Source organism: Molothrus ater, chromosome 3 (assembly GCF_012460135.2).
Source record: "Molothrus ater isolate BHLD 08-10-18 breed brown headed cowbird chromosome 3, BPBGC_Mater_1.1, whole genome shotgun sequence".
Classification (NCBI taxonomy): domain Eukaryota; kingdom Metazoa; phylum Chordata; class Aves; order Passeriformes; family Icteridae; genus Molothrus; species Molothrus ater.
In genome coordinates this window covers 44,421,194-44,482,141 of record NC_050480.2, presented here as the reverse complement: position 1 = coordinate 44,482,141, position 60,948 = coordinate 44,421,194, and the positions used below count along the sequence as shown (strand labels likewise).

The following is a 60,948-nucleotide window of genomic DNA, read 5'->3' as shown; positions in this document are numbered from 1 at the left end:
ACAGGCTCCCCAGGGAAGTGGTCACAGCACCAAGCCTGAGAGAGTTCCGGAAGTGCTTGGACAACACTCTCGGGCATGTGGCGCTACTCTTGGGAATGGTGCTGTGTAGCGCTGGGAGCTAGACTTGATGATCCTCGTGGATCCCTTCCAACTCAGGGGATTCTGTGATACTGGGCTAAACTAGTTGATACTGGCCTGGACTGGGTTATACTGGGATGGACGGCGATAAACTGGCCTGAACTCAGTTTAGGCTGGGGTGAACAGGGAAATACTGGGACCTACTGGGCCCGAATAGCTCATGCGGGTCCGGCCGGGCCGCACGAGTCCGCCCCACCACCGCCCCTCCTCGCGCGGCCCTCCCGCCGCCGCGCGCACGCGCCCAGCTCGCCCCTCGCGCGCCGCCGCCGCCACCACTTGTTTTGGAGGCGCGCGTGGTCCTCTCCGATTGGGCACCGCCGCCCCGCCCCACCCCGGCCCGGCCCGGCCCGGCCCGGGGACCGCCAGGGGAACTACATCTCCCGGCGTGCCGCGCGCCGGCGGCCCGGGAGCGGCGGGCACTGGAGCGGGGTGGTGGCGGCGGTGGCGGTGCCGCGGCTTCGCGAGAGGATCCCGGCGCGCGCGGCGGTGCCGCGGACAGGTCGCGGTGAGCGCGGCGCCCCCGCCCGACGGGTCCTGCCGCCCGCAGGAGCGGCCGCGCCGGGAGGAGACGCTGCCGCCGCCGACCCGCGGCGCGTCCCTCTCCTTCCTGTGCCGGCGGCGGCGGGGCGAGGGCTGCCCCCTCCTCCGTCAGTCGCGGCGGCGGCGGCAGCAGCAGCAGCAGCAGCAGCATGAGCGGCGGCAGTGGCGGGCGGAACGCGGCGGCGACGGCACGGCCGGCGGCGCGGCTGCTGGCGGTGCTCGGCTGCGTGCTGACAGCGGAGGCCCAGGTAGGAACCAGCGGGACAGTGCGGCGGAGTGGCACGGCAGGGAGCGTGGCCGGGCAGGGATGCCCGCCGCTGTGGGCAGGGCTGCGGAGCCCTCCCGGAGCGGCAGCAGGGCAGAGGCGGGAGGCGAGGTCACTTCGGGGAGCCATAGGGGAGAGGGCAGCTTTGGGCCGTGTCATGGGTCGGCTCCCCGCGGAGAAGTCGGGGAATGTCTTATTCGAGTCTGCAGCCCACGTCCTTCCCCTTCCACACCCTGTGGCTGGCACTTGCCGGGATCCAGCCCGGGGCCGGTGCCGCCGGGAGAAGTTGGTTGGCCTGGGAACCAAAGGTAGCATTAGTCAGTGGGATATGTCGGGGAGCTCCGGATTGGATCATGCCCGTGGCTTCAGGCAGAAACTTCGGTGCCTTGATAAAGTCTGTGAGAAGCCATATGTTCCAATGGTGATGCCAGTGCCCGGGCTTGGCTTGTGCTTAGGTCGTGTCTGTTTGCCCACATTACCGACAAGGATGAGAACACCTAGTCCTCCCTTCTGTAAGCTGCGTTCCCAGGTTTAGGAGGACATGTGTCTGTATTTTGGAGCTTGCTGTTCATCTACTGTGTGACCGTGACTGATATGATCGCTGGTGCCAAGTAGGAGAGGCTTTCAGCTGGGCCAGAGATGTTGGAGAGAGTTTATTGAGGAATACACCGTCCACATGGAGCAAAGCTTGTCCTCTGGATTATTATTTTTCTTATATTTTCTAAATTTCTGTGTTGCATAATATGCTGTAAGTGGCTACCCAAGGTGGTGATGACAGTAGCATAGATAGCTTTTATTGCAGCTTGTTGGAAGTTGAGGTTTTCTCTGATTGACATTATTTCAGTAACTATATTTTAGCATAACTAAATGCTAATTGAAATGGGGTTCTTAGAGAAGCACCTAATAAAGTGGCACGGGGTTTTTTGTGATGCTTGGCAGAGAAATTGGTTGTTGCTGTTTCATGCAATTGTTAGCATATTGAGTTCAGAGTTTGGCTTGTGCAGGGAACGGTAAGCTAACCAATAGTTCCTGGAGTCATGTTACCTGAGGCTGTTCTCTCATTCCGCAGCCATGGCAAAGTGAAATGTCTGAGGAACAAAACAAGGTGTCCCAAGTGGTCTTCTAAGTGTCGAAGCAATTAAAGTACAACAACCTGATAATACTAATAAGGTTGTTTATATGAATAGATTGCTTATTATTATATGCATTTATTCAGCTTTTTTTCCTTAATATTAAAGTGGTGACTGTGTTTTTCTTTCTAGATTTTATAAGGAGAAGTTGATGCAGGTTGGACATTGACCTTCTGAAAGGCTGATTTATCTTGGAGAAGATAAGTTAAAAGTTTCACTTCTCCAGTAGAGCTCTGATACCTGTTCAAGAACTAAACTAGGTTTGACAACAATGGAAGTACTTTGATAAGCATATTGGAAAGGTAGAAAAAATAGCAGCTGCACCATTTCAGATGACTTCTTGAACACAAATGATAGTAGGCTAATGCTTTTAGAGTTTATTTAGAGCTCAAAGTAATTAACAAATGAAAAGAAACCATGATAGTTGTCCACCGTAATAAAATTTAGAGTACTTAGAATTTGACTTTATATTTGTAGACTAAGTTAACTAGTGTAGTTCAATTAAAAAAAGGCAAAATACCAATTGTGTGAATAACAAAGTAGGTCTTGCAATATGTAGTTTTAACTGTGTAGTACACTGTTCTTATTTTGGTATTTCCAATTTGAAAAAGCAAATTAATTGGAAGATCCAGATGCTGACAAAATTGAAACTATTACCTGCATGTTCTTGGAGTGTTGCACCGTGAGTGAGAGCACTGAAGCCTGCACTTAGACTAATTAAAAAAAACCTCTGACTGGGGTACTTGAAGCCAGTGTTGCTGTTGCATCACTGTGCTGTGAACTGACTCCACTGCTGTGCAGTATTAGTGTTTCATGCATGCTGTTAAAGTATTTTATAATTTGTGGTTTGGTACAGATACAGCTTAGTTTAATTTTAGAGCATCCTTTCCAAGGAAACATTGATTTTGCCATTTTATGTACACAGGGAGCTAACTGTTCCAGTTCTGAAAGAGCTGTGAGGAAAAAAAATGGAAAAGTTAGTTTGCTTGCTCTACTACTCTGAATTAATTTTTCTCTTCATAATTTCCTAGATCAGTTCTAGTTTTTGAGGATTCATTTCTGAAACTTCATTGATCTCTGTACTGCATTTTCAAAGTTGTTCTTAGAATTGAGTTAGTTAAATAAAATGGCTGCAGCTTTTTATTCTTCCATGAGGATTAGACACTGAATGTAACTATTGCATTTACCTGGGACATTTTTCCCCTGGAAAAGCATTTCCATTTTGCATAGATGGTAAAATTATTTTTGTAAGCAGTGGATAGTCTTACAGGCTGGTCATCAAAATAGTTTCCTACTCTTTATCTTCTCAGTCCAAAAAAACTTCCGTGTATTATCCTATTTATACAGTTCAGTAATATTTGAGTAAAATGTTCAGAGTTATCTCTTTGCCTTTTTATATTATAATGAAATATTGGGCTGTTTGCTTTGTGGTATAGTGTTATCTGTAAGGGCTGCACCTTTACAGATTTCTGCCTGTGTGTGATCAATAAGAAAATTTCAAGTTTTAAATGAAATTATTATAGACTAAAGTGCATGGGGGTTTTCTCTCTGTAAGCATCATTAATAACAAGCTTTTTCTTCTGACTTTGAAGTTGGTGTTGTGTGGACTGTGAAAAACCTGTAATTACACATTGGCTCTTTGACAGTTGTTTGCCCAGGTTTGATTAACAAGGCAAGCATAACAGCAGGAAAAAAAAAATTGTTTAAAGTATCTTTCCTTAAATTAGCTTTACTTCATTGCCATATCTGCTCTACAGAATTGTGACAGCCTATTTAGTGCCTCAGGAAAAGTAGGATCTACATAAGGTGAATTTTCCACTTAAGTGCTTTATTGCCGTATCCTCACCTCTTTATTTGCACAGAGAGTTGGGGGAAATCCATTTTCCAGGCCTCCTTTATGCTTTATAAAGGAGCATAAGCCTACAATTTGTTTTGTAGTGGCTCTTTTACATCAAGCTTGGTTATATAAGGGTATCTGTTCTGTAAAGTACAGGAGTGATTTATCATGCATAAAACAGATTAGATGATTTAATAATCTCATCTGTGTGAAATTCGTGGAAGAAAAAAAAGGCATAAAATATTTTTTGTCTCCTTTTCCACATAACATTTCAATAGTTAGAAGTTCTTCTAATCCCATGTAAGATATAAGATGTGTGGGCATTTCTATTTTAAATAATTTCTAGGCCATAATGGATGTCAATGAAGAACAGAAGCAGTAAGCACCAGTGTTTGGTTCCATTCCCTTTTAAACATGTCTGAAGCCTTCAGACATGTTTGTAGTAGTTTAAGAAGCTATGTCTAAGAGAGTTAGTTTAGATTTATTGAAATTTATTATACAACTGTGCATAGAATCACACTTTCAGTATTTCCACCTTTCAGTAAGACCACCAGGCTCTCAGCAAGTGTTTCCATAGCCTAGTCGGGGATGTTAGTTGGAGCTGCCCTCTCTGCTACATGCACAGTCCTGCCTTCCCTTTCTGTGCTGGCAGTAGAACTTCTGCACTTGCAGCGTGTGCTGATTTTCCTAGAGGTGGTCCTAACCTAGTGCAGTGGCAGTACAGCCTGCTGTCCGGGCAAAAGAAGAGGGATGAGGCCTGGAAAAGTCATAGTCAGTTTCATGATAGATTCACAACATTGAAATATAGATCCCTGTGCCTGGTTTTCCTTGTATTTATTTGTTGAATTTATTTGTGAAATTGCAAACTTCTTGGGTGCAGAAGAACCTACAGTCCTTTTCCCCATGCCTCTAAGGAAACTAGATGGAGTGTTTTCACAGTTTGAGAAGAAATATGAAAATAAGATGACAGTGTGTGATTGTAGGGTTTTTTTAGGCAATTTGACTTGTGAGCATTTGGTAGGAGAACAGTTGATATGGAACTTTGCTAATATACCATGTATTTGTAATTTGGAAATTCTTGTTGCTCATTCGTCAAAAAGTTCTATATGCTGAAAGTGTCAACAAATTTCAGGGGTGAAATTAATCTTGCTAACATTGATTTAGCAATGCATTTGGAGGTGGGCTTAAGCTCAAAGTGCTACAGTTGTACTTTATGAGGTGTGTTACAGAGTATTTTGTGATGAGAAATATTTGCTATGGAACTGCATTTCACTAGTATTTTTTTCAATTACCATCTTTTTCTCTTTAAAAGTTTTTTCTGCAGCTAGTATTCTATTTCTATATTAAAATAAATGTTTATGTATTTTTCAATAGCTCACAGGAGTCCTAGATGATTGTTTATGTGACATAGAAAGCATCGATGACTTCAATACTTTCAAGATCTTTCCCAAAATACAGAAACTGCAAGAACGTGATTACTTCAGATATTACAAGGTACACTTAGAATGGTATTTTTCAGAATAATTTAAATAAAATGCAGAAAATATAGGAAGGATTGCATATCAAACACTTAGAATGGTATTTTTCAGAATAATTTAAATAAAATGCAGAAAATATAGGAAGGATTGCATATCAAATCAACTTGCCAGTGTTAAGCTGCCTATTAGAAGCCCACAGCTTTTTAATTTGGTTGAAGCAGGTTTTTAGTCCCTGACAGTTATGTAGGTAGTAAGTCTTGTTTGCTATGTTCATCCTGGAGTCAGTGACAGTAAATTATGACTGCTTTCATTCAATTGATAAGTGGTAATTTTAAAGATAGGGTCTTTGCAAAAGGCACTGGAAAAGGATCATATTTTAGCAATTTTATGACAGCATGAAGTGCTTATCTTCTAAGAAATGTGTGTAATTTGAAATGGAAATATTGGCATGATTTACTTTTCTAAAAATTTACTGTCTTATTTCTGATTTTAGTGTTTGTTATTCTTTTGAAAAATAGGTAAAACTGTTCCTTTTTCAAGTAGTGTGTAATGTCACTTCTTATTACTTGAAGCATCTTTTTGTCTGTGTTACTATCTGAGGTGCAAATGAAGATTTGAAGCCTGATACTTCTGTTTTCAGATAGGCTTAACCTGAAAGTGAAGTTGCATTTTGACTGAGCTAATCGGGTGGCTGCCTGCCACTGGAAAAGGGAGTTCACACTCCTCTAGGGCAGCATCCTGCCCCTTTGCTACTTTTACCTCTCAGTTAGAAGAATGCATCTCTTTAACCTGGTAGATATTTACTTAGGGTGTTTCCATTTGTCATTTGGTAGGGGGTTTTGTTGGTAAAGTTTTGTTGATTTTGTTGGGGTTTTTTTGTTGGTTTTGGGGTTTTTTTTCTCCTCAGGATGTAAGAAGCCATGTAGCCGATCTGGAGTCAGGCAAATACTAAACTCAGGCAAGATGGCCTTATGAGTGAGCAGAAGGAGAAGAAAGCACTAGACTTTAACTTTTCTACTTTGAGCAAGCAGTGTAATGTACATTCAACTGCACCTTGAATCTCCTTCTACATGATACAGTTCTAAATTCACTTTTCAGGAGAAACAGGATATGTGCAACTTCAGTACTAATATATCACGTAGTAGTGGTAATGAGATTCTCCAGAGGTAACAGAAAGATAGAAAACAAAGTATATGAAGATGAGGAGCAACAGGTATATGAGACTTCATAACACAGTAACTTCATCTTGCAAATTTAGAGCTAATGTTCATTTCAACAGCAGTTCTGCAGATCATACTCTAAAGGTGTGTTGCAGTCCTGCCTCATCTTTTATACTGATCTTCGTAATAGATGAGCAGTTCCAAGGGCCTGTGTGCAGCCCACCCAGCGCCACACTTCACTTAGTACTTCCAGTGGTGGCAGGGAAGAATTTGTGTTGAACAAACAAACTGAATAAGTCAGTCAGAACATTCTTCACCCTTTGCTGTTTCAATAAGCAACAGCTCATTTGATATCCCTGTGCAGAATGATGGAAGTGCTTTTAAGTACATAAATGGATGTGGAAATTGTGAAGGTAGGTGTTGTGGTTTAGGAATGGTACTCCCCACCAAACCACGCACCACTCACTCTCTTCCCGTTTTCTTCTCCCTCTCCATGATGGAGGTGAGAATTGGAGGCACAAAAGGTAAAGATCATGGGTTGAGATAAGAACAGTTTTCTGGAAACAGCAGTGAGATAAGAAAATGAACAGTAATAGCAACAGTACTAATGACAGAGGGCATAAGAAAAGAAGTGATTCACACAGAGGTGAAAACAATAATAGACAATATCAGACGACTCCTTCTGCCACATTTTCTCCACTGGAAAGAACCCCTTCTCCCTGGAAGAAAGTAGTTTTCCCTGCCCCTGGCAATGATGTGTAGTGGTATAGAATAACTCAAACCTTAATACTGAATGGATGAGGTAGTTTTTATTTAAAGGCCAGAAAAAACTTCATGAAGTCTTGCAGAAATTGTGCTACGTGGTTTCTAAATAGTAGAACACTTCCCAGTGAAAGAAATAAACATTTGTGTCTCTAATTTTATACATCAAAACACACCAACTGTGGAAGCCTCACGATCAAGAATGTTTTTTAATTTGTGAAAGGACTGAATAATACTCTGAGTGATAATAATGAAATCCAATGCCTCATACCCAGAAGATGATCGGATGTTCTATGTAGACAGTACATGATTGGTTTGATAAAAGTGCAAGTGCTATACAACCTCAGTTTGTGTGTACTGGTTTTCAGTGCTCTTCAGTCATTCTTGGACTAGTACATCTTGATTCCCATGTGTTCTTTCTGAATTAATCTGCAGTTTAGGCAGCAGATTATTTTTTTATTATATTTACAGCATTCCTCTGTGCAAAACCAGTGACTGCCTAGTTACTTATATCTTCCTCAGTGTGTAAGCATTTTTTATTGTGAGAGTTTGCTTTGAAGAAGGCTGTAATTTAACTATTTTAGCTGATCTTTTTTGATAGAAATTGGTGGGAGGTGAAAGTTTTATATGGTGGGCCTTATTGTGAAGGTGATGTAGAATGTAAAACTATTTCTTGCTTTATTTGAGAAGATATGAGTGAACAAGTACAAAAAATATTTTTGCATTATTTTTTTCTGGGAATGGTGTTTGTGTGTTGAGTAGAGGAAATGGGGGGAGGCAACCTAAAATCTCTGCTTTTATTGTATCTGAGCTGCAAGGTTTGAGCTGTAATGAGAAGATATTTGTCATCACTTCTAAGAAGTCGTACCATCTGCTAAATGTCTTGTCGGGGTTTTTTTGACTGAGGAATATCTTTAACATTTAAAAATAATAATCTGTTTTTAGTTTGATTTTGAAATCCAAAATCTTATTTAAATTAGTAAATTTCACTTTCACTTATTTAAATTAGTAAATTTCAATTTAATAACAAGAGATTTAATTTCTGCTTTAATATATTATGTGTTTGTGTTAATTCACTGGAGACCATTATCATTAACAGTTTTACTGCACAAAGCTTCATCTTGTGTAGTTAGAGAGACTAATTAAAAGAATTTAAAGGATTTCCTGATACTGAGAGCTTTTTTTCTACAGTTGCCTTATGTCAGTGTGGATTGTAAACTTCTGGTTTTGTATGTTTAGGTCAACCTGAAGAGACCATGCCCATTTTGGGCTGATGATGGCCATTGTTCAATCAAAGATTGTCATGTAGAGCCTTGTCCTGAGGTACGGATTGAATAATATATAATAGAAAAAGGGGTTTTGGCTAAAAATTTGCTAATTTGCAGTGGCTAGTACTATAGTACTAGCTAATGATACAAGCACTACTAGAAATACTTTTTAGTGAGAACTTAAATTTAAGTAAAAGTGACCAGTTTCTTTTCTATTCCAAAAGTATAAATACAACCAAAATATTTTAAGGTCTTAGTCATTTTATGGAGAAAGCGGATAGCTTCAAGAGTAAATATCTTCTAAGCTCTAGCACTGTTTTGCTTATAGCATGTTGATAAGGTAAAGGAGCAAGTTAATTTTTCAAAAAACAAGTTTGCTTTGACCTCTATAGGAATGATACCTAATTTGTAGATTTTAATCAAGTATTTCTATGAGCAGTGTAAAAGCTGTGATTTATTTTTTGTTTCTAGAGCAAAATACCTGTTGGAATTAAGGCTGGGAGCTCTAATAAAGTAAGTACTCCTTAATTTTTAAAGTTCTTTCTGATTTTTTTTTAATCTTAAGTTTAGAACATCTATGTGACTTTTTCGTATAAACCTTCAGTGTTCTTACACTGATGAAGTAGTTAACTGATCATTTCCTGTATGTGACTTAACCTTTCTGGCTTTATGTATAGCAGTGTTTCTGACATAGCTGGTACTGTTGTATCATTTTGAGTCTGTCATTGCTGGAGAGCTGCTGCAGACTGAATCAATGAATGACAAGGGACAGCAGTGCATGGCCACCAAATGCCTGATGCAGAGTTGTTGCTTCATTTCTGAGTACAGGTCACCTTTTAAAAAGCTACAGGCTAAGATGCACAGAGGCAGTAGCAGCGCAATCTTTTTTAACAATCATAAGTAATCACAACATCTAATATTAAAAGAACCCAAGTGATTGCATGGAGTTCTGCTATGCCTTATTTTCAAGAGGTCATTAGTCCAGAGATTATTTGGTCATTAGTCTAAAGACAGTTTAGGCCAAAGTGGCCAGTGCAAACTTAAGCAGTCAGTCTGTGCTGTTGGCTTTTGCTTGCATCTCTCCAAGCCATCCTTTCTAGATCACCAAGTGATCTTAGCAAAGCTAAAAAGTTAAGAGGCTATATATGCATAGGAAAAGAGGTCAGAGCAGAAGGATTACCCACAAATCTGAAACAGGGTGCCCAAGAATGAGGATTTTAGCAGTTGATGGGTTAATGGTGCCCAAATGAGAGATCTTCCCATTGAGTGCCTTGACTGTTTTGTAGGCACTTACCTCTTGATTAACTATCATATCTCCATCGTCCCCAGTGCTTTCTACCTCACAGTGCAGACTGGGTGTAGTTCACCAGATTATAAAGGACTTATGAATGGGACTGTTGGCATTAGGTTGAGATCTCATGCCAAGAAGCATTATCAGAGATAGCTGAGATGAATACTTCATTGTGAATTGATGACTTGCGTGCTGCTGTCTGGAAAAGAGCAGGCAAATCTGTCCAAGCTTTAGCTCAAGAGGAAGAAGTCTTGTTTCTTTTACACATACATTGTTAACTCACTTTGAAGTAAAGACTGCCTCTTCATTTAAAGGTTCCTGGTAATCAGTAAAGAAAAATCTTTCTCACTGACATGACCTAAATGTCAGTTGTTTGCCATTCCAGCACAAGCAGCAGTAGTTTTTCTGAAAAGCTGACACTATCTCTGGGCAGCAGATTTTGTGTTTTAGCTGAATAAGGTGTTGCCAGTTCTCTTTTTCATTGACTCTTATCTTCCAAGCTTGATTGTAGAGAAAATGACTCCTGGAATGCCTCCTAAAGAGAGGGACTGTAAACTTTAAAAACTGCTTCAGAAAGGGTTCTTTCTGAATTTGAGCTTCCTGATTGATTAATCTTGAGAGCCATAAATAAGGTGTTAAATAGTAACCAAAGAGTATGCTGTTCTTTGGATAATTCACATGAGCATATCAAATTGGATTTAGGAAGTGAAAAAATGGATGCCTTTTGCTTTCACCACAATAAAGAAAGTTGGATAGATTCTTTGGGAAGCTGTCATTTGCTGTATGTTTGCTACAGTGTTTTCCTTTGAGTTGCCTTGCAGGTTGTTGAAACCAGCTACAGTACTGAAAGTTAAGCAATTCTGTGCCTTTAATCTGTAGTAGAAGACATTAATATGTGCTGCTTTTCTGGGTGAAATTTGTCATCAGAATGGACATGAATCTTACCTACACCGTTTTCTTACTTCTCATGGTTCAGTTAAGTGATCTTTCGTAGAGCCAATTAAAAATTTACAATCTCATTTAATATCCCTTTTAAGGAAATATCAAATTCATTTTAGTATGAATGTTTTGTTTCAAGGACTGTGCAAGTACTGTGCTATTAGCCTGTGCTAATTTCCCATTTGGGGAAGTCCTACACCTTATGGCTTATATGTAAAGTACTGGATTTAAAAAAAGGATGTTTTTTTTTTCCCTGAGAACACATGTATGTCCAGTTTCTGTCTTTCATCCTGATAGTGTCAGTCTTAGGAAGCTGAAAATAACCAAAGGCATGTTTTAATAATGACACACTTACAATCTCTTGAATAGATACACTCACAGTAGAATCCTGTGGAGAGGTTTTCTGTGGCTTCTGTCCAGTTTTCCATTGCCTTTCTCTCTTAAAGTAAAGGAGCTTGTAAACTTCTAGCTTTATTTAGGTTTTTGTGGGGATTTTTTTGGTTTGTTGAGCAATGAAGAAAACAGTTCTTTTGAATGCCCATCTAGCTGCAAAGACCAAGGTTACACTTGTAAAGCTTCCCCACAGGAGTGCAGTTAGAAATAGAGGATGTCTTTTCAATTCTTGACATCACCATAAGCCTTTTGAAATAGTGCTGTAGAGGCACACAGTAATTTCCTTTTCTATAGTTCTGTTGCATGTGAGTGGTGAATGCATATTTTGTGGCTAGACATTAAAGCTGTATTAATCTTTAAAGCAAAGGACAGGATACAGTAACTCCAGGTTACAACATTCAACTTCGTAATTTACTTCCTGCCCTTCTTTTCTGTTTGTTTTTTGGTTTTTTTTGTTTTGTTTTTTTTTTTTTCCCAGTAACTGGCCTTAGGAGATCCTGGTTGGCAAGAACAGATATTTTGTCCTGATCTTGTCAGGGGTCACAGAGCACTGATCCAACAACTGTTGCTATTAAATACTGGAGAATAGGAAAGCCTGGAAACATGTTTTGAGACCTGAATGTTCATTTTGTTAGAAACTTTAAATTTAGGATTCTAATCTTGGCAGTAACCTTTTTTCACTTCAGGGTAGGGATTGGTTTGCAACTCTAGACATGCAGAATATTTGCTTCAGCATCTCCGTATGTTATTTCATCAGCAGTATCTGTTTCAGTCTAGGTTAAGGCCATTCCTTGTTCCCATTTTTCCTTTTAACATCCATGCAATGCTGAAGAATGCCTGCCAAATACAAGAAAATTGAGTGAGAAATTCTTTCTGGAGTAAGCATATGTGGGCAAGGCCCCTAACAAGATTTAAATTATTTGTTTTTTCTAATCTCCTTTGTGTCTTAGGTCTTCTGCTGTTTTTCCTTGTGTTGGTCCGGGCAAATGCATTTTTAAAAAGCAAATAATTTTGCTTACTCATCTGAACAGTTTTAATGAAATTTCTTTTTTAGTGATACATATTGTGGTGGTACTTTGCCTCTGGCATCTTGACCACAAAGCTGTACACAGAAATAAATTGCTCTTTCTTTTAAAATTTATAATTTATTTGTTTTAATAATTGACCTAAGGTTTAGTCCCCAAAAAATACACGTACCCCTCCCCCCCCACCAATCCAAAAACCCCCAAAAGGAGGAAATTGAGTTTATCTTTTAAGACAGCATTGTTACTACCTTTTATGTTCCTAAACTTTCTGAGCTTTAAGCTGGCAGACTTAAATTCCCTGCTTACATAACCATATTATTATAGAATAGTGGAATATAATCTTTAATTCTTCAAATGTTTTCCTTAGATGTAAGTATTTTAGTGATTACTTTTTAAAAAATTCTTCAGAATCAAAGTTCAGCTTATACATTTCCATTTTGTCTTTAAAATAAGCAAAATTTGAGTTCAGCTGAAAAAGCTTGTCTTCCAGACCCATGCACATCTGAAGTGGACTGATGAATTGGATTAAAGGAAACATGAAGAGAAAATGGCCAAATGTAATAAATATGCCTACAAAAATGAAATTAAACTTGGCATATGATTATACTTGCAAAAAAAAGATGGTAAATAAGTATCTGAAACACTCCATGTAGGGGGTTTCATAACAAAAGAACTCAATTTAATCAAAAGGCAAAACAAAATTTTGACATCTTTAGCTGAATTCCCTGTAGCAGCTAAATTCAGAGTGAAATCAGTCTAATGAACTTAAGTGAAAAAAAAATCAAAGAAATGTTCCAGAACCATAGACTGCTTCTAGAATTAGAGGATTTTCCCTAACACTAGGGAACTCACTGCTAAACTTAGAAAGACCTTTCACAACACCTGTTCTTGAGGATTTCAGTAATTCATTTGCATATTAAATATTACTTTTTTTACAGTATTCAAAAGCAGCAAATAATTCCAAAGAATTGGAAGACTGCGAGCAAGCTAACAAGCTGGGAGCGGTTAACAGTACCTTAAGGTATGCTGTGATTTACATCAACAGTACAAAAATAGTAAGATAGGAACATTTTTTTTCTCTGTCTGATGTGGTGGTTTTTGTTCTTCATTCTTCCCATTAGAAAGTAAATGGGAAATGATGCAAGAACATCTGAAGGTAAAGGTATTAAATGATAAGTAGACTTTTTGTGTTGTTTAAAGTATGCTTTGATACTACTTAAAAGAGGTATCTTACAGCATCAAGAGTCAGAAGAAACTTGCAAATAAAAGCACCTTTTCTCTAATCTTTTTTCTCAGCAACTATGCTGGATTAAGGTGTTTGGTCCTGCTTTGTCCCACTGTTGCACTGATGTGCCTATCTGTGATCATTCAGTGAACCAGATCAGGGAGTTGAGTTACTTTTGTTGTTGGTAAAGTTATTTTTAACTTGGATCAATTCTCTGATCTTGCTTATTGCATGTCACTGTCAAGGTTGGGTGGGAGGAATTCTTCAGGATGGTGCTACCCCTAGGCACAGAAGTCTGTTGAATAGCATCTAGAAAACATAGCAGTCTTCTGGATTCCTCACTTTTGAAAAGCAGAAATAGAAAAATCAACTTTCAGTGTTAATGGAGGGATATGGTGTCTTTGTCCACAAATTTCAGCAGTTCTACCTGGTAAAGATTTTGAAACTCTTTCTTGTGCCATGAAAAAATGACAGTTTCTGCCAGGTGTGTGGTGTTTTAGGGGAAGTAAGAAATTATTAATTCTGCTCCATTTCTGTAAGGCAAAAGAATGTGACACTGTAAATGGAGAGCTAGAGAAAATGCCTTTATGGAAGTAGGATAGATAATTAAAGTTGGAAGAGAGCAGGTAATGGATCCTGCAAGTGGAGGACGAGTTTATGCTTTGCAGGAAAACCTCCATGTTCTCTATCTAGCAGTGCATTATCCTCTTGGTTTTGAGTTGTTTTCCTCTATAAGTTGTATTTCTTGTGGTTATCCAATCTTGTCTCTTGGTAATTAGCAGAGAATTTCCTCACCTAATGCCAAGTATATCTCCTATTGTGATTTGGCAGAAGGTTAGAAGTTAATCTTGTAGAATTGCGTCTTTTGTAGCGTTGAGCTGGTGCTAATTTGATCAAACAGAATAGGTTGTTTTTGTTATTTCAAGGCACTTCCCTGCACCCTGGAGCAGAGTTCCCAATCTTAACTTTGCTTACGTTTTGCTGTCAGTAGTGTGGCATCAGCAGTTCTGTGCTGCACAGTCACAGAAGGAAGATTTTGGCCCTGTTTGTGTTTCATAGTGTGGGAGCTTCAAACTATTTGTCTCTATTACAGTGCACCTTTGAAAATACTAGCGTGAGTGGAATGCCATTATTATTAAAATGGCTTAGGACAAATCATATTCATTGAGTACTTTAGCTTAGAAGAGGCATTTAGACATCTAGTCTCCCAGTAAAAAGTAAGGCAGTAACAATTGTACCTTTCATTGAAAGTACAGGTTATGAAAATAGGGTGATTCCTTCCTTCCCCACCCTCAAAGTGGTGCTGCTAAAGTAGTATTTGAAATGTGTTATAAATGTACTATGAACATATTTTACCAAGCTCTTACTGAAGAAAAGCCACTGCAGTTTGTTCAAATAATGGTGAAATCTTTGTCTCAACATCAAATTGACTTTTGAAAGTATTGCAGTTGATGCTTGCTTGAATCTCATTGCAGTTAACGAGGAGTAGCTCCATATATTCTCAAGTTTCAGATATACTGACTCAGAATCCACCTCCAAGCTATATGTAGGTTATATTTCTTTCAGAAGCTCTTATTGACATTGTTTATTAAAAAATTTAAGATCAATTTTTTTTTTCCCTTCAGTAACCAAAGTAAGGAGGCTTTCATTGACTGGGCAAGATACGACGATTCACAGGATCATTTTTGTGAACTTGATGGTAAAATGTTTAAGCTTTTTCATAGTGTTTGTTTTATTTGCTGTCTCATGAAAAATGCAAATGATCGTGTTTTCCGTACAAATAGCCATTTTTAAGAAGTTTTAATTTTGTTCTAAGTGACAGAAATGTGATAGCTCGTATCATACACACAAAGTGCAAATTTTTGCAATTTTACAAGGAGTGTTTGGTAACCTACACAGTGTACATTTACTGTTACCTCCTTTTAGTATATTGAACAGGAGATATTTATGTAAATAAAAAGATGGTAAATGGGAGAGGTCTAACACTTTCTTAGAAAGCTTCTCACAAAAAAATTGCATCTAGCACAAATATAAGACAAATGGCTTGCAGCTGGTTGTTTCTTACTACTATATTGTTTTGTTGCTATTTTACTATGCTTAGATTGAGTTTGTTCCTCTTCCAGCTTTGCTATTTCCAAATGATTTCTGCATCCTCATTTGAAAGGACTTTCTTATTGTTAAAACATTAGGATACTAGATTGTGTCTTTCCTCTCCTTCACGTGTGTGTGTCTTTTTATTTGCTTGTAACAATCAAAGTTCAAAGGAGTGTTTTTCAGGTAAGTGTGGGAATTGCCATCTTCAGGATTGACTACTGAAATCCTTTTTAATAAATACCTTAGAAAGCTTCCTATGCAAGGAATATTTAGGGCATAATGCTAGATGTTTTCATCTACCTTTAGGCTTGTGTTTGGTGTCATCTGAGAGAGTAGCAGCTGCAGTGGGCTTCTCTTTCAGTACTTATGTGTCTGATCTGAATGTTTTCTATATGAGCTGTTTCTGTAATGGCTGATGAGCATTACTGTAGATCTGAACTGTTGTGTGGAATTATCTGCTCTTGTCTCTACTATCTTCAAGTTGTTTACATGCATGTTTTAGTAATACTGAGCTGTGAAAGGTATAGTTGAGGACCATTTCTTTTAGAAATAATACTAACTTAAGTAGTTCCTGATTCTACCTCCATCTCTCCTTATATCATGCCCTGCTGGAGGAGGCTGTCCCCAGCTGTGTTCTTCCAGTGTGGTTTTTTTTTTTTTTTGCACTGGCTCTGGTGTGCATCTTTCTGCATGGTAAACTGATTAGGCTTACCTAAACAGCGGGAAAGTAAGTTGCCATCTCCCTGCCACCTCCCACGCTCTTGTGATGAACTGGCTTGTGAGGTGAGTTTGTCATCTGGGGCAGGGAGAGTGAGAGAGAACTACTGGGACTCATGGGGAGAAGCAGAAACCCTTGCTCTCTTCTCCTCTCTTCCTGTTGGGCTTAATCATAAACTAGATAAGAGAATTGATCTAGCTGAAAAAACTTACTAACCTGGGTCACCTTTCCATCTTTCTGTTGCATGGCCCAGCAGAGAACATAAACTCAGTATGTGGATGACAAGAAGAAAAATGGACCCTGAAGTGATCAGGGAGTGTAGGAACTGCTTAGGTTAGCCACACTGTCAAATAAATAAGTAAAGCTGTAATTTGACTTTCTCTCATTTGGCACTCATTGTTGTCTGTCTTGTATCAGTGTCCTTTCTTTGTTTTTGCTGCTGCTGAAGCAATGCTTAACTGCTCATGCAGAATCATCTCTTTTTTTAGAGCAGTTTCACTCTCTGTTTCTGTGAGGTTTTTTGATATCTGAGGAAGTACTACGTGGCACTTCTTGGCCTATTCCTATGAACAAGTCTCTGGACTTTTGGCCTGTATTGTATGTGGGGTTTGTTTAAGCATGAGTTGATCCTGACCTAGAATTTCAAAGACTGGTGAATTCCTCCTGCTTTTTACTTGTAAGAAATTGTTGTAGCTTGAAACAATTTCTGTTTCTACAATGTTTTTAAGCAGAGGGAGTCTTGTTTAACAATTTTCTTTGGATAAATTACCTGAAGTTTGTAGTGAACTTCTGAGATGAGGGTATAGCTTGTTGAAAGACTGCTTAAGTAACATGCTTCCTGTTGTAACCAAGAGATATGTTCTGCAATATGCTGAAAGTTTTGTACAGTTAAGCAATGTGATTCAGACTTTTCTGCCAGTATACGAGGGTATTTGGAGGAAAAATGGATTTAGCTAATAAATTTACCGTATGTATCAGCTTCAAGATGTACTACTTTGATCTTGTCTTTATTAACAACCTACTGTATGCAGTATATCCATTTCATAAAAGCAACACCCCCAAGCAAATACTGCCAGACAAACCCTAAATTTGGAGGTCATTTAAAACAAAACACTAGGGTAAGGGACTATAGTGCATGTCAAGTGTTTATGGTAGATTTAAAGAAGCAACATAGATGACCATCAGACATTAGAGAAATTAGAGACACACAGGAGACTTTGGAATAGATTATGTGCTTTTGAGCTTTGTATTTAGTGTGTATATTGCTGCATTTTTACATACATGGCACTTAAAATCCAACTGGAAGACATAATAGTATTATATGAGACCTCTTGTTTATATTTAGTTCTGTGAGACTGGTTAAATCTTTTTCAATTGATCACTTGGCATATGTAACAAAGTGTTTCCTATTTAGATGAGAGATCTCCAGATGCACAATATGTGGATTTGCTGCTCAATCCAGAACGTTACACTGGATACAAGGGGCCTTCTGCTTGGAGAGTATGGAACAGCATTTATGAAGAAAACTGCTTCAAGTAATTGGGAGGGAGAGGAAGCCTATTTTTTTATACTTGTACCTCAGTTTAGCTAAAAACTGATCTTTGTGTTTTCTTACTTATTTTTTAGGCCTCGATCTGTCTATCGTCCTTTAAATCCACTGGCGCCTAGTAGGGGTGGGTCCTGCCTGTTTTATTTTCCAATGCACTTCTTTTAACATAGTGACTGTTGCAGTACAAGGAATACAGATAGCAGTCTTCAGTCTGTAGGTGTGCTTTCTGCTTTTTAAATTTCTTCTGTAGAGATAGCTGTACATTTTTATATTTAGACTAAAGCATGTGATACTTTATTACATACATGCCTAATCTTATCCCTATTAATAGGCTCATTATTATCAGATGAGCTGATATGAAAACTAAATTGTAAGTCTCAAACTGTTTATGAAGTGTCACACTAGTTTTCCAATTTGAATGCACTTTTGTATTCTTGTTTCTTTTTTCAAAAAGCATTTAATTTAGTCACTTCAGTTCATACTTATTCTGGTGTAATGTAGTTGTACATTTTTCATCCATAGTGCACAATGTATTGCAAGTGTACAAATAATTTGAAGGACTGTACACTTACGAAGAATCAGTTATGTGCAAAATTGTTTAAAAAAAGTATTCTAATAGCTTGGGATTTGTTTTCAAATTTAGGTTGAAAGCTATAACCTGGTGTTTCAAATGAATCAGCTTTCCTCTATCAGTGTGTCTCATTTCCCTTAAAAATTAACTATTAGACAATAGATTCAGTTAAAAAAATCACCATCCACTAGAAAATCAAGATACCTCAATATTTATAATTACTAAAAGCCGATACACACAAATCAAAAGAATTGTGAGAATTGTTTAATTCAGAGATCAGAATTTCAGGAAGGAACACTGGACTGATTGTTGAACAATGCAAACTAAAGACTGTGGCTTCTCAACCATTTTTCTGAAGCTAAAGTATAGCTTTCAAGAATATGTGAATCAGCTGCTATTAAGATTTAAATTTCTTAGTGACTTTCATTAATACAGTGTTAAGTCTTGTGTGGTCTTGAGCAGCAAGAATGGAATTAAGGAAGGAAAGTAGCCTATTTTTTATAAATTAAATAAGATTTCTTGCACTTTTTGAGTGTTTGTATTAAAGTCTGTGTTTCATTACTGCTTTGCTGTGGAAATTATCTTTTTAATGCTTATGCATTTCTTTTTTTTTTCCCTTCTAAGGAGGAGATGATGGTAAGTCATCTTATTTTCCTTGACCTGCAGAAATGAAGTAAGCATTAGAGAGTTTTGGATTTTTGGATTTATTCACTTTACTGTTATCGAATTAGACAGCAGGAAAGTTATGTTTCTGTTATTGAATAAGAGAGCAGGAAAGTTATGTTTTTATGCAGGTTATTAATAAGAAAATGTTTTTAATGGACTCATATTTTCTTTTGGAGTAAGAGAAGGAGTGGATAACAACAAAACACAATTCTCTTCTTGGTTCTTATTCTTGTAACAGAATGTGTTGTAATAATGTTATTAGTTCTTCCAGAACCCCATTGATACTGATGTCAGATCTCTTAAAAGAAGAGGGACAATTTCTTGTGTATTTTCTTGAATGCCTTTGATTTTGGGAAGACTGGGAGAGAGTGAGGAGAAAGGATTTGATCTGCCTACAGTGAGGCAGACTTGAAGATTTTTCAGCCAACTGAAAGCTATTGGGCAAAAGATCTAAGTCTGAAGGAAACCTTTAGGCAGATTACAGTGAAGGCTGTCAGAATTGCACTCTGCCATCATGTCTTTCACCAGCAGTGCAAATAATCAAACTTGTGCTTCCATACACTGCTGAATGCCCTGACCAGTAGCTTAGGCATGCTCGTTCCTGTATTTCTCCTATTCTGTCCCCAACAGATTTAAACCAACCTCCAAGTTAGCTGCTTCAGTGCCTATTCTCATTTTAATAGCTGAATTATTTAACTTCATGTTAAATTAGATGGCAGCTGATGTTGTATGCATAGTAATACAAAGATGCTGTAATGTTGAAAATGAATATTCTTCATTTAACTATGTACTTTGTATTTACAGGAGAATCTTTCTACACATGGCTAGAAGGTAAAGGCTCTTGGATGAGTTAATGTAGTATTATATTCACTAGAAGGAACACTGTAGCACTTTTTTAATCTCCTCAAATATTTTTCATAGCATAGGCTTTTTTGTAAATTGTGCAGAGCTTTCAAGTGTTGTTCAAATACCTCTTACCTTGAGGGTCTTTACAAATCTTCTCATTTACTCAGACAGCATACTCCTTAAACGTTTAAGTGTTTTATCTTTCATAAAGAGGGAATTCACTTCATTGCCAGTTACTTTTGAATTTTCTGGTTATTTTAGGCATTTAAGCAGAGGCATTATTAGTACTAATATTGGTAAGCATCATTATTTGGAAACATCTTTAAAGAAAATTAAAGATTTTGGTGGCTCTATTCCCAGTTTATAATCTAAGTCTGTGTGTTCAGAAGGCAAAGCAGTTTTCTTTTCATTCATGTTGAAATGGAAATTATTATTGCAGGAGTAGCAATCAAAATCCCATTTTGGAGGTGTGCTGAAAATTAAGTGAGTCAAATGTACTTAATTTTAAAATTAGTTCATTCTGGCTTTTCTAAGCCTGTCCTTGTCTGGTGGTATTATAGGAAGCATATAAATTTACATGCCTTTCAAAATGTAATGTCTAAGTGAGGACACATGTCAGCCTCACAGATAGCCTTCACCATCAGCTCTTCCTGCTTCCATTTGTGGAGACTGGAGTGGCAGGAAAGTTGCCCAAACATATTTTTGAGAGGAACAAACTCTTTAAATTTCAAGTGTAGTCTCTAACTTTGGTTCTAATTGGAATTATAAGTAATTTCTGCATATAAATTGTATTCTGGCATCTCAATGCTACTGTATTTCTATTTATGCTGTAGAAGTCTGTATTGATCAAGTGATATTTTCCAAGGTTTTGTCCTGTGCATTTAAATCTTCAGTGACTTTGTAGTACAGCTGTAAGGATGTAGTTTTGCTGTTTTCCAGTGCTGTAAGGTTTTCTGGGCCTTTTGGTGTTTTTCTTTAGAGCCACTCCTCTAATTCAATGGTAGCTTTAATCGTAATTAAGATGGGTCACAGTATATTTCTGATTTCCAGACTGTAAAAATTCAACATCAATTCAAATTTATTGCTCAAACAGTGTAGGCATCTTATTTTTGTGTAACAATTTATCTGTGCCAATTGAACAGATCCTTATTTGACTGTGTTTACTAGAGCACAAAAATAGCAAGCAAAAATGTCAAATATCATTAATAGTATTACTTATATAAAAAATAGGAGGTAAGCTTTTCCTATGATGGCTATAAGGGCTTATTAACAATACTCAAGTGCTGTAATTGTAATTCTTGAAAGCCAACAATGCAGATTTGCATCATTAAAATGTCAGGGTATATTCATTATAATGAATTATTTCCAGTATTTAGTTTGGTATCTGTTTGTCATTTTTCCTGGACAGGTCTGTGCCTTGAGAAAAGAGTGTTTTATAAACTCATTTCTGGACTCCATGCTAGCATCAACCTGCATCTGTGTGCAAATTATCTTCTTGAAGGTATGTCTAGGTAAAATTGCTGAATGGAATTCTACAATATCTGTAGTATGTATTTTGTTTTTTCTGAAAATTGTTGGGGTACGCTTAGTTATTTTATGTTCTAAATGTGTCTCTTTTACTACCCCTGCCTCCCCCTTTTTCTTTCTCTGTGTAGAAACGTGGGGGAAGCCCCGCTGGGGACCAAATGTGAAAGAGTTCACTCGCCGCTTTGACCCTGCTGAAACGAAAGGAGAAGGACCAAGGAGGCTGAAGAACTTGTATTTCTTGTATCTGATAGAGCTGCGTGCCTTGTCCAAGGTTGCTCCGTACTTTGAGCGTGCCGTTGTCGACCTTTACACTGGCAACGGCCACGAGGATGCTGAATCTAAAGCTCTCCTACTAGATATCTTCAGGGACACCAAGTAAGGCATGAGGGGTTTTTATCAGCAGTTTGAAATTTTTAGTTATATTTGGAAGTGAGAATAGGTGACTCCTTGATAGGATAGGACAGGAAGGAGAATGGAATGAAGAAATAAAATTTAAGTAATGGGAGGGCTTAAAGTGGAATTTGTACATTTGATAGGACAGATTAATAGTTTGAATATACCAATCTTTAAAAACAAACAAAAAGCATCCAAAAAACCCCAAACAAATCAACACCCTTGGCTACTTCCGGTATGTTGCTTTTTCTGATTCTTCAGTATAAGATGCACATGATTTATTTTGAAAAGGAAAGTAGTACATAGAGTCTTTTAATGGCCCACTGAGTAATTCTGCAGTTATCACAGACTTAACCTCTGGTAGTTTGGCCATCCCCTCTTCCTTCTATTTATTCCATAATATCCTCATGTTCCGTTTCTTTGCTCTCCTTTTTGCTAGTTTTTGTGATTGTAACATGTTGTGTGGTTTCATTGCTGTCCCTAATTGTGGTCTTGCTAGGTAATTGAGATGTAGCCAGGCAATGTTCAGTTGGAAGGCAAACATTAGGCCAGTTTCAGTATTAATTTGAACAAAACTCTGAATAACAGATATGAAGTTACAGTGATTGCACAGTAAAACCAATACCACTGAGTATTTTTTTAAGGCCTAATCTGCAAGGACTAGGAACTCTGAAAAATATCTTACACTGATGGCATCAGCTGCTTACCAAGCTTAATTGAGCGCTGTAGTTTATGCTAGCATTTGTTTTGATTGCATTTTGTCTTTATTAGGTCCTTCCATATGCACTTTGATGAAAAGTCCATGTTTGCTGGAGATAAAAAAGGAGCCAAATCACTAAAGGTAAAGCTAGTTTTCTTAATGACATCCAAAATACCTATTTTGGAGTTAGGCTGTGTTACTTGGGAAAGCCCTTCTGCCTACCACAAACACACTGCTGGGAGTAAGATTTTATCCCTGCCTTTGCTAGAGCTGTATATGAGGCCTTTCAATCAACTTAAAGGTGCTGTCCTGTTCCAAGAAGACTGAAATCTCTGGCTTTGTGCCTTGAGTCTGGCATCAGGACTGTGATGGGGCACATGAGTATTCCCAGTAAATGCAGTGATGCTTATTTTCAAGTAAAGTAACTGTTTCATAATTATCTGGATAAAAAGAACCCACCCAGTCATGTTTGCTTTACAAAATGATGACTTATATAGAAATAGAATATATATACAAATATATATACAAATATAGAATATATATACAAATATATATATAGATATATATAGAATATATATACAAAATATATATACAAATAGAACACAATATACAGTATTGTCTCATAAATATGATATTTAACATTAGAAAGCATAGTTCCTAGACATGGGAACCTAATGGGAATGCTGTACCTACCATCAGCTTCTGGTGTTAACATGCCACAGGTGTAAATTGCAATTCAGTAGTTGGTAATGAAGTTCTGTTTTAATATTTATTAACACTTACAACACTTATTCATTAATGGTTTGGAATGTCATCAGCATTACAAAAAATGCTATTAGAAAAGTGGGAGTGTTTTATCAGCCCAGCCAGTGTTTTTTGGACCTTAAAAAACTGAGATCAGCTTGGTGAGTTCTGCCCTGTTGCTTGCTCCTGCTCTGTCTAAAGTTGCACAGCAACAATCTACCCATAGTTTTGAAAATATTTTTTGTGAATTGTAACTTGTTGTCAAAAATATGGTTTGTTCAAAAAGGATTTGAATAATGGAAAAAAAAATGGGACACAGATACAGTACTTATACCTCAGAAAACTTGGAGAAAGTTGGTAGGAAATCAGTGTATAGAATCCAGGCATTACCCTGCATATTCTGTATTTTTGGGGGATTTTTTAAAGAATTAACTGTTAGAAGTGGCTTGGAAATCAGATTCTGGATTTTCATGGATCTTTGTTATGGCCTGACTACATAAAACAATGGTTTTGTTCAGTTTTGGTTAGAGAATTGATATTCTAATGGTACTAGATTTCTAATGATACTACATTCATTAATGTTCTGTTTTTGCAAAGCTAAGATGTACATTAGCTTAAGCTTTCTTATTTTGTTTTTAACTGATAGGAAGAATTCAGATTGCATTTCAAGAACATCTCCCGCATAATGGACTGTGTTGGATGTGACAAATGCAGGCTGTGGGGCAAGCTGCAGGTACAGTTTATTTTGTGTAGGTCTGTGTGTTCTGGCAGGGGCAGGTCCCAAGATAAGCATCTATTTCATTTTGGCAGGACACCTCTTACCTTAGCATTCAGGCTTTCTGCACATGCTTGGTCCTTGGTATCCTTCCCTATATATTAAAAATAGATACATGTTTAATTTACCATTAAACATGTATCTATTTAACATTTAAATTTTTTTTCAGATTGTTTATTTTGTTTAGTCAACAGCTGTGTAGCTTACTAAAAGGTAGAGTTTGTGTTCTAAAAGTTACTTTTAAAGCAGATGCTTCATGGTGAGATATTACTAACAGTCAATATCTTACCTATATTCAGTGATCAGAGGAGCCTTGTAGAATCACTTATGGGAAACCTTCTTTTAAACACAGCACTTACTTGTTAGGGAATCCAGTGTGATATTTAACTCCACAAATTGAGGTGTAAGAAAAAGAAAGAATACAGATTTTCACAGTTTATGCAAAGGGCAGCAAATGAATGCAAAGTTGCCCAGTAAAGCTGAAAGTTGAAAGCCAGTTTCATTTTCTTGGCTCCTACTATTTTTTTTTACTGACAACAGTATTTTAAACCTCAAGACTAATGTTAAGTCCAGACTGAGAAAACTTACTTTGGAGTGCCTGTTGTACTATACCACTATACCACATTAAACTTATCAGAGTGCAATTTTCAAAGAGTTTGCAGCATCAAAAATTTGTTGGTCTCTGCTGAATTTCTGGAGTTCTGTTTATCCTGTCCTAGTTAATACTTCTGATCTGTTGTTATTGTTCCTCCTCACTAAGAACTAAAGAAGGCCAAATTTCCTGACCTATAAAATTCTCTTGCAGCCAGCTTCAACCACTTCTTGTCAAAGCCAGTGGTTGTTTATGTAGCCCAACTAAAAGTGAAAATAAGAAAATCTACTTCTGTTCTATTCCTGTGTAGAAAATAGGGGTTGAAATTGAAGTTGCATTGTTTGCCACTAGAATTGAAGGTGGAAAAAAGTGCACGTGTTGTGATATCTCATAAAAAACTTAGTTTGACTTCAAAGGGAAAGGGGAGATGTGCTCCTGCAGGAGTTGGGGCATCTATAAGTGAGGGACAGGAAGGAACTGGAAGTTATGTAATGGACATATTTTCATATGCATAACCAAGAAGAAAAGAGATGAGAAAAGAAGAGATGAAGAAGGCAAGGGTGAAGAGCAAGTATACTTGAGCAAACAAATGCAAACCTGGTACACAATTGCTGTCATGCAATTGTATTAGTGCCCTGGTTTTTGTACGGTTATTTGGGTTGAGGGTCAGTACATAAGAATTGGTACTAAAGTTTACCTAGATTAGTGTGTTTTTATTTTTTTAATGGTTTTATGAGTAATTGAAGGAATGATTTTACTGATGTTAAAACATTGGACTTTTCTTATAGACTCAAGGCTTAGGAACTGCTCTGAAGATCTTGTTTTCTGAGAAGGAAATACAGAGCCTTCCTGAGAATAGCCCATCAAAAGGTTTTCAGCTCACACGGCAAGAAATAGTTGCTCTTGTAAATGCCTTTGGAAGGTAAAATGTTATAAATTTATAGAATAAAACTTCAGTGCCAATACTCAGTTTCTGTGGAAAGAAGGTATTGTACACATAGCTGTAGGTTTTGGAAGGCTGAATTACTACCAGTAATATTGATAAACTTAATGCCTTCAAACTGAGTATTAGCCTTAGTCTTCATTCGACGTTTGGATCTAATTCATCCTCTCTGTCTCAAGTCTCATAAATCTGTCTTCTGCAAGATGAAACTTAAGTCTCTTACATTTTAAAAAAATTAATCAAATTTATCTCCTTCAAATGATGAAACATTTTAACAGCTTTAAAAGAAGTTTACATAGAGCATGCTTTGCTCATTATGTTGATTCTTCAGATCTTGAATATAACAATCTGTTCCTGTTTAAACAATCTATTTAAACAATCTGATAAAAGGATGTAATAAACTTTACTACCTGTGGTTAGGGATTTTTAGAAGTTTAATGAAGCTGAGATGATTAAACATTATATATAAACTTTAATCCCTGTCATATGTTAATGTAAAATGGAGAGTCAATAGACTTTTTGAGAACAGAATTGTGTCTGAGGAAAAATCTAAAGGAAAATGATTGTGATAATTTGTACTTCTCTTTTGCTGAATTGGTAACACTTTGATGGTTTTTATTTTACAGGCTTTCCACAAGTATAAAAGAGTTGCAGAATTTTAAAGTTTTATTACAACAAACTAGGTAATGAAGGTCTTTGCACAGCCCGATAGTGAAGATCATTTACATGACTGCATTGAGCAGAAGGAACTGATCCTTACAGGACTCACATGAACTGATAAAAAGTAAAATCAAATCCCAACTTGAATATTTATGTTTAAACTAGGAATGGTTATTAATTAGAAAATATATTTATGAATGGAATATATAGTTTTTAAATGTGTAAATTATGCTGATCTGTTTATTTTGTAAGTTTTCTGCTCACAGTTCTGTTGTACTGAAACTTCATAAATTTTCTTATTTCCTTGTCTTTCTGAGACAGCTGTTTTATATGAAAACAAATGTACCTCCACCCTGACTTGGCCTGTCTGGAAAGGGGGGGATCACTTCTGTGTCTCCCCATTTACTGAACTTCAGTGTATTCTGAGGATTTGGTATGTTAGTTCTGACTGTCAAAAGGAAGGGGGGAGAACCTCCAAACAAACAAAGAAAAAAATAACAACAAAAAAAACTAACCACAAAAAGGAAATAAGGCTCTTGCTGAGTTTTAGCTTCTTGCTGTAATAATGAAACTTACCTAAATATAGCAAATTTACCGAGCAGAAATTGTTTCATGCTGGGCTTCTTTGCATCATGATGATACCGTTTTTTTTTTACCCTTGTCTTGTGCTTTTCAGCACTTTTTTTTTTAATTATTACTTTGTCTCTGATGCAGCAGAGTTGAAAGTGACTTTTCTGTAGCCCCTTGCTGCTGCCTTTTACCTGCATTTACTTGGAGGTAGAGGTCAGGACAGGGGAAATGGTTAGTGGAGTGCTGCTAGCTGAAAAACCTCAGTCAATCAAATTTCTGTTTACTCCATATTATTTTTCTAGATTGTAATCACAAGTTCAGTTTCCAAAAGTTGTCTTTTAGTGTCTTAAATGTTAAAATAGCACACTTGGTCTTTGAGCCATGGAAATAAATTTGCTCTTTATGGGTTATGTTTGAGTGCTATGTTAAAAGGTCAGTGTAAAAATAACTTGCTTTTGTAGTCACTTTTAAAAAAGATGCTTTTTAAAATTCATAATCATACTGACATTTAATGCCACATACTCTATCTATGCAAACCCATACTGTATCTTCTTTAAAAGGATATTCAGCATAAAAAAACGGGTATGTTAATAACATTACTTTCATAAAATAAGAAATTACTCATGTATCATTGTCCACAAATGTCAGTGATAACTTACCAGTGTCAAAACAGAATTCAGAAACAGCATTACCATTAGTAGCAACCAAATATTGGTTTAAATTTAAAATGAAGTAATAATTTCTTTTAAACCAGCATGTTTAAAATTGAAGTTAGGTGTTATGAATGTAGGAAGTGCTGGTGCAGTGTAGATACATTTCTTGTTTTTAAAAACAAGTCTTCACAAAATTAAGTGCTCTTAAACATTTTTCACCCTCTTAGATACTGAGTGACCTATTTATATAATTGATTGTAATTGTATTGGCTTCCATACTGTGTTCCTTTACAGCTGGAATTTTCTGAAGGCTGGAATACACTCTGTCCTTTGTTTCCAGACTAGCCTCAAATTTCTACCTGACTGGAAATGAAATAGGCTATTCTGCTGACACTTGGCTTTTATAAAAAATGCTGTTGCTTAAGAAAGTTAATCCCTTTGTTTCAAACTGGGATATGCTAAATGAAATTTAAAAGAATAGAAAGGGAAATAAAAAAAACCAAAAAAAAATCCAAACCACCCTTACGAAGTTTTGGTGATAGTTGCACAAATTGGCAGTGAACTGGTATCCCAGTGGAAGTTTCTGTTTAATCCTGTAGGTAATTGGACATGGTGTTAGGGGAAGCTGATGCCAGTTTGGGGATGTTATGTTTTTTCCTGGTAGCCTCTCTGGCCTTTGGGCACCTGTGTCTGAGCAAGTCATCACAGGCTTTTGTTTTCTAGTTAGGTAGAGGAGCAGGAGGGTTCTAGGTGGATTCATCTGGCCTCTTCCAAGCTCTGTATTTGCACCCTCAGAGTTTATTTTTCTCTATTGAATTGAAGTGGGAATCTAGGTAAGTAGCTCAGATGTGAACAGCTGTGTTTGGTAGATGAGTTATACAGAGTATCCAAATCTTCTGAGTAATTGTATATATTGAAAGAGTGTAATTTTTAATTGGCTGTTAATTCTTTGCCTTTTGGATAGACCTGCAAGGGCTAGAACTGTAGGCTCACTTGTGTGAAGAGTGCCCTATAACTGGGATTTATCTGTATTGTTATATATTATAGTGCCTAAAGCTTTAGGCAGGATTTTCTAGTTAAAATAAAAAACAAAACTGTATGACTGCATTGCCCCAGGAAGGACCTAAGTCTCAGAAACGTTTCTTCCTTTTCTCCCCTTGCTGTGTGGGGAAAGTGAATTGCTTCCAGCCTCCTCCTGGGGATGCAACTTGCTATTTTTTTTCTTTTTCCACCTGTGCCTGGTTAAAATCAACAGACACTGAAGCAGAATCATGCACTTGCTCATGGGACAGGTGAGAGATTCAGGCATGCAAATCCTGGACACCTGGTCCTTGCAGCCCTCGTTGGCACAAGGCAAATACTGTAGGATAAGGACATAAAGAGATGTGAAGCTTTTCTTCTTTTCCTTTGTGTCATGGGAACACAGGAATGCAACTGAACAGCAAATTGGGTGTGTAAGTTCTGTTGCACCTGAAGGTACACATCTCTTGATGATCAAATATGGAAGGCATTTCACTTCACTGTCATTGTAGAGATAGGACATAAGATTTTTCCTGTAACAAATCTAGTTGAAACCATTTTCCTGTCACCATCTTTTTTACTGTATTTGATGTACATTCTGTGACTTTGCTGCCTATGAAGTTTTGCTGTGTGAGTTGGATGACTTAGTTCTTTATATGTTAAATTAAATTTTAAAAATTTACAGCTCTTTTTTTATACTAAAGAATAAGGTTAGTTACACCGTCCATGATCTGTAAAGTATTTTAAATTCCAGCTCCCTGTTGGAGATCAGCTTGTCAACACTGTCTGCCATTCATTTCAGAGTAGCAGTACATTTTCTTGTACAAATGACACAATGATTGTAATCCCAGAGGTAGTGAGAAGACAAAGACAAAAATGTTTAATTGTTCCCAAGTCATGAAGACTTGCGTGAAATGGTGAAAAAAGACTTGGTGCAAACTACATAGGTAAAAAGTAGGGCACTTGCTGAATAACTTGTTCTTCAGTGCCTGAGAAGGTAGGTCAGAATATAAATTTAAAACAATGAAATATAGAGACTTGTGTAAGCTGGAATAATAAGTGTTTTCCTAGTTTTCAGCTGATGATCTGTGCTGTCATTGTATGTGCATGAAATACACTGTGCCACATTTTCTTGAGTTGTGTTTGATGGTTGGGTTGCCTTTATCTGACCTTGCTTTGTGCTTTTCTGGGAAATGACCTGTAATATGTTGTAAATAATCTTGATGCTCATGTTTATAAAGTAGCAATCAGCAATTCATCGCTTCACAATTTCTCCATATAGCTATCCTATTAAAATGTAATATTTATTAAAATCAGAATCAATGTTGGAACTGCTTATTGAGATCTAAACACTTCTGAATCTTTGCTATGTTTGAATCTACAAAATGCAAATTAAAGTATTTTCTGCTACACCCTCTTTTTCTGGATGTAATTTTTTGGTATTTCATTTGAAAATATATTTTTTGCTTTTCATTTACCTTTCAATGACACTTGGCAGCTATTACATAAATTCCTTTTGTAATAGTCATGTAAGATTAAAATTATGAGCAGATTTTCACTCTCACTTAAATTTTGTTCAAAAGATGAAGGTAACCTGTATATTTCTTGCTGATAACATTGCACTGTGGTGTGTGTGCACATCAGGAATCCATTGTAGAATTACAATATGTTTCTGTATGGATATTGCCAAATATAGCCCCTGTTTCAGTCAAATTGTTTTAAGATACAAAAAGGCTTATTTAGAAATTAAGTCTCTTCTGTCCCTTTCTCAGAATATCTTATAAAAACAATTTTGTGATTTTTTTTTTTGTTTGTTCATGCAGTGGGGGTCTTCATGTTGAAATTATTTCTCTGAAAGGAAAATAATTCTCTTTTTACTTCCATGTATGCATTTTTAACAAATTATCTTACTGAAAATTTGATAGACATATTTCATCCCCAGCTTAGGTGAGTAAGCACCTGTTACACAGGTGATGATAAATTAAATTTTAGATCGTACCTCTCACATTGTTGTTCAAATTTCCTGTGTTTTAGAGTATTTAGTTCATCACTATGGTTGGTTACAGTCATTTGCTGTTCCACTTTTTTTGTGTGCATACTGGGCATAGGGCTGAAGTTTGTTCTAAGTGGAGAATTCTCTTACATTTTTACTGTACAGCTGTAACTGCTGTGAACAAAATGAAATTCCTGCAGACTTCTCTTGCACTGGGTCTTCAGGCAGTTTTGTACAAACATGATTGTAGAACTCCAAAGTGTTTAATAAAATTTCAGTTCTCCCAACCCTGGGTTATTTCTTTTAATCTGACTGATACTTTAATTGGCTTTTTTTCTTCCATGAATATATGTGAAGAATGCAATGTAAGTTTTGGGACGGCAAATAGTTTACCTCTGCTGGAGGCAAGGCTTGTGCTTTGGCTTTCCTACAAAGACCCCAAAACCCAAAGATGCTGTGGAAGTCTTGAGGTGGGAGTATGGCACTTTGGCTTTCAAGCAGATCTGATCAGATCTACTCCCCGTCCCGTATTTTTTTACTCTGTGTATTCTCTGTGAAATGTGCATAAGAATTCTCAACTACTTGTACTTCCTGAAGTCGAGCATGAGGAAAACATGAGGCTTGTCCACCATTTGGGAATGCTTTAGTACACCTCAAAATGGAATACTTTTATAGAAGTAAAATTATTGGAAGTAGTATATTTTTCTCCTGGGAAAATGTGGATTGAGTTACAGTATTTGTTCCACTTAGATAAGGAGAAAGAGATGCTGGGGGTACAGAGTTCTTCACTGCTGAGAACTGGGCATAATAAAAAGACCTGAAGTATAGACAGGGTTCCTGTTTGCCTTAGATTAGTAATAATTACTTTTAGGCTTACTCTCTGCAACGTCACATCCTGGAACAGTGTTTATCCACCATTACCCCTCAAAGCTCACTACATTTATCCCTGAAGATAAAAGGCTGAAGCACAGCTTTTCTGCTTGCTTGGTATGCAGAAAGGCACTTTTGAGATTCTACTGCTTTATGTACTTCCGGCTCTTGCTCTATTCCCACACTGCAATTCCCAGGTTCTTAATAAATAAACAAGTCTGGTTTTTTATACTGTTCTATGTATCCCTCTCCCTGGTGAGGTATTTGACTGACTCTTCCATGTAATATATATAGATCTGATTGATGGACATGATTGCATAGCTTTACTTCTTCAAGCATACAAATTTTCAGCTTGTTTTGCAGTTCACAGTGCTCCAGTTGCAGCAGATGCCCATCTCCACTCTTATGAGACTGTCCCTAAAGCTGCTGAGAAAATACAATTTTCTTACTTTCTTAGAAAAATATAGGGTACAGGTAACTTCTTGCCTCCAACTATCACACCACACTGAGTAAGCAGTGACATCCAAAGAGTAAATTGTGCTCTGAGAACATAGCAATAACTTGAAAAGACAGTATTTAATTGGGTTGATATTGTTTTCTAACAGGCTTTTATGTGCACATAAAAATTGCAACTGTCATGCATTTGAAAAATCTATTCATGTGTTTACAGTATATTGATCATAATCATGTATTTCTAACTATACACAGTGTAAAAATAAAAATACTTAGAAAATAATTATGCCATTTCACTTCATGAAATTTGCTCTTTTAAATTGAGCATAAAAATGATTAAATTATACCTTCTAACAACTCTATTCAAAGCCAAAATACCATGGCTTAGAACAAGGTATTAATTGGAACAGTCTTCAAAGTTTAAATCATTAGCTTATACTTCTCCTTGAACTATGAAAAGCTCATGGTAAGGTTCTTCATTTACGTGTGCATAGGAAAATTTCTAAAAACCAAAAGGTGAAGAAAAGTTGCTAAGCTTTGTTTTTCGGAACATTGGCTTTAACATTGGAATGTCCTAGAACGCTGTAGTTGATTGAAGTTAAATAGGGCTTGGCCGGTCTGTGTCCAGGGCTGGATCTTGTTGGAGGGATCCTATGTAAGCCATGAAGCTGTTGTTCTGATGGCTCCAGTCATAGTAGTCTGGAGAGAAACTGAGAAAGAAAGTAGAAGAATTAGTGACTGGCAGATTGATTCTTTAAGCACCTACTTAGAAAATATGGGGAAAATGCAATTATGTAGAGATAGTTCTCATGCTGAAGTGCAAAAATAAAATAAACCCCCAACCAGGGGTACAGGCAGCTATCTATTTTTCTGATCTGTCAATTATTTTAGCCCAAGTGTTCATTATCTATTTCCTGATTCTCTCAGTTCACTAAAGACCCCCTTCTTTCTGATTTGCTGTTCCAGAAGGTGTTGGAAAATCCCAGAAATGGTGCTGCTTATCCCTGCCAAGTCCTGGCACTGCAAGGGCCCTGTCAGAGATCTAAATCTCCCGTGTCTGTGTCCCAGAGCCCAGGACACGGTTTGTAGCTCTGCCATGCTGTCTTTTCTCCCATGAGCAGCATGACACAGTGCATGTGGCTGGTTTGGCTTCCACTGGGAGCTGTGCATGTGTTACCAGTGTGGCTGGCTCCCTGATGGCTCAGTGTGGAAGACAGGGTGATACCAGGCTGGCTCAAAACCACCTCTAGCATTCTCCATGGGCCTAGTTACTATGTGAAAAACTAACTAATGCAGGAATAGGATGACTGATAACTGTAAATAGTGAGTGTGCAACTTTACTGAGCCATGGTCTAGGCTCACAGACAGTGACTACACTGTCTCACCTGAATGAGTGACAAGAACTAGATCTGGCTTACATTAATCTATTCATATCATAGTGTAGCTACAGCAACAGCAAAGGGATAACACAACTGAGACTCCTTTCAGGGCAGGATAGAGTCCTGTCAGTGCCTTTTCTTCTCTGAATTGGGTGCTACCATTTTTCATGTGAACTGCTCCTTCCTGGACTGGAATCCTTTCCCAAACATCACACCTGTGCAGAGAAGACAGAATTTTTGTGCCAGTTCTGGGTTGTGTGGGATTTCAGCAGTTTGATGGACTTTTCTAAGTTTTCACCATCTGGGAACACTGATGCTCCCTTCATTTCAGGTCGCCCTCAAGATATTTAACCATGTTACAGGGCAGCCTAAGTTGAAAGGCCTGTGCTGTCCAGCTTTTCCCTGCTCTGCCTGAGCAGGGAGACAGCTGTTTTTCTAGGCAGTCTTGCTCTCAAATTTGAATGAGTAAATGGAATTTCTGAAGCCATTCTTGGAAGAAATAGAGGATGAAACAAAGTTCTGACCTGAGTTTTTCAATGAGCAGTACATTGGTACAATTCTTAAATTATGTAACAATTTTCATTCTTGTGTCTTTATGGTGTCTACAGTGCCCTTGGACCCCCACATTCACTCAGTGCTGCCTGTCCACTTCAGCTTCCCCTTTTGCTTCCCCTCACCCTGCTGGGATTTGCATAGCAATTGCAGCTGGACAATTCACATCCGTCTTCTGAGGTGTGTCAGAGTTCCTGCTCCTCCAGTTTCTGTTTTGGGCAGCAAGAAGTTCACTGTTGTGTCTCACCTGCCCTGTGCCCCCTGTGGTGCAATATTCCAGGCCAGATCATCGTCACTGTCGTATCTACGGGGATTGTCAAAGAAGTAAGACCTGGGACTGAAGCCGTGGCTTGGGACCATTCCTGCATTGGCCTGAGGGAAGGGAAACCTCAGTCAGTATTTGCAATATGTATCAAATAGCTGTTTATCAATTGCCTGGTGCCTGACTTCCAGAAGAAGTTGCTGCCAACTTACCCCACGGTTTCCAAAATAAAACATGCAGTTTTGCATTTGCTGAAGACGACTGAAATAGTTTTGCATTTACTGTTCATGTCTACCAGCACAATGATATTCATCTCAACAGTTTTTATTTATCCTTATTTCATAGCTAACACCTGACCTTCTTCTGAAGCCACCAGTCTGCATTCAACCTTTCTGCTGAATTCCTGTCCATCCAGGACACTTCATGCTTTCAGGCAGCTGACCTGAAGTGAGCAATAGGAAGCAGCTAACACTCTCTTCTGGTGCCTTACCTCCCTTACCAGAGGAACTGATCATGTTGAAGCTTGGCATCCTGCTTAGTGAACCCACATGTGAAAAGTCCCTTAGGCCCTCACCAAGCAATTTCAGTATCTAATCTATAGTGAGGTTTAAATGTGCTGTGACAGTCAAATCCTGAGGTCAGGTCCTTTGACAAAACAGGGAAAGGAGTGTACATGTAACTCTTTCATTTACAAAGCATTTTCACTTTTTTCCCCTGTGAATCAAAACAGAAAACATACATGATGCAAGAAATTTGTTTGATTCCAGAAACAGCACAGAGGGACATCTAAGAACCCACTGAACCTCAACCACTGATCCACTGCTCCCATCCCCAGGGAAGAGGGGTTTGCTGTGCCTGTGAATAAGCCAGGATGACATCTTCTCTCTTAAAAAGGAGAGCAGTTTGGTCTCCCCCTTTATTTTATGTGCTAAATAACTTTGACAAAGATGAAATGAGGATTAAGTGCATCTCTGTCATGCCCCCATTTCCAACATTTGTCTGGTTAAAGGTATGGCAAGGCGTAGGGCCACATGCTGCTGTAAACCTGTGTCAGCACCAGAGCCAACAGACAGCTAATTCCAGGCTATAAGCACTGATTATTTCAGTGAATTATTTCATGTTCACTGAATTATTTCATATTTAAGTAACGCTGAATGCAAGATGTCTCTACTCAAACTTTTTGTTTCTGAAATCCCAAATGAACCTTGAAACCAAAGAACTATTTCTCAGGATCGTTCATTAAAAATTAAAGAATAATTTTGATTTTTTACCTAATCAGACTGGTTGTTATGATTTTTTTAACTAAAGGAGGGTTAGCTTGAATTCTAACCCCGTGCTTTCTGGCCAAGTAGCAACCTACTGAATACATTAGCCTAAAATCCTGCGGCCCTTGGTCTCCCTCTTGTGGCAACCTCACACTGAAGTTCAGTTTTCTTTTGCTACAATCCCTTCATTTTTTGTTCAGTTCTACTTATTTCTGGTCTTCCAATAAATATTTGTCCCATGTGAAAAAAAAAAAATCTATATATGACCTAACCCATGTGACAAATAATGTTTACCCTAAAAAAGTTATCCATAAAAGAAGTGATACTGATTGCAGTATACAATTGCAGATACTGAGGCAGGATCACTGATTGCCTCTTCTGAACTGCATCTTTATGGAGATTTAAGGCTTTCTGCAAATTACAATGCAAAAATATGTTATACATGTTACTGCCATGCTCTTGTGAGAGAATACTGCCTGTTTGACTCCATTTGAGCTCTTGTTTGCTTAGGATTCCAAGCCTTTATGGGATTAGCTTTTCAAAATGAGTGATTAGATCACTTCCATTCTTTTCATTCTCTCTGAATCTCCCGCACACTATCCAAACTTGGCCACCAGGTCTAGTCTTATTAAGCCCACTTTAAATTAAATGAGATCTCTCTGTGGTCACTTTTTAGAAGAACAGGACCTCTGGCCTATACTTAAAAACATTTCTTCTCTTTGCAGTTGTCCTGGTTAACTCCTAAGCAGGAGTGAGTCTGAGATGGTTTTGTCATAGGCACTGGGATCCATGGGGTTTCTTAGTGCAATGTCAGGTATTGCTTCCTTTTCATCTTGGCTTTATCATCATCTCTGAAATGTGCATGAGGATTTATTTATTTATCAGTGAGGATAAAACCCATCACCTTGTCTAGGTTATTCTGTTGTTTCTTTTACTTGTGTATTTACCATTTACACCCCTTTTGAATAATATTAGCTTTGGTTTCATTGGGCCTACAGAAACAGAGACATTACCTCAGTAATCCTAGTGAGGGCTGGTATTGCCTGTGTGCCTGTCAACCAGCTGACCTGGAGACATTGCCTACAGCTACAAAAAAATGCTTGTCCATCTATTAACTCCATAGATATTAAGGACATTTATGGGGAATTATCCTTACAACTCACACTTTAATTTCTGGTCTTCTGAAATAGCCAACAAGTCAGCAAGTGCTTATTATGGCCACTGGTCTTTGACTTGGAAAAAATTCAACTATTATTTCATAACCCTGTTGAGCTGTTAGCACACAAGCATTTTCACTGCTATGTGATGAAAGATGCCAAGTTTGGATAACAAACAGCTTTTCCACCAATTCCAATAAAATGCTGCATTAACTCAAAGGGAAGTTGTCCCTACGCTTAAGAAAGTTCCTGGTTTTTTAGATAACCTGCCTGAGAACCTGGCCTTTCTTTCTGGATAAACCTGATGAATTTCTTTCAAGAGGAGTTAGCATAAAGAAGTGGGAAGTTTTGGTTGCTCTTATTTTGCCGAGGACACATTGAAAAAGAGAAGTCAGAATGTAAAGAAGCAAAAGATCCCTCAGCAGCTGAGCCCCTCAGACTTGCCTGGACATTACACTAGCAAATACACTAACAAATTCCACTTACTAGATCTTTTGTAGGGTTTCGAACACGGAAGAAATACACAACCAAGGAAGTAGGCAGGAGCTCCCAGATGAAAAGGATCACTCCAAACACTATGTAACCTGCATCTCCCAGCTGACATTTCAGATCTGCCTGTTGAAAAGAAAAAGAGTAAAATATTTAAAAATAAAGATGGCAGCTCATTTGAAGGTGCAGGGGGCAATGCCAGAAATACCATTCTGTAGAGCCAGATCAACCTGGCTAATGATTAAAGGCATACTAAAAAAATCAATATGCTATCTTGGGTTCATGATTTCCCTTTCCTCCTCCTGCTATCTTTCCTTCAGAAATATCAGTTTAATGCAGGGATCTTCCCAGCTTAAAAGCCTGGCAAGCAATCACTTGATGAAGTGATCAAATTCAGGTGATGAGAAACTAGTTTTCCAGTCCCTTTCCAGCTGGAAATAATTATAAAGGAACAATCAATGGTCAAGGGCATTGCTTTTAAAAATGAAAGGCTTGGGTCTGTTCAAATTGGTGCACATTCTAAGGCTGAATAACTCTGCTGGCACTGCAGCATTAGCTGTGATCTTCTCTCTAGATCTCCACCATTGCCTGTAGCTACAGAGGGCAAATCTTGTCCTTTCGTGTGTTTTGTAAAGGAGAGAAAAGGATGCTTCTGACTGGTGACCTGAGCAATACTACAGTACATTTATTGGGCTGTAATATTAAATGTGTCTTTTGAGTCTGGTACCAAATTGAGTGCCCACTCCTTCATTCCAGGACCTTTACATATAGCTCAAACAACTTACCCCAAAATCCATGCAACCCTAACATCACAAGCCAGAATAGATGTTCAAAACATGTAGTAGTAACTCAAGGGCTAAAAAGCATTCCAATGAGCTCCCAGTGAACAACCTCTGCCTCCAGAGGGCAAACAGGACCAAGGAAGTCTGGCCATACCAGTCCCTGTTACTCCAGACTGCAGGAGTCAGAGAACAAGTTGTCCCCTGCAAGGGGTCAGCAGGAGCAGCAGCAACTCCTCAGGGCTTAACAAGAGGGAAATTGTTTGATTCAGGACAAAGTCAGAGCCCAATGCCCTTCTGCCGTAACCTCTGTGCTCTAATTCCACTGGCAACACCTGCAGTCCTCTTCTCTGCACTGCAGCAGAGGGCTGATTAAAGGTCCCTTGACAGACCCTACTCAACTTACTCATAACAAGGTCCTCAGGGCAATCCTATCCTACTCTTTACCTACTTCTTAATTAGAGTTTTACCTATTGCTCAACAGAAATTCGATAATGGCTGCAGGTTTGCTTGGCCACCTGGGCAATACAAGGTCCTTGCATGGAAGACTGCTTTGGGTCTGCAGGTGCTTGCTGATTGCAGGGGAGACAAGGGATTTTGAGACCAAAAAAAAAGATACACATGATCCAGACCCTGGCCCAGAGCTGGAAAAATACTGGGACCTAAATACACTCTTCAAAGCAAAGAAAAGAGCTAGATACTGAAATTTATTAGAATTCAACAAAGAATCCCCTGCTATTTCCTTTAGAGTTTTTATTACTGTTAGTTTGAAGTGTAAATTGTCACTTGCAATTAAAGGTTGGGAAGAGTCAGAGCCTTATCCTAAAACAACAGAAATTATCATGCTAATTCCAGAATTAAAGTAAATAACCCCACAGCCCTGGATGGTAGTGGGAGATGTCATGATGTCTTAGAACTGAGCATTTCAGTGGAATCAAGTACTGTTTTTCTGATTCTCTAAGTACATTACAGTCTTTACAGTGGACACAATACATGTTTTAAGAAAAGGTGCTCTTTCTTTTGACAACAAAATCAAGGTAAATAAAAGATTGATTTTTAAAAATTATTAGTCTTGTGGTTACTTTTTTCTTTTAGCACAGAGCTGGATTTTTTATCCTTATGCCAAAATGATCAGATATTTGTATCTCTGGAGCAAAACAATCTTCATGCCTTGAATAAAAGAAATAAAATAGGGTTTGAATATATTTATTCCTCTTGTGATAGCATTTAGGAAGTCAATCAACAGCTAGAGAATTAGGTTTTCTCATTAGCAAATATTTTCATACTTGCCTGATCTGACACGTTGTACCAATCGTAATCAAAAGAGTTGACTTTCTTGGTTTGGGAAAACGATAAGATGAACAAGTTGTAGCAGGCTCGTGAGGTATAAAGTAGGATAACAGTCACTCCTATGCTTGTCACCTGACAGACAGATGAGCCCTGGAAGAGATTTAAGCACAGGTTGTTATTCATAAGGGAAGTTGAGAACAACTTTGCTTTGCATGGACTTTGAGAGTTGTCATGCTAGTCTGTCTCATGCGATTGACTTTTTGTCTTTCCTTCTTTGGCTAATATATCCTGTTTTATGTATATTCTTGTATTTTATCAGCACAGTGGTTTCCAGGCAACAGTAGCAGTTCCAGCCCTTAGCAAGATGGGCTGTGACTAATTTTTACATTTTATTGAACAAGTGCTATTTTCAGAGCAGTGAAAACACAGAAGACCCACACTTGGCATGAGGTGGAGCAACAGAATTCAGCCTTCAGCTCTGCACTAGCTACAGAGCATCCTGTATCAGATGCTGGCTAGCATGATGCAACCTTGCATCTTTTTACAACTGCTTGCTTTGCACCAATTTCAAAAGTACAGAGCAGGTCATAACAGTCAGCACTTAAACACAGCACAGACAGGAACAGAACATCCTGCCTCAGCTAATGTCAGCACAGAGGAGACAAAGTGGAAGCACAGCCTATGAGCTGAATGACCATGGCAGGGCAGTCAGAGTGGCAGCTTGAGCACAAGGGGAGGAATGAGACAGCAGGGTGAAATTGGAACAGTTCCTAAGCCCTAGAGAGAAGACTGGACAAAGCAGGGGAAAGACCTTGATCCAGTGGGAGGATTAAGTGCCTGACTTGCCACTACGTCAAGTGGACAGGGTCACTGAGAGGGGCTGAGACATCAGCACAGGAGTTGTAGTAGGAAGGAAGCATGGAAGGAAGGAATTCAGGAGCCATGGCTGCAGGGATCTGTGTGAGTCTGATCAGAGAGGCAGGCAGATGTACAAAAATGGGACTGGCTTTGAAAGAAACTCCAAGTAAATTCCTTGTAGATGGCTCTGGAATAGTACTTTGCACAGCTAAAGGAGGAGAGATGGGTAAATGTGCTGTGTCCATTTAGAGGTAAGTAGCCTTGCAGTCATTTCCTTCTCTAGCCCTGCCCTCTCCCTCTCCTGGCAGAGACTCACACCAGGAGGATGGTTTCCTTTCATCTATGTGAGAGAGACAGGCTGAGAGAGAAGCTGCTTTTCCCTGCCACAGGACCTTTTAAATCAGTGCAGGAGACTGGAAAGTCTGCATCTTATTCCCTCTGCCCACACACTGCTTCCAGGTTTGCAGCTGAGGGTCAGAGGTTCAAAGCGCTGTGGTTGGCAGAGCAGACACAGCAGAAGGGCTAAAGAAGTATCAGGGGAAGTCATCAAGCCACCATGTCCTGAATTCCTGGACTTCAGGAGACTACCAGGGCTGCAGTGCTGCTTGCCCACGCTGTTGAGTATTAGCCCTGCAGCTTTATTGACCCAGGTCCTCAGTCTGCCCTCCCCAGTGAGCATAAGTTAAGAGAAGCTCAGGGAGTATCAGGGAGTATGAAAAAGTCTGTGGAAAATAAGCTTGCCTGTCTTCCCAGAAAAATAACATTGGTTCAGTGAACAGCCAGGCTCCGAACATACCCACTGCAGTCAATGTCTCTGAATTCCAGCTGATAACAGCCTGGAAACACCACTGTTCACCAGGCCATAACCTGCAGCCATGTCAGGAGTGAGCCAAGAGACTGCAGCTACTCAGGAACTGAAGCCAGATCCATAGCAGGCAGGGGTGAAAGCTGTGGCAATACCAGCAAGCAGGAAATGCTTTAAAGAGGAAATGTTTGCTAGGCACTTCTCTGTTCTCCTTCGTTACTAACAAGTCAGTGGTGCTGTCATGGAAACTGAGGGAGAGAGAGCAGAGAGAAGCTGCTGACTGGCACATACCATAGCCCAGCTCGGTGGCATTTACAGACTGCAGATAGCAGAAGCAAAGAGCAGAACGGGGCTGGTATTTCCCTGTATAGATTTCCCTACATAGCTGTCATTCTTTAACAGTTAATAGTTAAATGTGTAGAGATTTAACAAATTACCACCTCAAATACAAAAAAGCAAATAAAAGTGTCCTGGTTTTGCTTCCATTCACTTCAAATGCTTCAAGTAAACTTAGTAGGTCAGTGAAGGGAGAAGGAAGCAGTGAAAGTATATGCAGAGGAATCATTTTTCTGTCACAGACCCCTACAGAAAAGAAGGGGAGCCCCAAGCTGGTAGTGTGTCCCACCAGAGAACCAGCCCAAGGGCAGGGCTGTGCACCTCCTTGGCACTGGCACAGCTCTGGCACAGGGCACCATGATGGTTCCCCATGCCAGGTCATGGAGATGAATCTGTTTTCACATGTGGTCAGAAGATATATACCAGCAAATGGGAAATGCAAATAAAAGGCTGCCAGTACTGATGCCTTCCTACATGCACCACAGAGCATGCATTATCTCAACAGTATTCTGTCATATCACTGCAGAGAATGGATTTTTCTTCTCTAGATAGTTTTTTGGCATAACAGTAGCAGATAAAACCAGGATGTTTTAGTCACAGCTAGTTTCAGTCATCTGTATCCCGAAATTATGCGCAGTCAAATCCTACTGGAAGTCCTCAGAGGAACTCCCATCTCAGGTCAGCAGAAAGGAGGAGCAAATCACTCTTCAACTCCCATTTCCACATTCAAACTTTCATCAGCTGAGTGTTCTGTCCTTTCCTGTCTGCAGTAATGTTAGAGATCCTTTGGGCTTTGTGAAATAGTTTGGAGTAAGGAAGGTTGGGTTTCCCACAGAAGGAGAAAACACACCAAACCAAAAACCAAACTAAAACAGAACCAAAGCCTCCTTTAGGTTAACACTGCTTTGTTACAGAGATTTATGCCTCTCTGATTTGCAGCACAAGAAAAACTTTTCTTACTAATAAAAATAATCCATTGCCAGTGCCCTTTGGTCAGCAAATGACAGGCTTGAAAGAAACAAAACTGAGCTGTGTTTTTAAATCTTCTATTCAGTCCTGAACTTTTAGTTGTTGTGCAGCATGGCCGGATTTGATTAAACAGGAAATGTACTTATTTCATCTGATTAGGTAAATGTCGAGAGGAATTCTATGTTAAGGTTTTCTTAATAGCAGTTGAACCTTAAACTTTTAAAGGCTTTGTTGTGGTAACAGCAATATGTTATTGGTTAAACTGATAATTCAAGATTTAACTGTCTTCTGCAAGTGCAAGGACTTTTGAAAGCCCTGTTTCATTATTTATAGATACAAAACATCTTCACTGATTTTATAATAAACACTGCATGCTTATGTGATCCCATCCAGCTCCTTGACCACTGAATGTGTCCAAAAATAAAAACCTACCAATATTTCTTTAAAGACCACCCTGTAGAGTAATAGGAGACACCTTTTAACCCTTTTCCCCAGCTGGCTAAGTTATAATGTATTGTCTTTTAAAACACATTCTCATTATCTATAGGAATATATACAAGAATATGCAAGTATATAAAGGGAGATTCATATTTCTCTGTCTGGCTTATCTTCAGCATGCTGCTACCTTAAACAGTTAACTTAGTCAATGATTTGACAAGCTGAAGGATTTTGAAGTACAGGCCACTTCTATGTTGCAGTACTGAAATGAAGTGGTCTTCAGACAAGGGACCCAGAGAAAGCAGTGTCTGCTTGAAAAGAGCTGTGAGAAACTCCAGCCAAAAAGTTATGCAAAATCTGTCTCAAAACCACGTATTTGGGATCACTGGTTTTAACCAAAAGCTCCCTTGCTAACATTTAATATTTAATTCATGTACTGAGCACAATGGCCAGCCAAGCACAGGCTGTGAAGTTTAAGGCCTCTAGCTCTCAGGCTTTATGGCTTTGCCTTGTACTGCCCTTGTATCTCAGAAGATACTTGAAAAGAACTGAAAATGTACCTTACCTTGGACTCCAAGTAAATGTTGGCTAAAGACATCTTGGAGATCTTATACAGGCAGATGGAGAGTGAAACAGCGCACAGCACAAACAATGTGTCATTAATTGCCACCCGGACAGAGACAATGATTTTTCTCTCTGAATTCTGTGTCCTCACCAATACTGCACATGTTAAATTCACCAAGAGGAAGAGGAGACTTATGAAAAAAGAAGCCAGGTAGAGGGGCAACCTGGGAGAGTGAGAAGAAAACAGTTTTAGCAACATTGTTCAGCAAGTGTCAATCATGAGCTGGAAGTTGCACTCTGGGAAATGAAATCTGCCTCTGTTGGGCTGCCACAGCTGACAGAGTAACCAGGTGCCTGAGCCAAAATCAAAGTGCTCCAGATTGCTGGAGAGATTAACCTAGCCCATTTCAAACCTGTTTTTACAGTTACACAACAAGCTGTAAGTAAAACAACTAATATCAAGCAGCAAAACACAGAAGACTGCAGCAGAAATCGAACAGCACAGTTCTCAAAAACAACTTAAAAAATACATGCACCTTCTTAGACCGTGCGCTTCATACACAGCACAAACCCTCTGCCTAATCACTCCCAGAAAAAAACCTCTGCCTGGAATGGACTGGTTTTGACCCTGGTTTTACTATACCACCACTGCCATGTAAAGCATCACTGACTGTTAATTTATATCATCAGATATCAAATTAAGGAAGTGTCTAACAGCAGGAAAAATCTCCAGATTACTGATTCCCTAGCTTCCATCTCTGTCTCTTTTTCTAAACAATTTGGTCATGGTGAACCTCTTGAAAGAAACATCAAGAAATTTAACTATGCATATTGATTCTGGGTTGGCATCTTGCTATCTAGGCCGGGAAAAACGCATTTACACCACCACAGAAGCAGACCTGGAACCGAAATGTGACAGACAGAAGCCCAGGAGTTGGACTGTTTTTATCCATCTGGTTCTTTTCCAACCTACCCGGCACTGATATGTACAATATAAGCATACCATGTAATCAAGGTATTACATGGTATGTAATTTTTTAATTTATTACTGGTTGTAGTTCCTCTTTATGCCTACACAAACCTGTGGGGCTTTCCATTAGGAAAAAAAAAAAAAGAGCATGCTTCCATTTAAAGCATTTGCTTAGTTCATTATCATTGCTGACCAAGGAAACTACTGATAAGATGCATAATCTGCAGTCACTGAACAAGAGGTTTTGGCCCCAGCTTTTCATGCCTGTTGGGAACTTTGAATTTGGCTGAAAACAAACATACAGACTGTCCCTGAGGAATCCGGTTCCAATTGTTTAACAATACTTTACCCAATGGGGATCTTTTCCTTTCACACATTCATATTCTTTTGGGTTAGCATCAGTGCAGCTACAAAGCTGAAGCATAGCTGGCTTCCTTTCAGAGGGCAAGAAAGGAGGAATACACCTTTGAGGTATTTTAACTGTGTTACAGGGAGAACTGAAAGCCTAAAAGCTTGTGAATCAAAGCCTTTCTTTCCAGCTATATCTGGCAGTGAGTAAGGATGCTGTTTTTTCCTTGCCAGGCACGGAAATTCCCTCTCAGCAGGAAGATTGTGCTCATTCTTAACTTCCCAGGGCAGGGCTCTGTTTTTAGGATAAGCAGCTGGAGGTAGCTCCTTTAAACCTCATAGTCTAATGCAGGAAGCACTGCACTCCTGAAGCTCCTCTCTCACACGATTTCCTCTGCAATGGTGGTACATTTACAGCTTTTATTAGTAGCTCAGAAGCTACTTTAAATAGTGGTCACATGTCTTCCTTTCCTTCCTCTCCCAAAGTCCCATCTCTAGTCCCCTTGTGGGGGGCTTGTGAGGAAGGGCACACTCTTACATCTGCCTTGCTTGTGGGACAGAAAGTACATGCCCTCTTCTTGCTCACCTTAGGCAGAAGGACCTTCTGCTGCAGCACAGCCTGCATGCTGGCATGCAGCATCAAGCTGGCTTGCAACCAGCAAGGCTGAGAGGCTTCCAGGCCAGGCTCCTCCTCTGCAGACTTCAGCAAAAAAAACCCCAAAACCAAAAAACAGCAACAAAAAATCCCGGTGCTTTCACACTCCCATGCCCACACACTCCCATATGTGCCAGGGTGAGCTGTCGTGGCCAGTCAGCTGTGCAGCTCTTCACACGAGGATCTTCCAGCCCCCTTATAGACATGATGTGGCTGGGGAAATGGCTGCCTGATTTGCAATGCAATAGAAGCATTGTTGCTGAGTTTATGGAAATGCACTGATAGAGATGCAGACTGTCTCTCTAGGGGAAGGGTTTTAGGATCTCAGCAGATTAAAGGCAGAAAGTATCTTTACAATTCAACTACAAGAGCATCTACAAGGCATGAAGAAGCACATGGAGTTTAATAGAAAACAGAAAAGCAGGGCAGGAAAGGTGTTTCCAGATTGCATCAGTGAAAGTGCAAGTGAAAGTTCAAAGGCGTATTGTGCCTAATCCCCACTTTGGGACTAGTCTTTAAAGGAGCCTTGTGTAATCTGGTTTGGCTGGGGAAGACACATGTCAGGCTGTTCTGTTCCTTCTGTGTCAGGCTGAATGCACCCATAAGCTTTTCTTTGAGCTGAAAACAAAACCTCAGATAAATGCAGTGAGATTTGCCTCGTTTAACAAGAAAATCTGTTTGAAATTACTGTATTTTGTACGCAGTGTTTGAGGCTTGTGTGTAACAAGACATGCACACACAGCACAGTAAGCCTCGTCCAAAAACCTGGTGACAGTAAGACATGCCCATGTCCAGGGAGACAGGCAGAAGTACTGTTTAAATATGAAATTGGACAGAGACTTCACCTTGAGCTCTTTTACTAATATTATAAAGGCTGTTCTGAATAAAGTTTGCTTAAGATTCTGGATCCCCAATAGGATTTATAGGATTTTTTTTTTGGCATCTGAAATGATTCCGATTTCTGAGACCTGTGTCAGTACACAGACAGAAGTCCTACCTCTCAGTTGCCCCATTTATGTTGCCATCATCTGTTGCAAAAATGGCAATCCTAGGCAATAGGCTCTCACACTTAATAAAGAAAATGGAGGGAAAAAATGAAAAAGTGAACATTCAGTAATGAAGAAAAATCAGATTCAGTAAGTGCAGATTCCAGACCTGTCTGTAGGCCTTTCATCTTTCCATCATTTATCTCTCCGTCAGGATCTAAGCAACCTGATCTAATGAAAGATGTCCCTGCCCATGGGACATGGGTTGGACTAGATAATCTTTAAAAGTCCTTTCCAACACAAGCTACTACGAAAGTCTGTGTTCTTTCACTAGCTTATTACAATTAATTCATCTGTGGTTGTGCACATATTACATAATTTCAATTGCCCTGTGTAAGATAGGAAATGAGGTCAGCTTTATTAATGTAGCTCTTTTAGACAAACTAACCACACTCATGCTGCAATTGAGATGTTAAAATACAACTGAAATCCCTTACCAACAGAGCTGAACAAGAAAGAAAAAACTAGGCCAGATCCAAGAGTGATTTGTCTTAGAAATCCAGTGGGGAAGAGTCAGGGTGGACATGGAGCTCTCATGAGGAGGGTAGTCTGTGCATGAGTAATTCTAGCCACAGTACATTTGTATTTAGGAACAAAATGCTCCAAAAGCTACATGCAGGTTGCTAATGCAGTCACTTCATAGGCATTGACTAAATATCACGAGGTCCTGTGCTTCAAGAAAGACATTTTCAAGCAGTGTTCAGGAATAAAGCCTTGCCACAAGCATCAGTAAGAGATGAGGTTCAGAGCTTTTAGGTCTCACCTCTAAAGCCATGCAGGAACCTGTCTACAGACAGCCCTCCACCACCCTGAGCTGGCTCTGTGCACAGCGATCCTCTTTGTCTCTCTTGCCCATGTGCCCCATCAGGGGCAGCCTCATCTGCCCTGGGGGACCTGTCTGGGGTGTGCTCTGCTTGTCTGCCAGCCCATACTCCTGTATTTTCTTCTCACAGGAACCAGAGTGCAAAAGGGGGGCTCAAAGCTGCGGTTCAGCCTGGAGTCCACATTCCTGAGCCAGCCATCATACTCTGCATTTCCCATGCCCTCCCCAGCCCACCTCAAGCCTGTTCTCACTGTACTGCCCTTATACCAAACATGGTTCCCAAAGCACTTGGTACAGATGATTGCCTCACAAGCTGTATGAAAAACCAGTAGGATAACAAATTTCTAGAGAAGGATAGTGATAATATTTGCCCTGTTCATACAGTACTATGTTCTCCTAACAGTCAGCAAGTGACAATTCAGATTGCAGTTTAAATTATTCTGTTTTCCTATCCTGAGTTCATTCTGTTTTCCTATCCTCAATTCATGTAAATTCTTTCTTTAGAATGGAGACAACCACTCTCTCTCTCCTCCTTCTAAACAGCATTGCCCAACTTTTAAGCATTGGCACAACCAATATTAATTTATTGAGCTCTTCCTGAGCTTTCTGGACATTACTGCCCTTTGGAGTTCTTTCAAATACATCCTGACAGCTTCTCCTCCACAACAAGATGCCAAATGAATCTCTCCACCTAAATGTAAATCTACCATAAACTCAGCTCTATGGAGTCAGGGGAGGCTATCTATAAGCTATCAAACACATCACGAAATTGAATCCATTCTCCCTAGCTCTTTCTCTTCACAATTTGTCCGTCATCTTCCCAAAACTTTTAAGACTTCTATTACATTGACCTCACAGGTTAAAACTATCCACTCCCACTCATTCCTGTCAAAAAAACCAAAACATCACTCTGCTTCTTCAGCACTGGATCTGAATTTACCTAGTAAAACAAATGTTAAGAACCAATAAGCAAATCCCCAGGGTGGGTGTTTTCCACTTGCATTTGAAATATTTGCTTTTGAAATATGTGACTGTCTAAAAATGATCCCTGTGTTGAGAAAGGACACAGTCCCCTAAAGGTCATAGAAAGAAGGTGGCTTCAGAGCCATCATCATCAAACATTGGTATACAAATATGAATAGCTGAAATATGAGCATCACAAATTAGAAACTATGTTTCTCAAACAGTATGGCTCTTCCCTCCCACATTGAATGTTTGCAAAGTTCTTACCTGTATTTCAGTAGCTCTGGGGAATATTTTGACTTAGCTTTGAAAATCACCTGCAAAACAAAAAAATATTGCATCAAACACAATATACATGTCAGCAAAGAAAGACAGTGTGAGTCACAGCAATTCTGTCTCACAGGCCACAAGACGTGTCATGACAGGTTTCATTACATAACGGATTTGCATGGATTGCTTGCCCATGGCAGGCAAGCTCTAAGCAAAGTACTAGAACCACTCAGCAGGTGATCAGATGCACTTGTATACAAACTGCCTACACTATTATTTTCACTTACTCTGGTTTAGGAATGGTTTAGGAATAAGGTCCTTTATGCCAGTATTAACAAAAGGATCAATGCCAGCATAACCATACAGGGAAACTATTGTAGGCTCTTGCTTGACCTGACAGTACATGTCTCTCACACAGACCAGCTCACACCAGGCCAAATGTTCCCATGAAGAGCCTATCATAGTAACCTGGCCTGAAATTAGATATATACTTTCACATTCATGTTGCATTGCCAAAAAGATACCATCGAGAGCCAAACTCATTATTTTACTCTGAGGTATTATTTGGCATCTGCTGACTGTCTCTTCTCTGTACAACAATACGTGCTTTTACAGAGGGATAGTTCATGCCCAGCAGCTGGCTTGCTGTACCAGAAAAGATCAAATACTGACAAAGTTTTCTGTAATGTAGCTAGGAGCCATCAGTCATAGTTGTTTAACCATCATCAGAAATTATACAAAAATATATTACCATGTTTTGTATCTTACTTATTAAAAAATCACTTGAAAGTACCACTGCTTTTTTACAAGCTAACATGGTTTCCAAACGAAAACTTCTTTACAAATGTTGCAAAACAAAAACTTAGTTTACAAATGTTCATTTACACCAACAACAAAGCACACTGGTTACAAGTATTATAAAAACCTCATGATGTATGACTTATTCTGGGTAGTTTCCCAATCATTTTCTCCTCAAGTTCTTCTATTTTATCCATTTACCTTGGTTTTGCATACCCTTTAGTTATGCTTGCATAATATTTTCTATGATGATTATGCTTTCCCAAGGAAATAGGACTTAAATGATCACAATATGACTGTAGACATGTGTCTGCCTGTCAGTCTCTTCATCTGGCCTCTACTAATCTTAAAATACTTCAGAAAACTGATGGGAAAATGCTTGAAGTATCCTTTATCATCCTTCTAAAAATCAATTGCTTAAAGGAAAAAAGGAACTCTATAAATATCTAATATATGTCCTCTGTGAGGAGAAGCCTACATAATGATTCTACACATTACCCAGTAGGAGAGAGTCTGCATAGCAAGATATTGTAAAAAATTCTCCAGTTATGGGAACAACTGAGAGTCAATCATGAGACATAGATCTGGAGAAAATCAGGCTCAACTTGTTCCAGATCTCCTGGAACAACTTGTCATTTAACTCCTATTCACCATAAACAGCTGCCTTGACATGGAAATTATTTTTGTGATGCATCAGCTTGCTTAGCACTAGCTGAAGCAGCAGAGAACATGGAGTTTTTCAGCAAACTGAGAATAAAATTGAAAACTTGGGAGAAAAAAGTCTGTAAAAATATTCTGCAACCATTGATATTGTTTTCAAATAGATAACATCTCTGATAGTATCCCATATTGTGGACTTTTGTGATTCATTCTCCAAATTCCTGGATCGTGAAATCTCACAGGAGTTCAGGAAGAAGTTTAAGGTTGTTTTATTTACTTGCTTTTGAAAGGAAAGGGACAAGGGGCTTGCAAATATTCTGCACTTCTGCTGTGCATAAAGAGTAGCTGTCACTTTCAGAGAAGGGATGAGGTTCAAAATACTTCTCAGATACATTTTGTACAAGATTTATTGCATACCCTGCTTATTGTGGAAGGGAGGGAGGAAGCAGATTCCTGACCTCAATGAAGCTAAACGAGTAATCCTTGTCTCTAGGGTCATTCCACAATCCTCACCTATTGTGAGTATCACTTATACACATTCTACCATTAATTATGACACCTTTCAGGAGTTGCACTGAACACAAGAGTTCAGAGCCTCTGCAAAGAACTTCGCAAGACAAGCAATTTCCAGTGGGCAATGAGTTGTTCTGGTTTCACAAAACCTAGCAAATATCAAGTTCCTAAACACCATCTCCAGTGGTTCCCCAAAAATTATCTGCTCATCCCTCTTAAGTCACAAGGTACTGCCACATAAACCAATCCAAGACCACGCCCAGCAAAATCTCCATGGATAACTTAGGTAAAACCAAATGTGATGTTCCTGTTGCAGATCCAATGGGATCTCAAGATTCAAGATCACCAAAGCAGCTGTTACTGTGGTTCTGCATCTGGTGAACCTGTTCCAGGTGATACATGTTCTGAAATTTTCAGAGCAAAATGACCATTAAGAAAAAGAAATAAGTACTGTACCAAAAAAAAAAAAAAAAAACCCAACTAAAAAAAAAAAACAAACAAACCAAAAAAACCCCTACAAAAACAACCAAACCAAACCAAAAGGATGCTACATAGAATGAAAGCTACACTTTAAGGCATGGAGAATTCTTACCAATTCACTGCTAGGCAGGAGCACAGGCAGCCAGATTCTGCCACCTTTGCTTAAAAACTGATGAGGCTTTAGTTCATGAGTAGCCCTGCTGTAAGCAATGGGATTGTCACAGAATAAAGGGTTGTTCAGTGGGAGTAAGGATGTCAGGAGCTGATCTCAATATACCTCACATGCGTGGGTGCAGCTTTTTGCTTTTAGCATTTAGCTCAAGAGCCTGGTTGCTCAATGGCCCCTCCTCGCAGCAGTGTTGAGAAAACTTCCAGTCAATATCTGAGTCATCTAAGTAAGTCTTCCAGCAAACCAGAGCAAACCAGACTATTCCTAAGAATAGACTAAACAGCAAACAGAGAGCAGGCTGTTTTAAAAAGATCTTTCAGAGAGGCCCAAGATGAACATGGAAAACGCAGTGAAAGTCCTTGCTAATTTTCTTATGTCTAAAGGGTTACTTTTTAGACGTAAAAGTATTTCCCCTTCTGCTTGTTCTTTGAAGGAGAAATATCCTGTTTTGACTCTCTGTTTCTGCCAAAGGGTTGGAAACCTCAAATGAGATTCTCACACTCCCTCCTCCACTCCCCTGAGGTATATGTCTGGCATATAAAACTGCGGCAGTTCAAAAGGACTCCAAAAATCTCTTCAGACAGCCAGAGAAAATTCCCATTGCACGAACTGATGTAAACAGCTGACCTTAGAGACATTTTACCAGGCTCCAGGAGTGGGGATGGCATGGGATCCAGCAGCAGCTTGGCTGCAGACAGCTCTGGAGAGCTGCTGGGCAGCAGAGCAGGCAGACTGGGCCAGGCTGTTGTAGCTGATGGGGGTTCCAGCTAATCGGGAGCCACTTTGGCTCTACAAGTGTCAGTGAAACAGCTGTCAAAGCCAAGACAGATATTCCCAAAGCAAAAGGAAAATAAAATCTCCCTGGAGCAATTTTCCTGTCTGTGCTCTGATTTAGCTGAACTGATGTGATGACTGGCACAAACCTCTCCTGTGCTAGCTGATCAATTCACTTTTACAGGAGCTGCAGCTCAGCTTACCAAAAAGCCTCAGATATGTGGTAAATGCTTGCGTATGTCTCAAGCTGGCCCTCGGCACAGGAATGAAGTTCAGCTTTATTTACCACTTCTCACTTCAAAAACCCTATAAGAACAATATCATGCATTTTTCCTTCCCAGTTCCTTTCATCACAGTCCCTCTCTCCTTCTGTCACACTCCATGCAAACTTCCCTTTGAAACCTGAAAATAATGCCACAATCTCATCATCAGCACATGTACCTTTCTTCAGCTGTGTATCTTTCAGTCCAGGGCCCACCTTCCCCTTCCTCTCCTTCTTCCATGTTCATTCTTTTATTTGGATCAGATTTCCCAAAACAGGCAAGTTTTCCCTCTACTCTCTAAATTCTACACAGCTTGTAAGGCCTACAGACATGGGCAATGTGACTCACTACCATCCTCAGTCTTCCACAAATTGGTAAAAATAGTCCTAAAAGGACAGGGATGATTGTGGGGGCTGACAGCTACAGTAAACTTCCAAGAGTAGCTTTCCAATCAAATTATTTTCTAAGTCAAATGACCTCATCCTTCATGTCAGATACTGACAGCCAGCCAACCTGCAATTGCAATTTGTCTTCTGTAGATACAATGGTAAGGGCAACATTTTACAGCAAACATATTTGCTAATGCTTTACCATATGTAGTTAGACTCCTGTGTAGTTCTATATACATCTAAATCTTGTTTTAAATTAATAATAAGCTTTATAAGATATGATTTATTAATTTTGGCTAAAAAAAAAATCCAAAATAAAAAGCCCTCTCTGTTCTCTGACTGGTGAGAACTTTTGAAATGCTATCCTCAGTAATTAGAGAATGAGGAATTTTCTCCTCCCAGAGCTACCATTTACTCTGGTTCCACTGAAATACATGAAAACTTTCTAAAGCCTTGTGCTGTTTTTACCTTACCCTGCCAGGCATGGCCAGCTCCCCTCAGAACTCTCTTACTCTGTACAACTTCTCTTCATTTGAAAGTCCCTGATTTTATCAGCACTGCCTGGGAGGCAGGGTAAGTTTCTCAATCCAGATGCCAAAGAAAAGGGAAGATGGTTAGGGAGGAGGAAGGAGAGGTAAAATCTGCCTACCAGCCTTCTCCACCCATACTGTCTCACAGCTCTTTAGCTCAGCACTACTTGTCCTTGATCCTGGAGAAGTTCCCAACCTGATGACAAAACCTAGAGCCCACCCAACTGTTTTCTGTGCCTAGCCACAAGGGATGCCTGGGATTTTCAGGGAAATTTATAGCTCATGGTCTTTGGCCCTGACCTTGTTCTTTGAGACTGTAACCCTCCATCCTAGCCTCTCTCCTGCTTCGTTTGTTTTCTGTTCCCCAGGGAAATGCAAGGCCTGAGCAAACAGGACAAAGTGAAGCAAGTCCTTCTCTCCCACCCCTCACATGCACCAGAAAAGGCAACTTATTTTTTTTCCCAGAGCCTCTTTACTCTTTCACTCACAGCACTAACTGTAAAGCCTGAGGACTCATCTCAGTGTCCCCTTGTCAGGGACAGGGAAGATTTGAGGACATAAATAAAGAAGTGTCCAAGTCCTGAAATCCTCACATTTTTCATTAGCCTTGGATGCCTCACTGTGGGATCCTCCACTTCTTTCCCTTTAAAGTGGAAAATATGTTATTTATCAGAAAATAAAACATTTGAAGCTGCATGTGTGAGGCAAATATCTCTGTGAGATTTTTGGTCTGGAGGTGGAAATACACCTTGGCTCCCTGTGTGGTGGATCAGATCAGGGGGCTGTCCTGGTATAGTGCTGTTACTTGCTGGCGTTGTGCTACTCTTTTACAAAAGTGTCACTGGATCTCATCTTCATTTGAGATTTATTTTAATGATTTCCAAGTAGGCAGAGGGCTTCCCCTCCTGAGAGCGTAGATCACACTATTATTTTTCTTTAGAAGGAAATCAATACAGACACAGGATTAATAAATTCTAATACATTTACTTATTCCATTAAAAATCATATTCATTTTCTCCAGTATGGAATCTCTGAGAGTAACCAATATTCTGTAAGCCTTATCTGCAGCACCCCTTCTACATGCCCTAAGTAGGGCATTACAACTGTATCAAAGGACACCGAACTTGGCTCTTAACCCAAAGATCCCATTTTGAGTCAAAACTATTTTGATTCTAACTTCTCTTTTGTTCATAGTTTCCCTGCTTTAGCAACCTGCTCCAACACACTAGAGGTTCTTCTGCTGCAGCTGCTGATGCTCAAGTTTGGGGACAAAACTCTGCTGTGCTGATGTCATCAGGGTTCAATTGTCCGGCTACACATGAAACACATCTGAAATTCCCTATGGCTTTGGGATACCTATTAAAAAAGAGAATAGTTGTGGCTAACTTTCCATCAAGTTCAAAGGTGCTTGTTATTTGAAAAATGCCCTCTGGCACTTGCCAAATGAGTTTTTTGTTTGGCCAGGAGGATTTGCAATATTTTTTAACCACTTTTTTTCCTCTCACATCTACATTTATCAGTTTTCCTAGCAGTGCTACATTTAGGAATGGTAGGTGCTCTACAGCAGATAATAAAACCTACAAATTCCAGAGACCCATGGGATCTCTTCCAGTGCTCTGTACCTATACTATACACTTCTTTCCCTCTAGCTAAGCACCAGTGAAATAGCAGGGGTTTCACGCAATGAGACACAGCTGCAGACCCTTCTTGCCTGTCTTCTAGAGAATAAAAGGATAAAAGCTGTTTCTAAACAGGTCTGTGAAGTTTTAAGCCATTACTGAAAACAAAATTTTCTCTCTCCACCCCTTTCACACTAGTTCTTGCTTGTCTACTGTGGAAAGCTAGATGTACACTATATACAAGATGCTGAATTTCAAGCCAAACCACCTTTTAATGGTTAGAAGTAAAGAATTAATAACAGTGAATTAAAAATACATGCACTTATTTTGTCATGCATTCGTAGAATGGCTGTGCTTGTATTTCTTAAACCTTTGTTTCAGGTGGGGAGATATTTGAGATTAAATTTCACTGACTGCAACTAGCTCTAGAGCAAACAACAATACTATTCTTAAGTCTTTCTACAGTGGCCCAAGGTATTTAAAGTTTATGACGCACATCACAAACTCTGAAAGTCCCTTGCAAATGTTGTTTCAAAAGCCCCACAGCAGCTCTTCAAGACAGGTAACTATTCCACTCTTTCTCAGAGGGGCTCAGAGGAAGATCAGGAGAACTCAGAATGACAAAGCAGGAATTCTGTCTCAAAGGCAGAACCAACAGCCTTAGCTTTTTTCTGTTTTCAACCACTGACTTGTACTTCCTGCACGCTATCAGACAACAATGCTAAAAATAAGTGAAAAGGACAAATGTCTGCATTCTGTGTGCTGCCTTTTCAGATCTTCTTCAGACAAAAGGAATGCTACCTGCAGCACTAAGCCTCCTGAGTGCTGACACTACTGCACAGACTGCTGTGCCCCCCCTGTGCTCGCTCCAGCCCAGGCTTCTCTTGGCCAAGAGCCAGGATGCTGCATTCTGCCTCCAGGCTTCCACAGCAGCCCCACACGCGTGTCTGAGGGAAGAGTCTGGCCCCAGGCTGTGACTTAGCCCCAGCACTGTGATGGGGTGGACTGTGTGCTGTTGGACATTTGACCCTGCAAAGCTGCACAGTTATCAAATGACTCTCACAATAGCTATGGGATAAAGCATAGGTAACCATATGCTTGAGCTGGATTTGAGTAGTATGCAGATGAAAGGTTCTTGTAATCCCTTAATATATCTCAAGTACCAGGGAGTGGAGCAGGGTGAGTTAGCAGGCATTTCAGACACTGAATCCATGAAAGCAAACCTAAGCACAAAACTGGGTATGTGGTTCTAAGTATTTAATACCCTCTACAACTCAAGTGATCTTCTTACAGCTGTCACGCTTACCATTGCTGCTTTTCCAGCTCTGGGATAGCAGCCCTTGCATGCAGCCTGATGTCTCCAGTCAGGCTGTTCAGAATTGATAAGGCCTGTCATCACTACAGAGCACTGTTAAACGCCATGGGGACTACAGAAGCACCAGCCCCAGGCACCCAGCTGGTTCCAAGTGGGGCACACAGCAACACCCAAAGCATCCTGAGCAGTGCCTGGTGTGCTCCAGGGCTGGCTGATGCTCTCCTGACTAACTGCTCCTGCACTGGGAAAGTGGACTTTGGTCAGGGCCACATGAGTGCAGACTTGGTATCCTGCTCCAGGCACTGCAGTGGGATTGAGGAGGTAAAGAATCCAGTCTCTGCCTTCCTGCAAGTTTCCTGTGAGATCTTAGGCAAGCCCAGCAGCCTTTTTTTTTGTCTCAGCATGCCAATATCCTGTCCTTCAGCAAGATCACCGTGCTCACCATAAATATTCCAAGCAATTCTAGCTGCAGCAACCTGGAGCCCTGTGCAGCTTGACTCATCTGACTTCTTAGATGTCCATGGCACAGATACACTCTAAAGACCTCTTCCTGAAAAGGAGACACTATTTCCTTTACTCCAATATACAGTGAATTTACCTTTACATCAGAGAGTCCTTGAAATAGAGAGTGTATCTGTGCACAACACTTAGCAGTTATTGAACAGAGTCAAAGCTGTTTGTAATACAGATCCTAACAGGAATTTAGGCCCACAGTAGTTTTCCATCAACAGTTTCGATTGTTATACACATAATAGAAACCTCACTGAGAAATGTCGGCCAACTTATGAAAAAACTGGAACTGGGGGTTTGTTGCAGGCAAAATCAGACATTACAATTCTGACTGCACACAGAGATCAAGTCTGGTAAGACAGGGGGTTCCTAAAGTCTAATAACAATAATAGGGCATAATAATAAAATGACATTTTGGGTGTCCAAATTCTAAGCTCTCCCATACATTTTTTCTCCAATCTCTGAATTATTTTTATAGACAGTAGACGTGTTAATTGATATTCTCGCAGTGATCACTTCAGGCTCTGGTTTCATTGTAACACTGATCACTGGCATATAGACCAGAAGTTAAAGTACCCAAATAAACGAATGAAATTTGCTTTTTGCATTGCCAAGGTACATTTGTAAATTACATTTTTCTCATCATGTTCACATAATAAGGCTTTACCATTCAGCTAGATTTAATCAACTAAATATCTATTGCTTACCTGTGTGAAGTAAAGATTCATCAGGGTCAGGGTGAAAAACTGGAGGCAGACTGGGAAGCAATAAAGAAGCCAGAAGATGAAGGGGCTGAGAGAATTTGCTGTGACAAAGTCTTTGAAGTAAAATGAAAAGAGCACTGTCCTAAGAGAGGCCCAAAACAGGCACAGAAACAGAAAGACAGTTTGGTAACTGAACCTCTTGTGCCTGTAGTGAAGGACCAGCCAGAGCTGGACGTAGATGAACACAAAAAGCAGTGAATAAAAAACAGTATATACAATGGTCAGGCCCAGCTTCACATACGGAGGGACAGCTGGCGTCAGGGTCGGCGGAAGGGTGTCATTTTTCAGTGGGTCCCACTCAGGGGCCTCCATTTGATATCAGGAATCGTCAGAATTATTTAAGTTTGGCTGCCGCTGTTGCCTCCTCCTCCGTCTCCTTTCATCTTCCTACAGCATAGGAATCAAGAAAATGAAAGAAAACAAGCTGCACTTCCTCTTTGGCAGCTCACTGTGGGCTGGTAGCACATGATCACAATTCAGAATGATTCATTAGGACTGCCTTTGTCAGCAATTGGCAGGGAACAGCTCAGAAAGCTGCTCTTTGCTGATGTCTCTGCACAAATCTTTGCCATCCTTAAGAAACAAAGAAATCCACCAGCCCCTGAACGATTTACTGCTAATTTTTTTCCTAAGGAAAATTATCTGGATTTTAAATTAGTTAAGTAATGTTCTATTTTTTACAAGAAACAAGTACCTGACACTTTCCCAGTGGCAGACACATAATATCTTTGTAGGATTTTTTTTCTTGTTTCCTGTTTAACAAGTACTTCATTTAGCTGCATTTTGTTAGAAATCATTTTAAACACCTTCAAGTACTCCTGAAACTCAAACTGCTGTATTAAGCTGCAACAGCTCAGCTTGCCACTGCAGAAAGCTTTGTGTTTATAAAGAGTTACACAATTGGCACAGCAAATCTAATATATTCAGTTTCTTCTTTTTCTTATAAGATGCTTCATTAGAATAGGAGAAAAGGTACATCAGGACTTCCAAACCTAGCATATATAGGAACAAAATAAAACCTCCTAGAGATCTAAATTCACCAAAGCATACATGCAGTTACAAGTTCTTTTCTTCTTGGTTGCTTTTGTACCATCACTCTGGAAACAGCTGACCGGCCACACCTTCTCACAAGTGTGCAGATATGCCCTTGGGATGAAATCTATAAATTAATAGGTGCTATGGCAGGCTGATGGGTTTGACTCATGGAGGTGAGAACTGAGAACTGAAACTGAGCGGTTTAGACATTTGTAGTGTGGTCAAAATGCTTCATATATCTCTAGGTCATGTACAGCACCATGTACCATACAACAACAAGATTTTAAAAGCTACTTTGGTTATGGCTGTAGCACTGACACGTTTTTCTCTATCATTTATTGTAAGCTGATTGCAAGAAGTGCTTATTACCTGGACCAATCCCCAGGGAAGACCCCATATGTCTGGTGAGCAATGAAAAAAGATTTCTGTAGTGGAAGGGTCCATGTAATGAACTAAGACAGTGTACATGATATGCAGAAATTGACACTATCAACGAAAATAGTGCTTTCCATTATTAATACCTTGCACTGAGAGGAGCTCAAAACTACTATTTTGTTGAAAAAGACAATTATCATAATTGTGCTTATTAATATAATAAAATATATAAAAGTTTGCATATCTATTTAAAAATATCTCAAAGTGAACCCCATTCTGCCCCAGAAATAGCCATCCTCAAGCCTTAAAGCTCTGTTCCAAAATCCAAGGTTAGGTACTGAAACTTCAGCAGTTTGATTTTCAAGGTGCTAAGTAAACTCAGGTTCCATTGACTGCAAAAGGATTTGTGGGTTCTCAATGCTTCTGTAAATCTAGTCATTGATAAAAGTTTCTAGATATGATTTTAAGACTCTTACCAGGAGCAGGCAGCCTTGAAAATCCCAGAAAAACAGCTTACAGAAGCAGGGTGATACACAGCACTGGGTGCTGGTTGATTTGACTACATACAGAAATGTACAGAACACAGAGTGAACATGGGAGAGATGAGAGAGGCTAAGAAATGCCTAGGCATTTAAAATCTTGTACATGTACAGAGGTTAGAGCTTGCAGAAAAAGAATTATATGGCTTCAGTGCAAATAAACTTGGACTTAGTTTTGAACTAGCACATGCTCCTAGATCCTGCATAATTCCTGGGGAAAGGAAAGGAAAGGAAAGGAAAGGAAAGGAAAGGAAAGGAAAGGAAAGGAAAGGAAAGGAAAGGAAGAAGGAAAGGAAGAAGGAAAGGAAAGGAAAGGAAAGGAAAGGAAAGGAAAGGAAAGGAAGAAGGAAAGGAAAGGAAAGGAAAGGAAAGGAAAGGAAAGGAAAGGAAAGGGTAAAATAAAGAGTAAATTTACTCAATACCAGGGTAGGACACAGAAAACTGACATCTGCTGAAGCAAGTTTTTCAGAGAAGCTGTCTGTACTCAGGCTGTAATGTTCATTAGGAATAGATGGTGGGAGGTAAAAGGCCTGAACAAGAGTTTAGAAAATATGTAAAATATTTATAACAAATAAGACACAATAAATTATATTTCCATACATACTACAGAATGCTCCATCTCCCAGATCAGGGAAAACATCTCCCATATATTGAAACATACTTCCTCCTAGCAGACAAGGAAAACAACCTCCTAGCCTTCCTAGTTTCACTAGTAAGCCAGCCTTGTATGTCTGTCAGTCTTCACAACCCCAGTGCACACATACGCTATTGAGAGGCCAGAGTACAGCAATAACAAATTAAGTGGGTTATACACCACCTCTCTGCTCTCAGCACAAGCTTTCTGATTGTGCTTGTGGCCATCATTAACCCGCAGCGACCAGAAGCACTCTACTGCTTTTTATCAGTGACCTATAACAGCTCTTCACAGCTTGTGCTGTAGGACTTTAACCTGCTACATGGGGTAAAGGCTTCCATTGCATTCCTTCAGCAAGAGCCACTAGGATTTTAACACTGCCACATGCCTGAACTATTCTATAAAATGTACAGAGGAGCAGGAATCCATTTCCACTCAACAGTCTGCTGGTTTAGTGCCCTTTGGATGTGATTGCCAGCTCATGCTTTGTGTGTTGTAAACAGCTAAAGAAGAAGCTGCTGCCTCGGTCAGGTGTTGCCAAGGGACAGAAAAAACAGTGGTCGCACAGATTATGCCCCAGACAAGTGTCCTTGACATAGGTGAGCAAAGGTTGCTTGTGCAACTCTGTACTGCAGCATTATAAGAAACTTCTTAATAGACCCATCTTCCCATGCAGCTCTTCAGTGCTTAGGAAGTTCAGCCACTTCTTGGTCTTTGGCAGCCCTGCTGCTGTCTGTGGATGTTGGGCAATTCCAAATGATCTGTTTGTGTTATTTTCTTTCTAAGAGCCAGTGGTCAAAGAAAGATGTCACAGACATCTTTCATGAAAAATCCTTTCTTAAGATTTTTCCTTGTGAGAAGCTGCAGTTTCAGCAACCAAAAGTAAACAATAGTTATCTGCTGCTGTGGAATGCAACAGGTAGACCCGTGATTGGTCTCCTGTGGATGTTTGGATTTACTGACCACTCATAGCAGAGCTAGCTCTTGCTCTCTGTCTGAGACACAAATCTTTGTTATTCATTCTTTTCTATTCTTAGCTTAGCTAGCTTCTGAAGAAACCTTTTCCTTTCTATTTCTTTTTAGCATAGTCTTAATGTAACATATATCATAAAATAATAAATCAAACCTTCTAATAATAGAGTCAACATTCTCGTCTCTTCTTCATCCTGAAAACCCTTGTGACCATGGTCACAGAAAGAAACTTCACTGAACTGCCAGTGTTCAAAAAGTTGCTTATCTAGGTGGTCCCACTGCTATTTGACTTGAAATGAGCAAAAGTAATTAACATAAAGTGTCTGGGTTCTGCAAGTTGAACTGCTGCCCCTGCTCCTGTGCAAAGAGGTCTGAGTTCTCACCTATGATGTCACTTGCAGTTAATGAATTGTCCTTAGTTACATGGGCAAGTTTTTAAATTCTTTTGAGGCTTCATGACTTCTTGGAAGGGTTGTGTTTCTTATAACTACCAGGCTCTCGTGGTTCAAACCTGAAGTACTAAAGAAAGTATCATGGCTGGACCTTAAAGTCTGTCCTTCAAAAGTTGCTTTCTCCCAAAGTTATCTGGAAAATTGTGAGGCC

The 60,948-nt window shown here is 39.3% G+C and overlaps 2 protein-coding genes across 2 annotated transcripts; one reads left to right on the top strand and one right to left on the bottom strand.

Annotated features, from left to right (window-relative positions):
- The first annotated feature begins 563 nt into the window (after positions 1 to 563).
- ERO1B (endoplasmic reticulum oxidoreductase 1 beta) lies at positions 564 to 29,884 on the top strand. The gene is made up of 16 exons (XM_036379525.2): positions 564 to 926; positions 5,285 to 5,404; positions 8,550 to 8,633; positions 9,050 to 9,091; positions 13,165 to 13,247; positions 15,077 to 15,150; positions 17,678 to 17,798; positions 17,890 to 17,936; positions 19,008 to 19,019; positions 19,854 to 19,880; positions 21,304 to 21,396; positions 21,551 to 21,797; positions 22,587 to 22,656; positions 23,906 to 23,992; positions 25,415 to 25,548; positions 26,196 to 29,884. Exons 1-16 carry the CDS (start codon positions 828 to 830, stop codon positions 26,254 to 26,256), a joined length of 1,401 nt encoding a protein of 466 aa, XP_036235418.1. The 5' UTR covers positions 564 to 827; the 3' UTR covers positions 26,257 to 29,884.
- A 2,008-nt stretch (positions 29,885 to 31,892) lies between these two features.
- Positions 31,893 to 57,234, bottom strand: GPR137B (G protein-coupled receptor 137B). The gene is made up of 7 exons (XM_054514183.1): positions 56,734 to 57,234; positions 48,004 to 48,053; positions 42,933 to 43,155; positions 38,958 to 39,111; positions 36,890 to 37,014; positions 33,967 to 34,091; positions 31,893 to 32,498 (listed from the first exon to the last, which is right to left on the bottom strand). Exons 1-7 carry the CDS (start codon positions 57,100 to 57,102, stop codon positions 32,387 to 32,389), a joined length of 1,158 nt encoding a protein of 385 aa, XP_054370158.1. The 5' UTR covers positions 57,103 to 57,234; the 3' UTR covers positions 31,893 to 32,386.
- Between the last annotated feature and the right edge of the window lie 3,714 nt (positions 57,235 to 60,948).

Bases quoted from the DNA above. Each gene is read 5' to 3' on its own strand.
- GPR137B (XM_054514183.1), bottom strand. From the start codon at position 57,102: ATGGAGGCCCCTGAGTGGGACCCACTGAAAAATGACACCCTTCCGCCG. The intron at 43,156-48,003 runs GTAAGAACTTTG...TCACTCTCCCAG, and splicing joins CCAGAGCTACTGAAATACAG to GTTGCCCCTCTACCTGGCTT. The intron at 34,092-36,889 runs GTAAGTGGAATT...CCCTTCCCTCAG, and splicing joins GAAACCCTACAAAAGATCTA to GCCAATGCAGGAATGGTCCC.
- ERO1B (XM_036379525.2), top strand. From the start codon at position 828: ATGAGCGGCGGCAGTGGCGGGCGGAACGCGGCGGCGACGGCACGGCCG. The intron at 8,634-9,049 runs GTACGGATTGAA...TTTTGTTTCTAG, and splicing joins ATGTAGAGCCTTGTCCTGAG to AGCAAAATACCTGTTGGAAT. The intron at 22,657-23,905 runs GTAAAGCTAGTT...TTTAACTGATAG, and splicing joins AAGGAGCCAAATCACTAAAG to GAAGAATTCAGATTGCATTT.